Consider the following 72,089-nt stretch of genomic DNA (forward strand, 5'->3'; position numbering starts at 1 on the left):
GCAGCTGCTTTGGGCCCCACAACAATGACAGGGCCCAGGGCAGCTGCCCCTTTTGCCCTGCCTTAAAGACGGCCCTGTCTATAGGTCAGCAAGTCGCCTGGTGATTTGAATGCCAAGGTAGGTGATAGAATCTTTTTTCCATTGGAATGTAAAAGAGGTTTGGCAATGGAGAACTTTGTGCGGGGGAAGGGAAACGTTTAGGGCGTGGGACTTGGAGAAGTTAATCTTAAGATTTGAAAGTGCTCCAAAGCGATTAATATCTTTCAATAGATTTGGGTAAGGAAAGGCAAGGTGATTGTAGTGTAGAGTAGAATATCATCCACAAATGCGGCCACCTTGTACTCCCTATCATGGATGTGGATTCCCTGTATGTCTGGATTGTCCCGGAGTCTGTTCAAGAGGGGTTCCAATGATAGGACAAAGATCAAAGGGGATAGTGGACAGCCTTGGCGGGTGCCATTGTGATGGAGAAGGCGTTTGACAGGAGGCCGTTCACTTTGACTCTCACTGAGGGGTTGGTATATAGTGCATTGATGTGGGCAAACATGCGAGGCAGGAGGCCAATGCCTTTCAGTACCTCCTGCATTTAATCCCAAGCCACCCTGTCAAATGCCTTCTCAGCATCGAGTGACAGAAGGAATCCTTTGGTATTTGACATGGTAAGCCAGTGGTGAATGTTCAGGGTGCGTATGGTGTTGTCCCTGGCCTCCCTGTCCGGGACAAAACCTACTTGGTCAGACGTGATCAGATCCGGGATAAGGGGTAGAAGTCTATTTGCTATCATCTTTGCGCAAAGTTTGATGTCTACATTAAGTAGAGAGATGGGTCTGTAGTTTGATGCATGTGAGGGGTTTTTAGGAATGACTGCTACATGGGCTTCTAGCATATTGCCTAAGGGGGTAAGTGGAGTTGCTAGGGAGTTAAATGCTGTCAACATTTTAGGTGAAAGGTGCCTAAGAAGCATTTATAATAGATTAAGGGAAGCCCACTGGGGCCTGGGCTTTTTCCCACCTTCATTTGTTTTACTGCTCGGAGTAATTCCTCTGTAGAAAGAGGGCATTCTAGGGTTTCAACTTGTTGAAAGTTGATGGGTTTGGAGCAATATTGTTCCAAAAAAATTCTTTATTTGGGTCGTCCTGTCAGTCATCATCGGTGGATCTGTGTTGGTTTGTGGCAGATTGTAAAGTTTAGCATAAAAATTCTCAATGTGAGAGGCAATTTTATCGTTTTTGGAAAGAGGTATCCCTTGGTGGTCGTGTATGTGATGTAGCGTCTTCTAGTGCATTTTCCTAGTTCAGTGATGGTGAACCTTGGCACCCCAGATGTTTTGGAACTACATTTCCCATGATGCTCATGCTCTCTGCAGTGTAGTGGAGCATCATGGGAAATGTAGTTCCAAAACATCTGGGGTGCCAAGGTTCGCCATCACTGTCCTAGTTCGTCCATCAGGACAGCTAGGGCATGTAAGAGGTCTTGGAGGGTGCTTTGTGATGTAGAGTGTTTGTGGGTGGCTTCAAGATGATTGATTGTGTTGATAAGGGAATTGATCTGTTCTTGGTGTCTTTTTTTAGCTGCTGTTGCTAAGGAAATAACAACAAAGCCTGGGGAATGCCCAGGAAATGCATGTGCCTCCACTGTGAGGACACTCAAATTTTCATGTTAGGACCACAGATATCAGGGTGCCGTGGCGAGGCTCTGTGGCTTACGCATGCATTTGCAAATGCGTGCGGACTAAACCCCTGTTTTTAACTCACTGTTAGACAGGTTCATTTGGTTGTCTGCGAGCTGGTGGTAAGTAGGCTTGGGTTTTTTCCTGGGCATTCCCCAGGCTTTGTTGTTATCTGTTTCAGCCTCCCAATGCTGCTTACTGCTACAGCCAGCTATAGATGAGGGTGGTGGTGAGTTTTTTGTATCATTATCACATTGGTGTTTGTATTGGTCCAGCAACCCACCAACACCTTTGCAGCCATTGTGCAATTTGCTGGGTGCTTGGTGTGCTCCTGTATATTTAAGAAGGGGTGAGCTCCCGTTCAGTCCACCTGCCCTCATCTATCCATTAGAATGCATGTGCCTCCACTGTGGGGACACTCAAATTTTAGTGTTAGGACCTCAGATATCAGGGTGCCATGACAAGGCTCTGTGGCTTGCTCATGCATTTGCAAATGCGTGCGGACTAAACCCCTGTTTTTAATGCACTGTTAGACAGGTTCATTTGGTTGTCTGCGAGCTGGTGGTAAGTAGGCTTGGGTTTTTTCCTGGGCATTCCCCAGGCTTTGTTGTTATCTGTTTCAGCCTTCCAATGCTGCTTACTGCTACAGCCAGCTATAGATGAGGGTGGTGGTGAGTTTTTTGTATCATTATCACATTGGTGTTTGTATTAGTCCAGCAATCCACCAACACCTTTGCAGCCATTGTGCAATTTGCTGGGTGCTTGGTGTGCTCCTGTATATTTAAGAAGGGGTGAGCTCCCCTTCAGTCCAGCTGCCCTCATCTATCCATTAGAATGCATGTGCCTCCACTGTGGGGACACTCAAATTTTAGTGTTAGGACCTCAGATATCAGGGTGCCATGACAAGGCTCTGTGGCTTGCGCATGCATTTGCAAATGCGTGCGGACTAAACCCCTGTTTTTAATGCACTGTTAGACAGGTTCATTTGGTTGTCTGCGAGCTGGTGGTAAGTAGGCTTGGGTTTTTTCCTGGGCATTCCCCAGGCTTTGTTGTTATCTGTTTCAGCCTTCCAATGCTGCTTACTGCTATAGCCAGATATAGATGAGGGTGGTGGCGAGTTTTTTGTGCTAAGGAAATAAACTTTCCTCTGAGGACACACTTATGTGCTTCCCAAAGAGTGATAAGCGAGTTATCCAGGGTGGATTTTTCTTGGAAATATAATTGGATTCACTCATTTATTTGGCGTTGCGTTTTGGGTCTTTCAATATGGACGGATTTAATCTCCACGTTTTGGTAGTTTTTTTGGATTCAGGGAATGTAAGGGTCATTGTGATAGGGTGGTGGTCAGAAAGGAACATTGGCTCTATTGTAGCCTGTGAAAGGAATGATAGGTAATTTTGGGTAAGACATATGTAATCTATTCTAGAATACTTTTGGTGTGATGAGGAAAAGAAAGTATAGTCTATCATTTGGGAACATGGTTCGCCACGTGTCATGAAGGGACAGATATAGTAGTTGGAGTCTGATTTGTCGTAGTGCACGATATGGTAGTGCGGAGCTGCCCGTCAAGGAATCTAGAGTCCGGTTCAACGGGACATTGAAGTCTCCCCCCATGATCACTATGCCCTCTTGGAAGGTGGAGAAGAGATCACAGATTTTTCTAAAGAATGGTACTTGGTGTTCGTTCAGGCAGTATATGTTTGCTACTGTGATTGGCTTGGATGTGTATGTGCCTTTTATAAAAATATACCTGCCCTTGGGATCGATCAGTGAGTTAGATAATTGGAAATCGGCATGTTTGGAAATGAGTATGGAGATCCCTTTAGTCTTGGCAGTCGGGTTTGTGGAGTGTAATGCTTGTCTATATACATGGTTTGCCAATTTAGGAATGGAATCCGATCGGAAGTGTGTTTTTTGTAACATTAGAAAATGCGCTTTATGTTTCGTTAAGGCTGATAGAACCTGAGATCTTTTTTCTGGAATATTTAGGCCTTTTACATTGAGCGAAAGGCATTTTAGTGAGATTTGCTGTTTAATGGTGGGGTCCTTCTGCATATTGTATGTCTATAGAAGGAGGGGTCAAAAAAATTTTTATTTCAAAATGTTGATTGCAGTAACGGGTAATGACCCTTACAGTGTCAGATTTCATCAGATTTTTGGAAGAAAAGATCAAAGAGTGTCTGTCCTTTGCGTTAACATGATTGTATATAAAACAGGGTACTAGTGCGCACAACCCCAACTAATGTCCCTAATTAATCCCTAATGCTCAAAATAACTAAAGGAAGCTGCCAACATATATAGTGATTGAAAGGTTATGTTAAGCATCCATCTTGTTTCTGTCAGCCATCTTAATATTCACAAACTTCCATTTTACAATATGTACAGTTTGAACACCCTTTTAACTTCTCAGATAACTGTCTCAACATGAGATTCTTCTAACTCATTTGTTCTCACACACTTATCTAAAACTTTCACACATTTTCTCAGCATTCCTTCAGCTACTGGAGAAATCATGAACTGTCTCACATCTTGTTATCTTTTTCTCACATTATTTTAGCCAGCTTAGAACAAAGAACAATAGCGTTTTGTCTTGACCAGCTGTAATTGTCTTGATGTCTACTGCGCATGTCTTATTCTGGGTGACGTTTAATTTACTATATGAATCACTTTGTGATAACTCAATGCAATTAGTTCTCGAAGGACGCCATGGTGTGTGTGTGGTATTATTTGTCCTTTGAGAATTGATTCCAGAGTACTCTGAATTTATACAATACATTGGATCTAAGGTCTGAGAGGTTGAAGGGACCACCTTAGACACAGGATTAACCCTTTCAGCACTTGGGGCTTGTCCGGGATGGATGTTTATTTACCCTTAACGGAATTGGAAAGCTACTTTTAACAGATTCGGTAAGTTGATTCTATTCTTATTGAGTGAAATTGACTTGCCGGGGTCCAGGTGTCAGGTGTGTGACTTGGCTTCCATCCCGCAGAGATTGCTGTTGGGTTATAGAACCTCTCATAAGTATAGATAAGTTGACACTATATGACTTAGGGGTCATATAGTGTTTTGGGGAAACTTGAAAAGGTTTTGGTGACCTTAGAAGAAAAGGTTTTGGTGACCTTAGAAGAAAAGGTTTTGGTGACCTTAGAAAAATCTACAGAGTACTCTAGAGTTTTAATTCTGTTCGGGACAGAACAGGTGACTGATGATCAATGTATTGTGTAAACTTTGTGTATGATTGTATAACTGCTTTGCTTTAAAAGTATCACGCTGAATGAATTGTGCTGAGTGTGTATATGTGAACTGCTATTTTGTTTCCAGAACCAAAATGCATACTTGGTGAGTAGTATTCCTGGAGGTTATAAAACTACAATTTGGGTAAAGCTATTTTGGAAAAGGTAAACAGATTAATGTACATTGCAAAGTTAATTTCATAGAAGATGTAAATTTGTCTGAAACAAAACAGCAGCTCCATGAGCAAGATTGTGCATTTATTGTATGTCTGAAATACTCTTGAACTTGTTCCAAATTTATTCTGTTACAGACTTGAAGTGATTGTAGCTGTATTAGTATAAAAAAGTATCATGGACAGTATTGATTTTTTTTGTTAACCACCTCGCGCCCGCCCTATAGCCGAATGACGGCCGTAGAGCAGGCGCGTTCGTCCGGGAGGCCGTCCCTGGACGTCCTAATGTTTACTTCCGCAATGCGCACCGCCGCGGGCGCGCATCATGGAACTTCTGTGTTCGCTGTGTCCCCCGGGGACAGGCAAACACAGATTGCTGTAAACGGCCAATCACAGCGGCCGTTTACAGCGTGATCGGCGTGTCCAATGGGAGATGATCTCATATGTAAACATATGAGATCATCTCTCAGCACCGCTTTCCCTCCTCACACAGACAGTGTGAGAGGGGAGAGATGAATGGCTGCAGCGGCAGCCGTTCTGCCTTGAGTTGATAAAAAAAAGTAAAAAAAAAAAGTGCCATCCTCCCCCAGCAGTGCCATCCTCCCCCAGCAGTGCCATCCTCCCCAGTGCCATCCACCCCAGTGCCATCCACCCCAGTGCCATCCACCCCAGTGCTACCTGCCCCCAGTGCCATCCACCCCAGTGCTACCTGCCCCCAGTGCCACCTGTTGTCAGTGCCATTTTTCCTCAGTGCCATCTGTCATCAGTGCCACGTATAAGTGCCATCTGTCATCAGTGCCACATAGTGCCATCTGTCATCAGTGCCACGTATCAGTGCCATTTGTCATCAGTGCCACCTGTCAGTGTCACGTGCCATCTGTTGTCAGTGTCACGTGTCATCAATGCCACTTATCAGTGCCATCTGTCATCAGTGTCACGCGTCATCGGTGCCATGTATTAGTGCCATCTGTCATCAGTGCCACGTATAAGTGCCACGTATCTTCAGTGCCACGTATTAGTGCCACTTGTCATCAGTGCCACATATTAGTGCCATCTGTCATCAGTGCCACATATTAGTGCCATCTGTCATCAGTGCCACGTATAAGTGTCATCATTGCCACGTATCAGTGCCATCTGTCATCAGTGTCACGTGTTATTGTCCTGGTGCTTCAAAAGTGTAATAAATAGTCAACAAGTTAGATGTGTAATTTATGTTCCTAGAACACATGATGGTGCTACCTGCATGTTGGGCCTCTCTATGTGGCCAGGCTGTGAAAAAGTCCCACACATGTGGTATTGTAATACTCAGGAGGAGTAGCAGAATTTTTTGGGGGGTGTCATTTGTGGTATACACATGCCACGTGAGAGAAATAACCTATTACAATGACAATTTTGTGGAGAAAAAAAATTAAAAATCTTAATTTTGCAAAGAATTGTGGGAAAAAAATGACAACATCAAAAAGCTCACTATGCCTCTTACTAAATACCTTGGAATGTCTACTTTCCAAAAAGGGGTCATTTGGGGGGTATTTGTACTTTCCTGACTTGTTCGGGTCACAAGAAGCGAGATAGGCCACCAGTACATCAGATGTGATCAATTTTGTGCGATTCGCACCACAGCTTGTAGATTCTCTAACTTTCACAAAGACCAAATAATATCCACTAATTTGGGTTATTTTTACCAAAGATATGTAGCAGTATAAATTGTGGCCAAAATTTATGAAGAAAAATTAATAATTTGCATAATTCTGTCACAGAAATAAAGAAATATGCGGTTTTTTTTCAAAATTTTCGGTCTTTTTTCATTTATAGCGCAAAAAATAAAAACCCCAGAGGTGATCAAATACCACCAAAAGAAAGCTCTATTTGTGGGAAAAAAAGGAAAAAAAATTCATTTGGGTACGGTGTTGCATGACTGAGTAATTGTCATTCAAAGTGTGAGAGCACCGAAAACTGAAAATTGGTCTGGGCAGGAAGGGTGTTTAAGTGCCCAGTAAGCAAGTGGTTAAATTAATCTAAGTTGAGGTATTGTCTAATTGTCTGATTCACACTGTTGTCTGATTGTCTGCACCACTAGGTGCCAGTCAAGCACGGTAAATTGTTTTGTTTTCGCGGGAAAATGGAATGTACATCACTGCCTAGTTAACCCTTGGGTGGATAATATGGCAGGATGGACAGAAAGCTGGTTTGGGTATTCTGACAATTTTGGATCCATTATTGATCCAGACTTTCCTGAGTAATCTCAAACCTCATTTAGTGGTCACAGTCAAACAAATGATTACTGAATGGTCAACACTTTCTAGAACTGACTTTGGCAAAGCTCTTTCACAGAAAGATGCAGCAGGTTGTTTTGATATACCAAAGCCGTCGCCTGTCTCCACACAACATTTTCAAGGGAATATGAAGGGGAACTTTAGAGGCAGAGGAAATTTTAGAGGCAGATTTAGAGGCAGAAATGGAAGAGGGACGAGTCGCTCTAGAAACAATGGATGTTTCAATTGCGGTGCTGAGGATCACTGGGTGAGTCAATGTCCTCACCCCACCCCTCCTCAGACTCCCGATTCCAGCTCTGTCCCTAACCAGACACAACAACCACAGGCATCCATCCAACAAGGTCCAACATTTCCAATAAAATGGGGAAATCAACAACAATGATGGGGCCCCCGAGGGTAGTGTCCCAGCTTTTCCTTTTGTCTCAGATGATTTCACTGACAGTCCAATGGTTGTTATTTCAATAAATGAGAGACTCCTCCCCTATCTCGTCGATAGCGGGGCCACTAGGAGTACTATTTGTGAAGATCATTTCAGAGGCAAGTGGGAACCAGCGGAACCCTCTTTGGGAATTAATGGGATACTGACAAAAACATATAGGACCCCACCTCTACCAAGAGAAGATGATGAAGGGTACACCATATGCACACATTCTTTTAGGATAATACCAAGGTGTCCTGTAAATTTGTTGGGAAGAGACTTGTTTGGGCCACTAGGAATCACAATTAGAACCAACTCAGAAGGGAGGTCTAAACATTTCCTCAGATAAAATCACTATAGTAGCATGCAAACCAGGTTTATTGATGCTGTCACAACAAAATAGTGAAGAAGATTTTGAGGATATAGACCCCCAGGTCTGGTCTACATCAGACCTGGATGTACTGTAGGACTTGTTTCATGCACACCATACAAGGCCACTCTCAAAGAATGTGCATTTCCTATCTATCACAAACAGTATCCACTCTCTAAAGAAAAGATGGATGGCATAGTGCCAATGGTGAAAACGTTTCTGCAGGATGGAATCCTGGAGGAAATTATTTCTCCATACAACACACCTATTAACCCTGTAAAGAAGCCGGATGGCTCCTTCAGATTTGTACAGGACTCGAGGGCCATAAATGACCACATAGTCATAATAGCACCCATTGTACCTGATTTTCCATCACTACTGTCCTCCATTCCAGCAACAGCCAAATGTTTTACTGTAATTGATTTAAAGAATGCTTTTTTTCTCTGTCCTTGTAGACAAGGAGACAAGGCCACTCTTTGCTTTTACTATGTCGATTGACCAACACAATCGCCAGTTTACCTGGTGTAGAATGCCCCAGGGTTATATAGACTCACCTGTGGTCTATTCTATAGTACTCCAAGCCACCCTCAGGCCTTGGACTGCCCCTCATGGTTCTGTGCTGTTGCAATATGTTGATGATCTTTTGATTTGTAGTTCTTCAGAGGAGGACTGCCGAGCTGATAGCCTATCCTTACTGAAATGGTTACATACATGTGGTCACAAAGTGTCTAAGAAAAAATTACAATGTTATAGACTGGAGGTTGAGTACCTAGGGTTTGTGCTGTCTCCGGGAGTTAGGAAAGTCAGTCACAAAAGAACTGTTGCTATAGTGGGTCTGCCCAGCCCACTTACCAAGAAAGACCTGCTAACCTTTCTTGGAATGATTGGTTGCTGCCGCCAATGGATACCTGATTGTTCTTTCTATGGCAATATATTGAGACAAGCAACCCTCTCTGAAATGTCTGATATTGTAAAATGGTCTGATGAAATGTTAAATGCTTTTGCCATGTTGAAAAGTGCAATGGTTACCAGCCCGAGCCTCGGCCTCCCTGATTTTGGCAAAATGTTTCACTTGTTTGCCAGGGAAAATTGCAGAACCATGGCAGGAGTACTGGCCCAGGAACATGGTGGGAGACTACGCCCTGTAGCTTTTTTCTCAAAGGTGGTTCCAGTACAGGTGCAAGGCATGCCTGCTTGTCTCAGAGCATTGGCTTCTTGTGCTATGGTTGTAGAGATGACAGCACCATTTACCTTGGGCCATAACACTACTTTACACACCTCACACAATGTTACCACACTCCTCAAAATCTTACATACTCAGCATATGTCAGCACAAAGACTGAGTGGGTATGAACTCATCCTCCTGTCCAATCCAAACCTGAAAATAAAAAGTTCAAACAAAAACTCTGGCCCAGCTCCAATTTTGAATGCCTTATTAGGTCTTAAAGGAGAACAGGATGACTTACCACCACCTCAGGACTGTAAACAATCAATACATCAGGACACTTCACCTAGAGCAGATATGCTTTCAGTACCAATTCCTACTGCACAAACAGTTTTTGTTGATGGCTCTTGCAGCAGACCAAGTGATAATGTCTATCATGCAGGATATGCTGTTGTCAAACTGCCAGATACTGTCCTTGAGGCCAATCCAATACCATATCAGTCTGCACAAGCTTCTGAAATGATAGCATTAACCCGTGCATGCCAGCTGTTTGCAGGAAAAGACTTAAACATTTACACCGATTCCGGGTATGCTCATGGTGTGGTCTGGGACCATGGTGTAATATGGCTTTGCGGAGTATATGTGGCAGCAGATGGAAAGGGCATCTCACACTCTGACCTAGTCACAGCATTACTAGATGCAATTCAGTTGCCTTCAAAACTAGCTATCATGCACTGTAAGGCCCATACAGGCCAAATGACTGATATAGTCAAAGGTAATGCACTAGCTGACAGAATAGCTAAAGAAGCTGCATCTACACAAAAGGCAGACATTCAAATGCCCATGCTAACACCTCAGCCATGTTCCCTGAAAGAGACACATTGGCTCACAGAACTGCAGGCTTTTGCCACCCCTGATGATATTGCGCAATGGAACTGTGATGGAATGATACAGAAGGATCCTAAAACAGGATTAATCTGCAAAGAGGGGAAACCGTGTATTCCTGTTGCTAGCGCCCCCTGTTCATTGCACAATAGGGATGGCCAAACTGTTCACCCGGCGGTCGGTTTGCGGCGAATTTCAGCTGTTTGCGGTCCTTTGGCCTATGATGACACATCCATCATGTGGTACAGGACAGCCAATTGAGACATTACAGCACATGGACACTTGGACATTCCCCCTAACTTATAAATAGACCCGATCCGGCGGCCATTTTACATTCTTTCTACTGTCACTATAGGGATAGGTTGCTCTGTGGAGCAGGGACCCAAATCGCTAGCTATTAGGTCCACAAAAGTTCTTTTAAGGACTGGTATGGTATAGCTGTAGTTCAGGATATAGGTTTGAAGCACTGCTATTCAAGTCATTGTTGCTGCAGATTGTCTTTTGTCAGGGCTGAGAGAGGGACAGATAGGACGCTGTGTGTTGCAGAGAGGGACAGTCAGTTTAATCATTAGCTGTTACTATTAGGTCCACAAAAGTCCTTTTCAGGACTGGTATGGTGTAGTACAGGATATAGTTTTGAGTGCTATTCATGTTATTGTTGCAGCAGCCTGTGTTTTGTCAGTTTAAATAGGGACAGACAGGAAGTTGTGTGTGGCAGTAAGGGACAGTCAGTTTAATCAGTAGCTGTTACTATTAGGTCCACAAAGGTCCTTTTCAGGACTGGTATGGTAATAGGCTTGTACATGTATAATATTATTTCTTCCAAATATAGAAAGAATATTATACTTGACTGCTGCCCTTCTGCTGCAGTAGTCCTTTATGAGTATAAGGACTGAGGTACAGTCAGCTAATCACAATCTACTAGTTCCACAAAGGTCCTTATAAGGACTGGTAAGGTATAGCGTACTAGAGTATATAGGGTTGAGTAAGGTACAGTCTGCTAATCCTTAAGGACTGGTATAGGTCCACAATATATAGGGTTGAGGTGCACTACTGCTGCCCTATTCTGCAGCAGTCCTTTATGAGTATAGGGACTGAGGTACAGTCTGCTAATCACAACCTACTAGTTCCACAAAGGTCCTTCTAAGGACTGGTAAGGCCGTGTACACACGGGCGGACTGTATGGCCTACTTAGTCCGTTGAAACACATTTCAGTGGACAGTCCGCTCGTGTGTGGGCTTCAGCGGACTTTTTCAGCGTGCAGTCTGGCGTACTAAGTATTTCGGATTTTTCTAAATTCTGTCCGTCATACTTTGGTTTCAGCGGACAATCCGCTCGTCAGTAGGCTAGTTCGACGGACTAAGAATGGCGCATGCTCAGAAAGGATTTACACGGCGGAAGGTTGCATTGCTGTGTATTGGACTTCCTATTTCTAGTCCCGTCGTACGTGCTGTACACGTCATCGCGCAAGCTTTCGACGGACTGTTTGTGCATCCGTGTGTGGTCAAGTCCGTTCATTCGAAAGTATGACGGACTGTCCGTCGGATTGTATGACAGACTAAGTAGGCCATACAGTCCGCCCGTGTGTACGCGGCCTAAGGTATAGTGTACTACAGTATATAGGGTTGAGTGAGGTACAGTCTGCTAATCACAATCTACTAGTTCCACAAAGGTCCTTATAAGGACTGGTAAGGTATAGCGTACTAGAGTATATAGGGTTGAGTGAGGTACAGTCTGCTAATCCTTAAGGACTGGTATAGGTCCACAATATATAGGGTTGAGGTGCACTACTGCTGACTGCTGCCCTATTCTGCAGCAGTCCTTGATCAGTATAGGGAATGAGGAACAGTCTGCTAATCACAACCTACTAGTTCCACAAAGGTCCTTCTAAGGACTGGTAAGGTATAGCGTACTACAGAATATAGGGTTGAGTGAGGTACAGTCTGCTAATCCATAAGGACTGGTATAGGTCCACAATATATAGGGTTGAGGTGCACTGCTGCTGACTGCTGCCCTATTCTGCAGCAGTCCTTTATCAGTATAGGGACTGAGGTACAGTCTGCTAATCACAACCTATTAGTTCCACAAAGGTCCTTATAAGGACTGGTAAGGTATAGCATACTAAAGTATATAGGGTTGAGTGAGGTACAGTCTGCAAATCCTTAAGGACTGGTATAGGTCCACAATATTTAGGGTTGAGGTGCACTACTGCTGACTGCTGCCCTATTCTGCAGCAGTCCTTGATCAGTATAGGGACTGAGGTACAGTCTTCTAATCACAACCTATTAGTTCCACAAAGGTCCTTATAAGGACTGGTAAGGTATAGCATACTAAAGTATATAGGGTTGAGTGAGGTACAGTCTGCAAATCCTTAAGGACTGGTATAGGTCCACAAAATTTAGGGTTGAGGTGCACTACTGCTGACTGCTGCCCTATTCTGCAGCAGTCCTTGATCAGTATAGGGACTGAGGTACAGTCTGCTAATTACAACCTATTAGTTCCACAAAGGTCCTTCTAAGGACTGGTAAGGTATAGCGTAGTACAGTATATAGGGTTGAGTGAGGTACAGTCTGCTAATCACAACCTACTAGTTCCACAAAGGTCCTTCTAAGGACTGGTAAGGGTGTACTATTTGGTGTGCAGTATAAAATACACGTATAAAATACTTGCACATATAGAAAGCATAGTATAGTGCGTTTCCACTGTGTAGCATTGTGACTGCTGAGCGGTTCTGCAGTGATACTACAAAGAGTGACAAACGCAATCCAAAAAAAAGTATTGTAACTGGTGTGATAGACCAGTGGCCCCCAAAAACAACAGATTGAAGTGGGGTGTTATATACCTTCTTCCACATACATACTGCACGTCTCTACAGACTTTTGTCACAGGGTCATTTAAAAAATGACAGGCAGAGGAAGAGGCAGGCCCTTCCACAGGGGTGGTAGGGGTAGGGCAGGAGCAACAGGCTTGAGCCAAAGTGGGAAATTGCAGAAGGTGCGTGCGATTACGTCAAAGGAAGCACCAGAATTGGTTGAGTGGCTCACTCAGCCTTACTCTTGTGCACCCTCCTCATCCTCTCGATCTGCACCCTCTTCTTCATTCTCTGCTATGTGCACCCCCAAAGACACTACCACCAACACCACCACCACCACCACATACCTTCCGCTTGAGTCACAGGAATTATTTTCTGATCCATATCAAGACATCTGATGCGCAGCCACTCTTGGCTTTGGATCAGGAAGAGGAGGTAGCAACAACCGCCACTCAGCAGTCTGACGACAGTACCCAGATCAGCCCAAGGAGGAGGTTGCTCCACGGTGTTGCTGCCTACTTCGAGATCTCTACTTAGAGCGGTGGGGAAGGTGACGTTGATGATGTCGTGTCTAGTGATGTCATGTGGGTGCCCACAAGAGAGGAAGACGAGGGGAGTTCAGAGGGAGATATGGACCATCAGATAGGGAGGAGAAGCAGGAATAACTTACATTGCACAGGAGGGACAAAGCAGACTGCTAATGTATCAGGAGCGAGTCATCGACCATGTACGGTCACATCTGGTGCTCCCAGGACGCCGGCACATGGCTCCACAGTGTGGGCTTTTTTTAACGTGTCCGCTGCTGACAATAGTGTTGCCATCTGCAATCTTTGCAGTCAACGCATTAGTCGCGGTAAGCCCAACACTCACCTAGGGACAACCGCCTTAAGAAAGCACATGAGCTGCCATCACCGAGCCCAGTGGGAGCAACGGAACACACAAAGCCACACTCCAGGCTCTCACCGTCCAGCCTCGTCTTCTACTTCTCTTCTCTCCTCACAATTGTCCTCCACTCCACCTTCCATCACGCCAAGCTCACGTTTTTCTGCAAAAAGGCAGGCTTCCGTGGGCCTAATGTTCGAGTGTAAAAAAATTATGACGCCGGATAACCCTTTTGCCCAAAAGTTGACGGCTGGCTTGTCAGAACTGATAGCCCGCCAACTACTGCCATATAAACTGGTGGACTCGGAGGACTTTTGAAAATTTGTGGCCATTGGAACACCACAATGGAAGGTCCCAGGAAGGAAGTATTTCTCACAGAAGGGCATCGCGGAGCCATATGGCCATGCTCAGCGGCAAGTGAATGTATCTCTGGCACACGTGTCGGTGCCAAGATACATCTGACCACAGACACGTGGTCTAGCAAACACGGGCAGGGAAGGTATATCACTTTTACTGCCCACTGGGTGAACCTTCTGACGGCCGTCAGGCATGTAACCCGTGGCACCCGTGTAGATTTGGTTTTACCGCCACGGATTGCATGCAAGCCTGGCACTTCTTCTCCTCCTCCTCCTACTCCATCCTCCTCCCTCTCCTCCTCGGCTGACTCCTCCTTTTCCGCTGCGCCACCCAAGCTCCCAGAACCTATTCAACATGCCAGGTGAGACGTTGCCATGCCGTGCTGCGTCTGTTGTGCCTGGAAGCCAAGAGCCACACTGGCCCGGCAATCCTTTCAGCTTTGCGTTCACAGGCAGATCAGTGGCTAACACCACTCAATTTGACAGTTGGTAAAGTGGTGTGTGACAATGGTGCCAATCTGCTTAGCGCATTGAAACAGGGCAAAATTACGCACGTGCCATGCATGGCACACGTGTTAAACTTGGTCGTGCAGCGATTTGTTGTCAAATACCCTGGGGTCCAGGACATCTTGCGGCAGGCAAGGAAAATCTCAGCCCATTTCAGAAGATCTTACACGGCCATGGCTCGCCTTGCTGACATTCAGTGGCGACACAATCTGCCGGTCAGACGTCTTATTTGCGATTGCCCGATGCGATGGAACTCAACCTTCTATATGCTTGATAGGCTGCTCCAGCAGAAACGTGCAGTTAACGTCTACCTGTATGAACTCTGCGGCAGAACAGGTTCTGGGGAGCTGGGTTTTTTTTCACCTCGCCAGTGGCTGCTCATGCGCGATGCATGCAGACTTCTGCGGCCATTTGAGGAGATCACCAAACTCGTCAGTCGCAGCCATGGCGCCATCAGTGACATGGTACCTTATGCCTTCTTTATGGAGCGTGCATTGCGTTGTGTCATTGATTAAGCTGTGGAGGAGCAGGAGCGGGAAGATGAGGAAGTCGCAATGCTGGATGAATTCCCAGGGGGGGCTACTCTATCTGAGACAAGTAAACAACAGGAGTCTGAAGAGGAGTCAGAGGAGGATGGTGCCGGGGCGGATGAGGAGGAGCAAGAAGAGCATGCTTTAAACCTTTCTGGGATCCCTGTTGTGCGTGGATGGGGAGAGGAGAATGAAGAGGACGACATTATCCTGGATGATGAGCAGGAGCCAGGCCACCACACCGCTTCCAGTTTAGTGCAAATGGGGGCCTTCATGCTCCAGTGTTTTAACAGGGACCCCCGTATAAAAAGCATAAGGGTCAAGGACCAGTACAGGGTGGCAACGTACTTAGACCCCCGGTACAAACACAAAATGGCGGAAATGTTACCGCCGTCACAGAGGGCTGTCAGAATGGAGCACTTCCAGGCCTTGCTTCGAGAAATGCTGCATTCTGCTTTTGCATGCGCTGGCAGAGGAGCAATTCCCACTCCTAGAGAAGGAGTTGCGGGTACCAATCCAACAGCGCCTGCAAGAAGAGGCCAGTTTGAAGATGTGTTGGTGACTTCTGATATGAGGTGATTCTTTCAGCCGACCCATCGACAGGTGTCATCCGGATCCAGCATCAGGGAACGCCTAGACTGACAGGTGTCCGACTACATCGGGTTAACGGCCGATGTGGACGCTCTGAGGAGTGATGAACCCCTGGACTACTGGGTGGGCAGGCTTGACCTCTGGCCAGAGCTTGCCCAATTTGCAATCAAACTGTTGGCTTGCCCCTCGTCCAGTGTCCTGTCCGAAAGGGCGTTCAGTGCAGCAGGGGGGATCATGACCGATAAGCATACTCGCCTAGCTCACGACAGTGTTAACTACCTCACATTTCTAAAAATGAATGAGGCATGGATCTCAGAGGAATTCAACACATGTGACTAGTAGACCATGTATATGTCTAGAAGCAATTTTTTTAATCAAGCACACAGACCTTCTTTCTTCATTTGGCTCACTTCCTTGTACTAGAAAAGCACACTGTACTCAATGCCCGTACCCTCCTGTTTTAGGAGGCTAAGAGGTGTCATATTTCTACTGGGGCTGCTTATTATGAGGGGCTCCCACCATCCCTGTGCTGTGCTGACTTCCTCCTGGGGCTGCTTATTATGAGGGGCTCCCACCATCCCTGTGCTATGCTGACTTACTCCTGGGGCTGTACCTCTGCTGTGCATATTATGAGGGGCTCCCACCATCCCTGTGCTATGCTCATTATGAGGGGCTCCCACCATCCCTGTGCTGTGCTGACTTCCTCCTGGGGCTGCTTATTATGAGGGGCTCCCACCATCCTTGTGCTATGCTGACTTCTTCCTGGGGCTGTACCTCTGCTGTGCATATTATGAGGGGCTCCCACCATCCCTGTGCTATAGGTGTAGAAAACTCTAAACTGTGACAATCCACCGATAATTGACACTTCAGTGCTCCACTTGTGCACCCCTCATTCCCCCCAGCCTCTCACCTCTATAAAAGGCCACTAAGGGCCATATGACGCTGTATCAACACTGGTAACAGTCCCAATCCTCCTTTGCTTGTCGTATGTCCAGCCCGTCAGTAATACAAGTATCGTCAGTGGTATGCACATATGAGATAAGAAAAAGGGGGCTCCAATGTGTAGTAAATTTAAAATATGTTTTAATAAAGTAAATCCACACTTACATTTAGGTAGTAAAAATCGAGCGTAAACAAACAGAAAACTTCCGGTCTCAGCCGTGACCGGAAGTGACATCAGTAACACCTGGTGCTCCCTCACGATTGTATGCCTTTTTTCAGTCGAGCATGACTATAGCCTCGAATTTTTAATCTTTGATAAAAGTCTTTTGCCGCAATGTAAAAATCTGAGTCCTTGTTGAAGTTACGCTTAAGTCAATCTGATCTCTATTAATGACTTCAACCTGAAATTTACGATTCAGTACAGTCAAACACAGATTAATTTTTTGGATTTAGTAATTTCTAGTGATGCTATAGGCAATTTGGATTCTTCACTATACAGGAAGCATTCTGTGGGCAATACTATTCTTCATGCCACAAGTTCTTATCCAGATTCTCTTTTAAAAAGCATCCCCTATAGCCAATACCTACGACTTAAGCGTAATTGCAGCAAGGACTTCGATTTTCAAATTGCAGCAAAAGACCTTTATCAAAGATTATAAATTTGAGGCTATAGTCATGCTCGACTGAAAAAGGCATACATACGTTTTAACGCAAAGGACAGAAACTCTTTGATCTTTTCTTCCAAAAATCAACCTACTCAATCAATCATTACCCGTTACTGCAATCAACACTTTAAAATTAAAAAAATTTTGAACAAATTTTGGCCCCTCTTGTCGGCTGACCCTATTGCAAAGAAATACATCAGAGAGTTTCCTGAGATTACTTTCAAACAAGTTTCATCACTAAAAGATCGGTTAGTTCATAGTCATTTTGAAGATGTTTCTGAATTAGATACTCAGATCAATGCAGGTACTTTCCCTTGTGGCCACTGTGACATTTGTGAATTTATGGACCAAAAATTCAAATTTAAACTCCCTAACGGTAAATGGCACTCTATTAAATTCAGAGTCACTTGCCAGACACTGGGTGTCATTTATTTGGCCCAGTGTGTGTGTGGTGGCTTTTACATTGGGAAGACTAAACGTCCATTTTATAAACGTATTAGAGATCATATCAAACCTATTAAGAAAAAAATGGACACTGCTATAAGCAGACATGTTGGAATTTACCACGATTTTAATACTAAAATCGTGATTAAATTCCAGGCATTGGAACATGTCCCTTTGGACACGAGGGGAGGCAGTGTAGATAAGATGCTGCTTCAACTTGAGGCTCAATGGATTCATGATTTAAATGCTACTGCCTTTCCAGGATTTAATGAGAGCCTTAGCTTTATGCCCTTTCTGTGATTTTCTTACTGTTTTTTGACCTTTCCTTTGTCCCTTTCCCCTTCCTTTTTTTTTCTCCCACCATTCATTCATTTTGCTTTTTGATTTTATTTTTAATTTATATAAATGATTCTGTATTCTATAATGTGTGTTATTTGCATATACATATAGATTGTTGTGATTTTTTTCATTATTCTGTTGTCTTCTTTTCTTCATATAATAATATTATTTCACACTGTATTTTGTTTTTAATAAGCACATTGTCTTTCAGGTATTTTTGCAGGCTAGAGTGGTTATTGGTCTGCTGCATTAGCCTGTTTTTGCAGGTCTCCCCTGCCGGGTCTCCCGCTGTTTCGTCACCTTTATTGTCCGCTCCTGTCTCTCACCCCATGAGGTTCTTTGGCGATCAAATAGATGCCCAGGGCATTGAGGAAATTTTGCTCTTTGCCCAATTTACACCGCGCTTATCCGGAGCTGAACCTAGCCCGACTCATGCACCAGCATCTTCATGTAACAGCATTATTTGCTGTGACATGATTTCTTTCATCTCGTGTCCTCCGATTGATCCGTGAATTGCCACTGAGGATTCATCACCTCGGTGTCAATTGTGGGTCTATCCCTTTTGGGACTTCCAACCAAGGCCTCTTGGGTATTGTAGTCTGGGTCAGTTCTTCGGCCTCCGGCGCATGCACATTGGCGTTTTCATGTCCGCATGGAGCCGACTCGATGGAGGACAGGTTAAAGCTGACTCGAATGGCAGTGAAAACTGCCAGAGCCAGAGGGTAGACCTTGCTCTACATGGTAGTTGATTTTTGGTATGTTTATATATTTATTTTCCCTATATTGTAAGTCCTCCTTAATCTATCTTCATAACACGCTTTTAAGACTGATACTTTGTTACTGTTATTTCAAACATGATTGGCAGATGGTAACATATTATTATTATAATTTTTTTTAAATTGTTACATATTTTCTACATCTTCCTTTCTTTCTTTTTTTGAATATATCCTTTTTAAATTCTCCATACATATGAGACATTGTCCTCCCTTAAATATATTTGTTCCTCTCAAACAATCATGAATTGATTATATTTGCTTATTTGGTCCATTCCCTTTTTGGTTATTGAGCTTTTTCTCCTTTCTCTACCCTTAGCATATTCCAATATTAAATATTTTAAAATATTTTTTCTCTATTTTATTTTTTATTTTCCTGCATTTACCATCTCTGCAGGCTATTTACTGGTCATCTCTCATTCCAAGCTCTGCTCATACTACTTTTTAAGTAAGCAGAATATTTTTTTTCTTAATTATAAAATTGTATTTTTTTATTTTTTTTGAGAGCCATAATGCCCCCTTTGGTCTTAGCTGTTTTTATTTATGCAGCTTGGATTCAGTCTAATTAGACTTTTTTTGTCGAATACTTGTTAGTTTATAATTTAAATTATAATTTTTTAGCTTGGTCCCCCTGACCTCTGTGACTGCTCCATTGATGTTTCCACTCTGGGTCCTTTGACGTTGCGGTTACTATTTTGGTGGTTGATTTGTGTTGGATAATTCGGCGGGGTAAGTTGCTGCCCCCCTACTTATTTGGACCACCACTTTCTTGTTTTCCTTTGTGATAATGTTTTTATACATTTTTTAACTTTGAACATAATAAAATTGTAAAACTCTAATCTCTTTGGTATCATACATTTTTCAATATTTTCGCACCGTTAAAATCCCTATCTCCCCCTTTTTTTTCCTACATATTCTTATACTTAAATTTGTTTTGTCCCACATTGTCTCTCCCTCTCACCTAACATGGCGGCCGGCCTGTGTTACACTTAGTTTGTCACCCCATGTCTCTCTCTCTCTCTCTTGCTTAACATTGCGCCTGGCCTGTGTTACACTTAGTTTGACCCACATTGTCTCTCTCTCACCTAACATGCCGGCCGACCTATGTTACACGTAGTTTGTATCACATTGTCTCTCTCTCTTGCCTAACATAATGTCCACTGTCCAGCATGGCGGCTGGCCTGTGTTTGTGTGTTTTACATAACTTAGTGTCCCACATTGTCTCTGTTGCCTAACATGTCCATCATGGCAGCAAATGGCTGCTGCTGTTACATAAATCATCATTGCCTCTTGCCTAACATTTTCCTGCATGTGTCTTTCTGAGACCATCCTCTGCTTTTTGTATTGCAGAGATACCGACCGTGACCGTTGTACCCGAACCCGACAGATGTATTTCATCATCCCCGCTGGTTTACTTGGCCATACCAAGATGCTGGATGCAGCAGGAACAAACAACAAGCACTGGTGAGAGCAGCTTCATTATTCAAAAAAATAGTAGGTGTCATCATGTGTGAAAAAAATCAGAAAACAAATCATTTGGACTCCCCCATTTTCCTCAGTGGAGAGACTTATGCCACGTACACACGTATCAGACTATCCGGCGGACTTAGTCTGGGGGACAAACCACCGGACTGTCCACCGGACTTTCCGAACAAGCTACCTGCCCACACACGACCCTTTTGTGGTGGACTAGGTCCGGTGGACTAAGTCCGCTGGACTATCCGCCGTACTTTTGAAATGAATGGACTCGCCCACACACACGGAGGAAAGTCCGTTCATTTTGAGAGCGGCTCCAGGTAGCCGGGACCAGCGAAGGAGGCGTCGCTGGCCCGTCACCTCGTATGGAATTAAAGGGGAATTCCTACGCCCCCAGGTCCATATAGGACCCTTATCCGAGCACGCTACCCGGCAGGCCAGGAAAGGGGGTGGGGATGAGCAAGCGCCCCCCCTTCTGAGCCATACCAGGCCGCGTGCCCTTAACATGGGGGGTTGCCTTGGGGGAAGGGGGTCTGCATGCCTCCCCCACCCCAAAGCATCTTGTCCCCATGTTGATGAGGACAAGGGCCTCTTCCCGACAACCCTGGCTGCTGGTTGTCGGGGTATGTGGGCGGGGGGACTTATCGGAATCTGTGAGCCCCCTTTAATAAGGGGGCCTCCGGATCCCGGCCCCCACCCTATGTGAATCAGTATGGGGTACGGTGTACCCCTACCCATTTACCTGTGAAAAAAAATGTAAAAATACAACACACAGGGGTTAAAATAGTTTATTGCACAGCTTCGGGGGTCTTCTTCCATCTTCGGGGGTGGGACTGTGACATCATAATGGGCGGGGACATCATCCGGTGATGTCCCTATATAAGTCGCTGTACGCCGCATCCCTGTCATTGTGACCAGAGACAGCGACGAGGCAACAGCTCAAGAAGAGAAGAGAAAAGAACAGAAGACCAGAAGACAGCAGCGACAGAAGACCGGGCCACCGCTTGTAAAAGAGCTAGAAGAAGGCACGGTGGCCCAGCAAGAAGAACCGAAGAGGGGGACAAGACCCCCGAAGAGGGAGACATGACCCCCGAAGTCGGAAGAAGAGGGCGGCGGCGAAGAAGAAAGCCAGGCTCCTCCGCTAGTAAAAGAGCTAGCAGAAGATAGCAGAGTCCGGCGAGAAGACCCCTGAAGATGGAAGAAGACCCCCGGAGCTGTGCAATAAACTATTTTAACACTTGTGTGTTGTTTTTTTTTTTTTTAATTCACAGGTGAATGGGTAGGGGTACATCGTACCACATAATCATTCACATAGGGTGGGGGGCAGGGATCAAGATTCCGATAAGCCCCCCGCCCGCAGACCCCGACAACCAATGGCCAGGGTTGTCGGGAAGAGGCCATTGTCCTCATCAACATGGGGACAAGGTGCTTTGGGGTGGGGGGGCCGCGCGGCTCCCCCTTCCCCAAGGCACCCCCCCATGTTGAGGGTACGTGGCCTGGTACGGCTCAGGAGGGGGGGCGCTCGCTCGTCCCCACCCCCTTTCCTGACTGGCCGGGTAGCGTGCTCGTATAAGGGTCTGATATGGACCTAGAGGGGGACCGTTTTGTTCGGCGTAGGGATTCCCCTTTAAGTCCATACCAGGTGATTTAAAAAGTACCGTGTGTGGGCAGGTATCTTGTTTGGAAAAGTCCGGCGGTTTGTCTGCCAGACTAAGTCCGCCGTACAGTCTGATATGTGGTCGGGTAGCATGCTCGGAAAAGGGTTTTATCAGTGTTTTTTCGGCGTAGGGATTCCCCTTTAAGTCCATACCAGGTGACGGGGCCAGCGACGCCTCCTTCGCTGGTCCTGGCTACCTGGAGCCGCACTCAAAATGAGCTGACTTTTCTCCAGGCGGGACTAGCACACACACGGCCGCATTGTCCGCCGAAATGCAAGTCCGGCGGACAGATTGATGTGCAAAACTACAATCTTAGTCCGTCTGACTTTTGGGTAAAAAAAGTCCGCCGGAGGCCACACACAGGCGGATTGAGTCCGCCAAACTTTTCTACCAGATTGTTTGATCGTGTGTACGGGGCTTTACTTATTTCTGACTTTAAGTGCAATGCAAACGGATGCCACTACCAGCAAAATGTCAGCTGTCTGGAAGTTCTTTATAATTGATGAAACCAACAAATGCATTGCAGATTGCAAACTCTGTTCTGTCAAAATATCCAGAGGAGGTTCAAAAGTTTGTTCTTATAATACCAGTAATCTCATAAAACGCCTCAAAATGAAACACAAGATTGAGCATGGTGAATTTACAGCTGTCACTAGCTCTTGCACTCAGCAGCTGACACTGCAGCAAAGCCTTGCCAGACGTGAAAAAATTTCCAGGGATAACCCAAGGGCTAAAAAAAAATTCTGAAGTAGTTTCCCAATTTATCGTTCTTGAAGATCAGCCACTATCAATAGTTGACAATGTGGGTTTTCGGCGACTTATGAATCTTTTGGAGCCAAAGTATGAAATTCCCAGCTGCCGTCATGTCACAGATGTCCTGTTGCCACAATTACACAACACAGTGAAAAAACACATTACTAACATGCTAAAGGAGGACATCAGTTTCACCCCGGACATTTGGAGCAGTAGTGTGAGTCCCATGTCTTTAATTATTTTAAAGCGGGAGTTCCGCCGTTTTTTTTTTTTTTAAAGCCAGCAGCTACAAATGCTGCAGCTGCTGACTTTTAAAATAAGGACACTTACCCGCCCAGCGCGCCCGCGATGTCGGCACCCGAAGCCGATCTCTCGATCGTCTCTCGGGTGCTGCCGCCGCCATCTTGGGTATGGGAATCAGGAAGTGGGGCCTTGCGGCTTCATTTCCCGGTTCCCTACTGCGCATGCGCGAGTCGCGCTGCGCAATAAGGATGGTCCCCGCTGTCTCTGGGATCCGTGTGTTTCCCAGCATACAGCGGGGGACCTGCGGAAAGGGGCGGGAATTCTGCGGATATCTATGCCGGAAGTGGGTGCAGATACCTGTAATGTACAGGTACCTGCACCCCCCCTCCCTCCTGAAAGGTGCCAATTGTGGCGCCGGAGGAGGGGAGGGTTCCAATGAGCGGAAGCTCCACTTTAGGGTGGAGCTCCGCTTTAACTGCACATTGGATTGATGCCAATTTCACTCTGCACCAAGTCATGCTGCCCACAAAGAAATGTCAAGGCTCTCACACAGGCCAAGCTATAAGAAGCATACTAGAAGAAATGCTTGACACTTGGGCAATTCCCAAAAGTTCTGTCCATTTGGTAGTCCGTGATAATGGCAGAAATATGATAAAAGGTGTACAAGATGCTGGTCTTCAGAGTCTTTCATGTGTAGCACATACACTGCAGCTGGCTGTCTCAGAGGGGCTTTTATCAAAGTGCAGCATTACAGAGGCTGAGGGAGTTGGGTGCAAAATAGTTGGGCACTTTCAACATTCAAACCTGGCATACTCTTGGCTGCAAGATATTCAGATCCAGCTTGGTCAACCCATTAACCCTTTCATGACTAAGCCTATTTTTGGCATTTGGTGTTTACAAGTTAAAATCCATATTTTTTGCTAGAAAATTACTTTGAACCCCCAAACATTATATATATATATATATATTAGCAGAGACTCTAGAGAATAAAACGGCGATTGTTGCAATATTTTATGCCACATGGTATTTGCGTAGTGGTGTTTTAAACGCAACGTTTTGGGAAAAAGGACACTTTCATTAATTAAAAAAAAAAAAGAAACAGTAAAATTAGCCCAATTTTTTTGCATAATGTGAAAGATAATGTTACACCGAGTAAATAGATACCAAACATGTCACACTTTATAATTGCACGCACTCGTGGAATGATGAGAAAGTACGATACCTAAAAATCTCAATAGGCGACGCTTTAAATTTTTTTTACGGTTACCAAGTTAGCATTACAGAGGAGTTCTAGTGCTAGAATTATTGCTCTTGCTCTGACGATCGCAGCGATACCTCACATGCGTGATTTGAACACCGTTTACATATGCGGGCGCGACTTCCCTATGCGTTTTCTTTGCTTCGCGAGCTTGCGGGGACGGCCAGCGCTTTAAAAATAATTTTTTTAATTTATTTTATTTATTTTAAAATGAATAAATTGTTTTTTTAAAAATAAATAAAAAATGTTATCACTTTTATTGCTGTCACAAGGAATGTAAACATCCCTTGTCACAGTAATAGGTGGTGACAGGTACCCTTTATGGAGGGGTCAGGGGGTCTAAAAGACCCCTGATCCCTTCTTTACACTTCAAAGTATTCAGATTGCCAAAAACGGTAAATCTGAATACTGTATATTTTTTTTAAACTGGCGCCATTGGCAGCCGAGTAAAGGGGAAGTGACGTCATGACATCGCTTCCGTGTTTACTATTAGGAGACTGGAACGAAGCCAATTATGGCTTCATTCCAGCTCCTCCCCAGCAGCCAGAGGCATCGGATTGGGAATCGGTGCTTCCGATTGAGCGGGAGCACCGGTAACAGCAGCGGGAGGCAGAGGGAGGAGGGGTGTCCCCTCCCGCTCCTCCGGCATAACAGCCAAGCAGCTTTTAGCCGCTTCGGTTGTTATGGCTGGATAGCCAATCGCCTGCTGTAAAAAACGGTACTGGGATGATGCCTGCAGGTGCGGGCATCATCCCGGTATACCCCCCAGAAGCCGAGTACGCAGATCTGCATAAGCTTGGAGGGAAGGGGTTAAAAGACTTCAACAAGATGTTCAGACTCGCTGGAACAGCACTTTTTACATGCTGCAGTCTCTGATAGAGCAAAAATGGGCCATCCGAGTATATGTGTCAGAACATGAGCTGCCTGCAACAATCACTGCAAATCAGTGGAATCTCATGGAGAAGATGATCAACATCTTGGCTCCCTTTGAAGAGTTGACTCGGCATGTGAGTTGTTCAGATTCTTTTGCCCCGGATGTAATTCCTGCAGTGACTGTGCTACAGCGATTATTATCTAAAGTGGATGAGGACCAGGGTGTGAAAACGATGAAGAACACATTGCTTGGTGCTCGGCAGAAACAGTTCTCAGACATGGAGCAAAAATCACTTTACTGCATCGCTACCTTACTGGATCCAAGGTAATCAATTATTTATTGCTGGCTGCTATTTGACTTGTTTTTATTTGAATATTGAGGAGTGTTCTCTGTATTAGCCGACAATTCATTCATTGATAAAAAAATTAAAATAAATAAAAAGCGTGGGGGTTCCCCTAAATTCAATTACCAGTGGAGACAGAAGACGGATGTATGGACAGGGCTGGACTGAAAATTACCCGTCGCTGGATCAGATCAGCCATCACTGGACCCCATGATCATCCGTCGCTGGATAGCAAGAGTGGATTACCACCACTGGAATCTTTTTTTATTTTTTTTATTTTTAATAAAGGAATTTTTCAAAAGTGTGTTTGTCTTCTTTAACCATTTTTACACTTTCTTTGTGAAATGGTAGACCCCCTTACCATTTCAAACAGGGGGGGCCGGGATCTGGGGGTCCCCTTGTTAAAGGGGGCTTCCAGATTCTGATAAGCCCCCCGCCCGCAGACCCCCACAATCACTGGCCAGGGTTGTGGGGATGAGGCCCTTCTTCACATCAACATGGGGACATGGTGCTTTGAGGGGTCACATACCTCCAAAGCATCCTCCCAATGTTGAGGGCATGTGGCCTGGTACGGTTCAGGAGGGGGGGGCGCTCTCTGGTCCCAGCCTCTTTTCCTGTGGCCTGCCTGGTTGCGTGCTCGGATAAAGGGTCTGGTATGGATTTTTAGGGGGACCACCACGTCAAATTTATTTTTAAATTTGATGCGGGGTTCCCCTTAATATCCATACCACACCTGAAGGGTCTGGTATGGATATTTAGGGGGGCCCCACATCAATTTTTTTTTATTAACGGGGTTCCCGAGGTTCCCGTTAATATCCATACCAGACCTAAAGGGCCTAGTAATTGAATTTAGGGGAACCCCTACGCTTTTTAAAAAAAATAAAAACATTTTTTTTATCAATGAATGAATTGTTGGCTAATACAGAGAACACTCATTGAGTGTTCTCTGTATTACAGGAGCCGACAATGGAAAGTGATTTTAAAAGACTTTTTTTCCTTGCGAAATGACACTTTGTGCAGGGACAGTTCTAAGCACGGGAAACATGCGCCCCTTCACAGGCATACTATAGACACCCCCCAGGTACGAAATTTTAATGAATATTACACTTTTATTGTTTCACTTTAATCTTTATTAAAAGCACTGCTCCTGAAAAAACTGCAATTTTTAAAACTTTTTTTTGCATTGATCCATGTCCCCTGGGGCAGGACCCAGGTCCCCAAACACTTTTTAGGACAGTAACTTGCATATTAGCCTTTAAAATGAGCACTTTAGATTGTGAACGTTCGAGTCCCATAGACTTTAATAGGGTTCTAAAGTTCACACGAAGTTTAGGTCTGTTCACAGGTTCTGGTGCGAACCGAACAGGGGGGTGTTCGGCTCAACCTTAAGCACGATATTGCCTCCTTTGTCTGATGGCTTCACGACGATTGAGTTGTTCGTATGTAGAGATTCTAATGCTTTTTTTCCTCTAACGATAAATTTTGTGGAATGTTGGTACCACGGGATATTTTAGCAACATCCCTGAGCCCTTGTACACATGGTCGGACATTCCGATGGACAATGTCCGATAGGACCGTGTTGTCGGATAATCCGACCGTGTGTGGTCTCCATCGGACTGTTTCTGTCGGAGTATCCGATGGACCAAGTTTTCCAACTTGGCTATAAAATTTTCAGACAAAATGCTCCGATCGGACATAGTCCGATCATGTGTAGCCTACTCCGACGGACAAGGTGCCACGCATGCTCACAATCAAATTCGGACACGGAAGCGCTCTTTCAGGTAAAACTATCATAATCGATATAGCACATTCGTCACGCTGCAATGTTAAAAATTCTTTCATGCAGCGCATTCTCTTGTTCTTTACAATGCTGCAAGAATGAACTTGTTTTGATGCTCATATTCACACACTTCTCCAAAACGTATTTCTGTATTCTTCTTACTAATTTCAGCAATACAATATTTTAAATCGTCTACACAATCTTTTTTTGTTGTTTTTTTTTGTGGTTGTTTTTTTTTAAATCTCCTTTTTTGACAGTTTGCTCATCTTTGCATTTTTTTGGGTGTGTTTTGTGTCTCAACTTACCACAACACCATTATTATCTTTTTTTAATTTAGTTTTTCTTTTCTAATCTACAGGAGATTGTTTGGTGTTGGTGCCCCTTGTTATTCATTTCACTTTTTGAAATGTACCTGCCTGCTTACAAATAAACTGTCCTTATTGAAGTAAAACACATACGCAAGTATTTCTTCAAACAAAAGAAACCTTTATTTAGGTGTCAAACAACTAAAGAGGGAGGCAGCGCTGGAGAAACTTGTCAATTTGGCGAAGCCTTTGGCCCCCAGGGCAGACATGAACTAATTTGAAAATGCTAAATTGGTGGCCTGAGGAGTACATATCTCAGGGAGAGAAGTCTGGTCCAGAAGTCCTAGAGATCAGGAAGAGCAGATGCCATCTATGTCCCCAGGATGTGGTCCTACAAGAGGCTGCATCTTCTGTCAGACCAGACTGAGCCCAGGTTATCACTCTCTTGTCTTCCTTGGGCACTTCCCTCCAGGCTTCCTTCCAGGCTGTGGCTCGGCTCCTGTAGTTGTGGCAGGAGGAGGAGAAGGAGGGCGATGGTCGACCTCCCGGCTGCCACTTGCCACAGCCTCCGCCCGGCTGAGGTCTTCCTGTGTATGAAAATGGGACATAGTTTAAGTTTTTTGCTCATCAATCACACAATTTTGTGCTCATGACTGTTGCAAATTGAATGTTACCAAATAGAACAGACTATCATTCTGAGCCCAGCATTTTTCATTCTTGTCCCAAACATTTTTGGTCACTACTGTCTATTGAGATGTAAACCACTTTGTTAAATCACCACTTACTGATCAATAATAACATCTAGTTAACATCATTAAATGTACGACAAGAAATATGTTCAACAATGCTATACCTGTCTCAAGTTGGGCCACTCCACATGTTGCTGCCTGGAAGGCCCAGGTTGGACATCGGAAGCCTCAGCTGGGGGTGAAGGAAGCCTTGAAGGAAGAATGGAGAGTGGTGGCCTGGGTTCCCCCTGGTCTGCCAGAAAATGCAGCCTCTCATAGTACAACATCCTGGGGTAATAAATGGCATCTGGATCTCCTGATCTCAGGGAATTCTGGTGCATCTTTCGCTCCCTGAGATATATACACCTCAGGGCACCAACTTTGCCCTTCACATAGGTCATGTCTGCTGTGGGGACCATGATCTTCACCAAAGCAAGAAGTTTCTCCAGTGCTGCCTTCCTCTTTCTTTGGTCATTATAAAAGGGGTTGTTCTTCTGCCACAGGCAGAGCAGCTCCCTCGGCAGATCAATGAATAGCCCCATAAAATTGGAGTTCTTGAAGGGATCCATCTTGTCTGCAAGACACAACACAAGACAAACCCTAATAATACTAATGCCATGCTAAATCCTCCTAATTTTGTCCCAACATAGGCCTATATAGAAGCAGTCTAGGCTAGTGATGTTAAAAATTGTACCTTCGTTTGCATGATCGGCATGTCAGCTCCTCACTCTGTTCACAGATCGTACGTACGACACACGTGTGTTGCGTTTTATATACAGTGCGAATGCGTGAAACTCCGTCCGCCCCTGGCGTTCTTTCTAGACTTTTCCCCGCCCCTTCTCTTCCGGCGCAGTGGGGAGAGCACATGGCGGAGACACAGCAGGTGCGCAATCAGAGTTCCACTAACGAGGAGGAGGGTGAGGAAAGCCCAGAGCCTGAAACGTCCCGATCCTGGAGGAGAAGATTTAAGGCCTCAAATATGTCTTTTGGAGAGATGTTGGAGATGGTGGACATATTGAAGAGGACCGACTATGATGGGAAGTATGGACCTTACCCAAACCCAAATATCAGAAAGGCCAAGATCATGACTAAAGTTGTGAAGAGTGATCAAAAGAATTTTGGGGTACGACGATCCAAGGATCAACTGAGAAAATACTGGTCAGACCTAAAACTGAGGGAGCACAATCAGTACAGAAGGATCTGTTCTTCAAAAAAGTAAGTAGTTGTCTTGTGTTCATATGATTATTCTTGCTTGCATAATGCTCCATGTGCTTTGATTTAATGTTGTACAGTTTAAAATGGCCACTTTCAAGTTCAAGGTTTCAATCGTTTGTAAGAAACATTGTTCGTTAGCCCACTCCCAAAACAATTTTTTCACAAATTACACTTCACTACATTTGTTCACACTGCAGGTAAGTATTCCAGCTTTAGAAAGTGTCCAAAATAATGTTCTCACCTTTGAACTCGGCCAAAAAACACAATTGTACAACACTTCCAAGCAATGTTTCATATTCCTATTTCTGCCCTCTGTGTGGGGAGAGAAGACTCTGGAAGTCTGAGGACACCAGGGACCCCACACCTCCCAAAGAAGGTGAAATTCCAACACCAGAAGCAGAGGAGGAGGAGGAAGAAGGAGAGATCGTTGAAGTTTGGCAAATTGTCACCACAACAGGTGAGTGTCGGAGACCACAGCTTACGGTAAGCTAATCAATGTATGTCGTCATATTTATAATACATGGTGTGTTTTTTTGATATTTTTTTAGGTGATGTGGAAGAAGAATCACATTTTACCAGTGAAAGTGCCCAGATCCTGATTGGGGAGATAATGGGGTGCAATCGCGATTTAGAAAATATACAGAAAAACATCAATAATGTTCAACATAAAATGAAGAACATCATTGATGTTTTGGGGAGAGTCTAAAACACCCCAAACTAGCTAGGGTTTTATTTTTGTGTTTTAAAAAAAAAAAACTTTTGTATTTTACAAAAAGCCAAAATTGGAAGATGCACACAGTGTGTCAACATGCCCTATCTCCCATCAAGGGGGATCAATGTACGTGTTTTGTGGAAAGTGGCTGAGATGAAGGGGTTGCACCCCCAAAACATGTACATTGATCCCCCATGATGGGAGATAGCACATGTTGACACACTGTGTGCATCTTCCAAATATGGCTTTTCCAGGGGTGACATCCCATATGATGAAGGCAATATCAGCCCAGTTTGTACATACTCATGTCTGATATTGTCTTCACTTTTCAAAGTTGAACTTTGTAAGTTCCTGTGTTCTGTATGTTATGCTTTGATACATGCCTGTTTACACAAAAATGCCAAGTTACAAAAAAGTTACCTAAAATAATGTTTTTGATACACCCAATATGTTGGTTTGTTGTAAAACCCTTTTCTAAATGCACATGTGAATGTGCTTTGATTAAAAAATTAAATTATCAACAATGTGTGGCTTCCTTTTTCAATGCGCAAAAGCAGTATTTGGAGTAAAATTGTTGTTTTCGGTGACAATGGGTGTTATTTACTAAAGGCAATGCCACTTTGCACTCCAAGTGCAGTTTCAGGTGCACTTTTGCAGTGCAATTGTAGCGCATAGTGGATGTGCTTTTAGTAAATAATACCCACAGTGATGTGTAAATTTCCCCAATCACGCCATTTTCCCGACACCACATATTTCTGCCATGGTGCTGAAAATGAGCACTATTTTTGTCAGTAATGCACTACATACATTAGCAACAAAACAAGGTGTGTGTGTAGCAGACCCACAACATAATAAGATTAACTGAAGAAGAGACTGTCACCTCATCTCGCTCAGAACTTGGGTTTGCACTGTTGTAGAAAAAGGCCCAACAAAAAAAAGCAAAAATACCTAGGAGTCACCTAAAACCAAGCCACGCAGTAAATGAAAACAAAGATTATTGTAGTTTCAATGAAAAATGTATTACAAAAATGCCTCTCAGACATTGTCTGGCATATCAATGGCCCCCCTAACCCACAAAGTACTCGATGTATTGGGTTCTGAGCTCGCGGGCATTTGGTGGGGCAAGCCAGGATGAGCAGCTTCAAGGGACGTGAGATTGTCATTTTCAGGCAAGTCTGCATCTGGGCCAACTGAGACCACATAGTTAGCTGAATGTCTTTTCAAGAAATTGTGCAGAACACAGCAGGCAAGCATATGTGATTGAGTTTATATTCAGCCATGTGGATTGGCATTAAAAAAAGGCGGAACCGGCTGGCCAGTATTCCAAAAGTGTTCTCCACGACTCTTCTGGCTCTGGCCAGCCGGAAATTAAAGATCCTCTGGTCCGGGGTGAGGGTCCTCATCGGGAAAGGCCACATAAGGTGGTTTGCCAGGGCAAACGCCTCATCCGCGACGAATACAAACGGGAGTCCTTCCTGATTCTCCTCTGGGGGTGGCAAGCCCAGACTGCCACTCTGGAGACACCAGTAGAATTCCGTCCGTGAGAACACTCCACCATCCGGCCATTTTTCCCCACGTCCACATACAGAAAGTCATAGGCCGCTGACACGACTGCCAATATCACGATACTATTAAACCCCTTGTAATTATAATAGTACGATCCCAAGTTGGGGGTGGGACGATGCGGACGTGTTTCCCATCAATTGCACATCCACAATTGGAAAAGTCCCAACGGCTGACAAAGTGGGAGTGAAACAAGAAAAAAAATTAGTAATTTGGCACATCAACATTGCAAGCAGATTAGACATCAACAGTTTTGGCCAAGATCAGTATAACATTTTGGGAAATGAGTATTTAAAGCCTAAAGTATAAGGTCCCCTTATCAGAGTCATCACCCAGTCATCCCTGCCCCACCCCCCATCCCCCCATCTGATGGGCCCTTGAGGGGGGGGGATGTTTTGGACAGGTAACTTGATTGAGAGTTGAATGCCTAAACAATGTGTTATACTTTGGGCAGCCCCTCCTTACTTACACTATTGGTAGCCCACCGGACAGGTAAGAAGTGTCATAATAACAAAAATAAGAATAAATGGAAGCACATTTTGACATTCTGCTATTACCTATCAAGATAATAAGAGTAGAAAAAAAACATGTAGCATTTGAATGTATTGAGGCAGGCCCTTGCACTACATGCTTTGGTGAATTCCTCCATAAATGTTTCATAGTTTCATAGTTAGTAAGGTTGAATAAAGACACCAGTCCATCTAGTTCAACCTGAGTGAGTGTCTACAATTGTCACTATCCCTGTACATTACACACTCACATTGGTCCCTACCCTCAAGGAGCCCACAATCCAAGAACCCCATTCATATACTAGGGCCAATTTTTTGGACAGAAGCCAATTAACCTACCTGCATGTCTTTGGCTTGTGGGAGGAAACCGGAGTACCCGAAGGAAACACACGCAGGCACAGGGAGAACATGCAAACTCCAGTCAGGTAGTGTCATGGTTGGGATTTGAACCAGTGACCCTTCTTACTGCTAGGTGAGAGTGCTAACCACTACACCACTGTGCCTCCCACCCAATGTGACCATAAAAAAGGTAGGTAGAGTGTGTATTGGGTTTGGTAAAGTCAGCAGATAGAGGATTGCTATCAGCTGACCTAGCAGTTGGGGGGAGGGGGGTTTCTAATGAGTTTGGCCCAACCAAAAAAAAATGGCACTCTGCATGAATTGAAGCACACACATAACATTTGTAGACATTTTAGGGGGTGTTTAGGGGAAAGCAATACTATGGAGCTGACAAAAGACATTGGTAAGTGACTAGACTATAGGTTTATGGGCCCAGAAGAGCATGGTGGGGAAGTTAGTGAAGGCTAATATGCATGAAGGACAAAAAAGGAACTTGAAAAGCTTCCAGCATGCATGAGGACAAAGGGGCAGAGCATATGAATTAGAGCATATTGCAATCATGGTAATTAGGGAATGAGGAAAGAAATCCAAGACATTAGCAATCATTAACCACTTCAATACAGGGCATTTATACAGCTTCCTTACCAGACCAATTTTTAGCTTTCAGCACTCTCACACTTTGAATGCCAGTTACTCAGTCATGCAACACTGTACCCAAACAACATTTTTATAATTTTTTTCATAGAAATAGAGCTTTCTTTTGGTGGTATTTAATCACCACAGGGTTTTTTATTTTTTGCGGCATAAGTGAAAAAAGAGCGAAAATTTTGAAAAAAAACACTTTTTTTTAGTTTCTATGATAACATTTTGCAAATAAGTTATTTTTGTTCATAAATTTGGGCCAAAATGTATACAGCTACATCTCTTTGGTAAAAATAAACCAAATTAGTAAATTAGTGGATATTATTTAGTCTCTTTGAAAGTTATAGAGTCTACAAGCTATGGTGCAAATCATTGAAAATTGATCACATCTGATCACACCTGATGTACTGACGGCCTATCTCATTTCTTGAGTCTCTGAAATGTCAGGAAAGTACAAATACCCCCCAAATGACCCCTTTTTGAAAAGTAGACAGTCCAAGGTATTTAGTAAGAGGCATGGGGAATTTTTTGAAGTTGTAATTTTTCCCACAATTCTTGGGGAAAAGAAGATTTTTTTGTTTGTTTTGTTTTTTTACAAAATTGTCATAATAACAAGTTATTTCTCATACACAGCATATGCATACTTCCAATTACACCCCAAAATACATTCTGCAACTCTTCCCGAGTATGGCGATACCACATGTGTGGGACTTTTACACAGGCTGGCCACACAGAGAAGTCCAAAATGCAGGGAGCACCGTCAGGGGTCTAGAAGCATAAATGACAGCTCTAATTTCCTAACGACCTATTACATTTGTGAAGGCCCTGGAGCACCAGAACAGTATAATTACCCACAAAATGACCCCATTTTGGAAAGTAAACACCCCAACGTATATTCTATGAGGCATAATGAGTCTTTTGAACAGTTAATTTTTTTCCACAAGTCTTCGGAAAAAGTGGAAAGAAAATGAAAACATCTTTTTTTTTTTACACAAAGTGGTCAGTTTATAAGATATTTCTAACTCAAAGCATGTACATAGCAAAAATTATACCACAAAATACATTCTGCTACTCATCCTGAGTATGGCGATACCACATGTGTGTGACTTTTACACAGCGTGTCCACATACAAAGGCCCAACATGCAGGGAGCGCCGTCAGGTGAGTATAAATTACACCTCTAATTTCCTAACGACCTATTACATTTGTGAAGGCCCTGGAGCACCAGGACAATGGAATTACCCACAAAATGACCCCATTTTGGAAAACAAACACCCCAAAGTATATTCTATGAAGCATTATGAGTCTTTTGAGCGGTTAATTTTTTTACACAAGTCTTCAGAAAACGTGGAAAGAAAATTAAAATCTTTTTTGTTTTACACAAAGTTGTCTATTTATAAGATATTTCTAACACATAGCATGTATATAGCAAAAATTACACCCCAAAACACATTCTGCTACTCCTCCTGAGTATTGTGATACCACGTGTGAGACTTTTACACAGCCTGGCCATATACAGAGGTCCAACATGGAAGTGGTACCTTCAGGCGTTCTAGGAGCATAAATTACACATCTCATTTCGTTCCTACCTATCACATTTTTGAAGGTCCTGGAGCACCAGGACAATAGAATTACCCACAAAATGACCCCATTTTGGAAAACAAACACCCCAATGTGTATTCTATGAGGCATGGGCTGCAAATAGGTGCTCGGATACTCTGACGGGCTGGTGACAGGTACTCTGTTACTCCGACGGGCTGGTGACAGGTACTCAAGTACTCCGACGAGCTGGTGACAGGTACTCGGGTACTCCGACAGGCTGGTGACAGGTACTCAGGTACTCTGATGGGCTGGTGACAGGTACTCTGGTACTCCGACGGGCTGGTGACAGGTACTCGAGTACTCCGACGGGCTGGTGACAGGTACTTGGGTACTCCGACGGGCTGGTGACAGGCATTCGGGTACTCAGATGGACTGTGACAGGTACTCAGGTACTCAGATGGGCTGTGACAGGTACTCGGGTACTCAGATGGGCTGTGACAGGTACTCGGGTACTCAGATGGGCTGGGACAGGTACTCAGATGGGCTGGGACAGGTACTCAGGTACTCAGATTGGCTGGGACAGGTACTCAGGTGGCCTGGGACAGGTACTCAGGTACTCAGATGGGTTGGGACAGGTACTAGGGTACTCAGATGGGCTGACAGGTGCTCAGGTACTCGGATACTCAGATGGACTGTGACAGGTACTTAGGTACTCAGATGGGCTGTGACAGGTACTCGGGTACTCAGATGGGCTGTGACAGGTACTCAGGTACTCGGGTACTCAGTTGGGCTGGGACGGGTACTCGGGTACTCAGATGGGCTGACAGATACTCAGCTACTCGGGTACACAGATGGGCTGACACATACTCAGGTACTCGGGTACTCAGATGGTCTGGGACAGGTACTCAGCTACTCAGATGGGCTGGGACAGGTACTCAGGTACTCGGGTACTCAGATGGGCTGTGATGGGCGGTGACAGGTCCTCTTTATTGGGGGGTAATCAGTGTGTTTTGTGAGGGTAGGTACTTCTGCGCTATAATGGGAGGGAAAATGACCTAAATACGTTTCTGTGGGTGCTGCATACACCGTCAGGGCCAAACTGGTGCCCAAATGTGCAAAAGGAATAGATAAAGTATAATAGTAGATAAATGTTGCGCTCCTAAAAGCAGATATCGCTATCAGATATTAAACAATATAGAATATGTAAAGTGTCCAGGAATCTGGATCAGATGCTGTCTCAGATAGACACTCTTTGACACTGAAGAGTTATTCTCACACAAAAGTCACAGTATCACCTGGAGAGTTTTAGATTTACACTCAGTGTCTTTGGATACACTGCCACATTTGCACTATCTATAATTGCAATTGCAATTACAAATCCCCACGTCCCATTTTGGGATATATATATATATATATATATATATATATATATATATATATATATATATATATATATATATATATATATATGTATATATATATATATTTGCACATTGTATATGTTGCACAGTTTTGCAAGTTATCCACTTGTTTGCACTTGTTTGTGGTTTTGCACAGTTTTTATGGCACTAGCTATTTTTTATACACTACGTTTGTCTATTTATTATTATTGTCTATGATATATAATTGATACACATTCTATATTTTTATTTTATTTTTAATTTTTTATATTTTTATATATGCATCTATATACTCTGTAGAAACTTTCTATCTGAGACAGCATCTGATCCAGATTCCTGGACACTTTACATATTCTATATTGTTTAATATCTGATAGCGATATCTGCTTTTAGGAGCGCAACACCACCTACTTTATCTAATCAGTGTGTTTTGGTGTACACTGAGCGGTAACGAGATGTTACCGCAATCTCCTCCTTACACACGATCAGTGTGTGAGGAGGAGAACCCGGTAACATCTTGTTACCGCAGTTTGTTTACATTCTGTGACCGGCTGTGATTGGACACAATTTCATTGGCTCTTTACTGCGATCGGGGTTGGGCTGTGTCAGGGAGACAAGCTGCATCCCCGATCAGCGCTCTGCACGCGCCCTAGGTGCGTGCACGAGCCCTATAACGGCACAGTACATGTGACCGGCTGTGATTGGACACGGTCGGTCACATGTATCGGAGGGTCGATGGGGAGGAAAATCCCACAGATCGGGGATGGGCTGTGTCCAAGGGACACAGCTCATCCACGATCGCCGCGCTGCGCAATACAGAGGCCGTCATATGTCGTCCACCCAGAATGGGAGATCCCATCTGTGGCCGTCATATGACTATGGCCGGGTATTGAAGTGCTTAAATACATAGAATGTGATGTTAAAGGAGAAAACTTACCTTCATATAGTCCTTCTGCAGGACCTGAATGATGGCAGAACAGGTCTCTGGAATAATGATCCCCAGAGCCTGGGGGGAGATGTCTGTGGAGAACTTGAGGTCCTGAAGGCTTCTCCCTGTCGCCAAGTAGCGCAACGTTTCGATGAGCCTCTGCTCCGGAGTGATGGCTTGCCGCATACAGGTATCCTGCCTGGTGATATAAGGGGACAGCAAAGACAGCAACGGTGAAAAACGGGGTCCGTTATCCGGAGATAATTCCTGAAATCATCAGGATTATTCTCCCGGATCTCACGGAGCAAAGGCATGTGTGAGAACTGGTCACGCTGGCGCAACCAATTCTTGGTACACAAACCCCTCCTCGCCCTGTTCATGAACCGGGCTTGTGTGAAAGCTAAAAGCCCAACACCAAGCCCCTGCACAGCACAAACTCTAAGAAGAGTTTGTACATGAAACATGGTTTAAAACGGTCGGCTGGTCAGAACGGACAACAGAAAGCACCGATAAACAGCAATGCCTGTAAGAACGACCTGAAAAGCAGAAGCAAGCAGACAATAAGCAATGCAAATCAAAGCGTACTATACCAAGATATTGTCCACAATGAGAAACAAATGCTTACTGACTACACGCACTGATAATCAGATACGCACAGACAAGCACAAACTGAAGAGCAGTACCGAACTGAAGCACAAATCTGAAAAGCGCGAATCGTCTCTCACCAAACTTCTACTAACACGCGATAAACACGAGATCAGCAGAAGGAGCCCAAAGGGTGCCGGACGTGGTGCTGAACTTCCTTTTTATAGTCCCTTCGTACGCGGCTTACGTCACCGCGTTCTTGGCAACCGGAACTTCCGACAACTGAGTCCGACCATGTGTATGCAACACCACTTCCGGACCTCTTCCGGACTAAATCCGTCGGAATGTCCGACCGTGTGTATGGGGGCTAAGTGTCTGTTTGACAAAGATGGGTACACTGGGATTGGTTTGTAATGGCTGGAATTTAGTTGAGTATTTTTTGAAAAGCGTTACTGGATTGAGGGTGGATTTATTCACCTCTTCAAATAATTTATCAAGATCCAATTGATCTAACAAATTGTCCGAGTTGCTCTCTTGAAGTAATAATGTCAAATCCCACAGGGCTTTGAATTCTCTCATAGTGTATTTAGACCAATCTGTAGTGTCTATTTCATTCGGTATTGGTACATATTGACATTTTAATACTAATTTAAGAGCGAAAAGGTGTAGATCCGTAACTAATTCAAACATGTAAAAATTTAGTTGGGGGCAGAAACTCAAACCCTTTTAAGGGTTGTGTTGTAACTGAATTACATGCAGATCCATCCCCTCCCCATTCTTTTGGATTGTGGGGAGCTCACTCCCCTTGTAGGCTGTTCTACTACACTCAGCTCTGAGTTCCTTCACGCTGCTAGCTCCTGGTCCGGACACCTTTCCTTCTTCCCCCTGACCACTACTGCTGTGCTGGTATCGTATGGTTCTACCCTGACGCTTTTCGTCGTATTGACATCATCTGAGGTCAATATGTGAGGTGTCCGGACCAGGAGCTAGCAGCGTGGAGGAACTCAGAGCTGAGTGTGGTAGGACAACCCTTCAGACTTGCTGAACATTAAGCTGTATATACAGGAACCAATGCTCTCTAAACTGGATGTTTATATTTAACGAATTGGACACGATGGTGATGGGGATCTAAACCGAGAACCAACAGGAGATCCTGATAAGGCTTGTGAAACCAGCTAGGTCTTGTAAGAGGAATACCAAAGGGGGATTTCTATCTATCACATATCCTCCTGTGTGTGGCATTTGTGTGCATGTGTGGAGGTGTTTTCGAGCAGAAGTGCAATATATGTCAAAACACTCAAGAACTGCGCCAGATCCTTCTCAGATTCAGATTGACCATCATTGGATAAAAACAAACATTTGATATGAACTACATGATTAGATGCATGTTTTGAGTTTATATTTTTTTGGACCATATGAACATTTATTGCACTTAGTAGGCATCTGAGGTGGTATATATTGATAAGCGCTGCTTGATCTATCGATGGATTAATTTATTGTATCAATGATTGCTTGATCGATTGATTTATTTGTAGATCTGGTGGATATCTCATATAAATCCACTGGGTGGCAGACGTGTATCTAAAAAGTATAAAGCGAGAGAGAGCGCACACAAACCCTGGTGTATTAACGTTTTTATTACAAAGATTCAATTGGTAAAAAATCAGCAGTTGCACTCACGGATTACTAGTATACAAACAGCATGAATCATTCCACATCATTCCAGATGATTCCACATCAGCCTCCTCTCCTGGTCTGTAGTATCTTAGACAGACTTGCAGGAAGGTAAACACAAAGGGAACTGCAAGCATAAATCACCTGCTTTCCATCACTGCACAATGCTCTCTATCTAGCATGGACCGGCCGGCTATCCCAGGGGGAGGGAGGGGGGGGAGGAAGAGTATACTGTGATCGTGCTTGTTGTTCACTGCTCACTGTTCAGATAACTAAAAACCAATGCTACGATGACATGTTTCAGAGGCATGGCCTCCTTCTTCAGGTACCGTCCTCCCATCCACTTGTGATTTTTATACAGACCCTCCTGCCCCTCCTTCCTGTAAACCATTGCTGATACACAAATCAGGAGGCTGAAGGCTTATAGCAACAGATATCTCCAACATGGAGGGGGCAGTTAAGCAATAGTTTTAAAACAATACATATGCAAATCATTACAAGTTTAGAAAATCATTAAAAATTAATTAATTAAAAATGTATCTCTGACTCTAACAAATATAATACAATATGTATCAATATAGACTCTTCATTAAAATAAATAGATATACACACTACGAATATATATACAACATTATATGCTCAGTGTATATATATATGTGTAACCATGCATACATATACACAACTGCACAAGATTTGTCATATTAAAAACAATATTAATATTAATTATAATTGGCCACTCCACACAAATCAACATGAAATACATATATTACCTTATATCTAAAAAGAGGGAGAATATAAATAATGAATTATATTATGTCTAACAAGGTACGTAGGAATCTATATATATATATTTTCTATCTAAAAAAATTGGATGCTTATAATAGAAATTAAATTAAATTAGGAATTAAATAATATAATAAATAACAGCATTAGGAATTAATCTTATTTAAAATTATTTAAAAAGCAGACTAGTTTTCTATTATATAAGGGGACCGATTTCAATTTCTTTGTTTAACCCTTTTGGCGCCATACTATTCACTGCAAAAATCCAGAAGGATTCACGTTTACATAATCGATCAAAACATCCGCCTTCTGGGATAGACATTGATATAGATTCTATGCCAAATAATTCTAGCCCTGTAGTGCTAACATCATGTTTGTCATGTTGGTCCTTTCTTAGAGAAGCCTTATTTTAAATTCTCTTCCTGTAGCGATCTTTTGCCTTCTTAATATGGGTCTCTTCATATCCCTTCTCCAGAAACTTTTTTGATAATATACCAGCCTGATCATCATAGTCATTGATGTTACTTCAGTTTCTGTGCAACCTGAAAGATTGACCATGAGGGATGTTTTCTTTCCATTTAGGGTGGTGACAACTCTTCTGATATAAATAGGAGTTGCCTGCAGTTTCCTTGAAGTGTGTTTTAGATGTAATATTACCATCTATATCACTACTGAGTTCAAGATCCAAGAACACCATAGAATTGGTATCCACTACATGAGTGAAGTGGACACCAAAACTATTATTGTTACAATATGAGTCAAAGTCGCCTACAGTGTCAAGTGGCCCATCCCAGATGATTAGTATATCATCGATATACCTCCCATAGTACACTAGGTGTTTAGCAAATGGATTATGTTGCCAAATGCAAAACTTTTCCCAGTATCCCATGAATAGATTTGTGTAGCATGGTGCAAAATGTGCACACATTGCTGTGCCGGCCACCTGCCTATAGAACTTATCCTGGAATCAAAAGTAATTTCTTTTCAGGGTAAATTGGGTACACTGGCAGATGAATGTGGATTGATTAGGATTCATGTATTCTGTGTCTGATAGGAAGTGTTTGACCGCCCTTAGTCCACCTTCATGAGGGATTTATTTAGATTATATATCTATATGCTTCCTGATTCTGGTAATTAGACACTGTTTATCCCTTTGGATATCACACTAGTCAAACAATTCCAACATAAAAATCAGGTATTTATTATTGGAGCGTCTCCCTTAACTTTATAGCACTAGCACTTAGTACCTTTGCCAGCCGTTTTTATACCTGCCAAGGGACTTTACTTCAGCACTTGCACTTTTGCAGTATTTTTCTGTTCACCTTTTTGTCTTGTGTTATTACACCTTGTTCATCTCTCACTCATTTTCATCTCACTTTTTTCTTTTTCTTTTGTAATGTTTTGGTACAACTATATGAATTTGTGTAGTGCTATTTTTTCCTCTCATTTCATTCCCTTTTAATCACTTTGCACTTTCATCACCTTGTAATAGCTTTTTATCACTCTTCACATTTCACCTGTTTTTGGGCATAGACATTCAAATCAGAGCCCAATTCAGTGGTAATACGATAAAATATTCATCACCCGTTTTCAAAAACTTTAAAATAATTTAAATGTACAATGATGCATATATTTTTATTAATCTATATGGAATTTGAGATTCCTATCCTCCTTTTTTCTTTTTTGGTTTGCCCTCGTTATTTCGTATTCGTTTCGTATTTAGTCTAGAATACTGATACAATCTAACATATTTTTGTAGATATACAATATACTAATACTTACAATCATGACAAATTTTCAGATGCCTTGGTTCTCATCTTCTTTCCTCCGGCTTCCTATGTGGGGGGCACATTCAAATCTGTGACCACTTGGTAAGCCTTATGGGTCAGGGTTGCCTCTGCTTTGAGGGTGCAGGAGGGATGATTTCTCAACAGCATCCAGGATCACCAGTGGGGGAATCTTCTTCTTTTTCTATATGTCTTTTTAAAGAAGTCTCTGGATAAACGAGTCCGTTTGGTGGAAAGGGTAAATATAATGTGACTATTATAGTCTAATGTACATATAGGTAATATTAATAATATAAAAAATGTTTGTTTTTTTCCGTTGTGCTTGTAGAAATATAAGAACCCCCTGAGGAAGACCATAACCCCAAAAGGTCAAAATGCATTGAGGTTTTTTCCAGCATCGGACAGTATAACCATAACCAATTTTGTGGGTAGCATATTTTGTTGCATATTCCCCATAACAAAAAACTCTTTATGATACTATTTACTGTTCAAGTATATACAGTGCCTTGCGAAAGTATTCGGCCCCTTGAACTTTTCAACCTTTTACCACATTTCAGGCTTCAAACATAAAGATATAAAATTTAAATTTTTTGTGAAGAATCACCAACAAGTGGGACACAATTCTGAAGTGGAACGAAATCTATTGGATTTTTGAAACTTTTTTAACTAATAAAAAAATGAAAAGTGGGGCGTGCAAAATTATTCGGCCCCCTTGCGTTAATACTTTGTAGAGCCACCTTTTGCTGCGATTACAACTGCAAGTGGCTTGGGGTATGTCTCTATCAGTTTTGCACATCGAGAAACTGAAATTCTTGCCCATTCTTCCTTGCAAAACAGCTCGAGCTCAGTGAGGTTGGATGGAGAGCGTTTGTGAACAGCAGTTTTCAGCTCTTTCCACAGATTCTCGATTGGATTCAGGTCTGGACTTTGACTTGGCCATTCTAACACCTGGATACGTTTATTTGTGAACCATTCCTTTGTAGATTTTGCTGTATGTTTGGGATCATTGTCTTGTTGGAAGATAAATCTCCGTCCCAGTTTCAGGTCTTTTGCAGACTCCAACAGGTTTTCATCCAGAATGGTCCTGTATTTGGCTGCATCCATCTTCCCCTCAATTTTAACCATCTTCCCTGTCCCTGCTGAAGAAAAGCAGGCCCAAACCATGATGCTGCCACCACCATGTTTGACAGTGGGGATGGTGTGTTGAGGGTGATGAGCTGTGTTTCTTTTACGCCAAACATATTGTTTAGCATTGTGGGCAAAAAGTTTGATTTTGGTTTCATCTGAAAAGAGCACCTTCTTCCACATGTTTGGTGTGTCTCCCAGGTGGCTTGTGACAAACTTTAGACGAGACTTTTTATGGATATCTTTGAGAAATGGCTTTCTTCTTGCCACTCTTCCATAAAGGCCAGATTTGTACAGTGTACGACTGATTGTTTTCCTATGGACAGACTCTCCCACCTCAGCTGTAGTTCTCTGCAGTTCATCCAGAGTGATCATGGGCCTCTTGGCTGCATCTCTGATCAGTCTTCTCCTTGTCTGAACTGAAAGTTTAGAGGGACGGCCAGGTCTTGGTAGATTTGCAGTGGTCTGATACTCCTTCCATTTCAAAATGGTCGCTTGCACAGTGCTCCTTGGGATGTTTAAAGCTTGGGAAATTTTTTTGTATCCAAATTCGGCTTTAAACTTCTCCACAACAGTATTACGGACCTGCCTGGTGTGTTCCTTGGTCTTCATGATGCTCTCTGCGCTTTCAACAGAACCCTGAGACTATCACAGAGCAGGTGCATTTATACAGAGACTTGATTACACACAGGTGGATTCTATTTATCACCATCAGTCATTTAGGACAACATTGGATCATTCAGAGGTCCTCGCTGAACTTCTGGAGTGAGTTTGCTGCACTGAAAGTAAAGGGGCCGAATAATTTTGCAAGCAACACTTTTCAGTTTTTTATTTGCTAAAAAAGTTTAAAATATCCAATAGATTTTGTTCCACTTCACAATTGTGTCCCACTTGTTGGTGATTCTTCACAAAAAAAAAAAAAAATGTATATCTTTATGTTTGAAGCCTGAAATGTGGCAAAAGGTTGAAAAGTTCAAGGGGGCCGAATACTTTCGCAAGGCACTGTACATAATACATAATAGGTATATAAACCGGAGCTAATTTTTTAAACTTTTGTATTGTGTAACCCATGTCCAAAGTTTTTTGTCAATAAAATCTATTTTTATAAAAAATCTCTCTTTTTGAATTACTTTCGCTGATAAAAAAAACTAATGGAGAAACCTCAATGTGTTTTTTGCAACATTTGTTTCAGGGTGTGCAGTTTTATCAAACTCTTGATAGGTGTCATTCTATGCTATGGTTTTATTCTATAGTTTCCTCTACACAGTCCACACACATCTGACTCCTCCCGTAATGCCATCCCGGCTGCGCTTTCACTCTTGCTTCCTCTCCAGACAAGAGATAGTCAGAGATTGCAGACATGATACAAGAAATGGTTAGAGGCTGCGGACAGGATATAGGAGGTGGTCAGAACATGCGCACAGAATACAGGAGGTGGTCAGTGCATCCAGACATTTAGGGGGAGCAGACTGGTCCCCTGTGTAGGGGAAGCACACATAGGTTGTCAGTCATGTAGGAGGAGCACACAGAGGGTCAGTCGTGTAGTGGGAGCACATCCTTATATCAGGAGCACACAGTGGGGTGAAGTCCTGATAAGAGCTGTCACAGGAGGGCCCTCACACAGAACACATGGCAGGCAGGGTGGTGAGGTTGGTACACACAGGGTGATCAGACAGGGCAGTGAGGTTGGCACACTCAGGGTGATCAGGTTCATGTTGTTAGGGGAGGTGGGGCCCTGGTCCCCAGGGAAGATGGGATACCTAGATGAGATGGAGTCCCCTTGCCAGGGGAGATGGGGTTCCTGTCCGTAGGCAAGATGGGTTCCCCATCCATAGGGGAGATAGTGTCCCTGTCCCCAGGGAGATGAGGTCACTGTCCCTAGGAGAGAAGAGGGGACTCTGTCCCAAGGGGAGAAGGGTGTCCCTGTCCTCCTGGGAAGAGGGATGTCCCTGTCCTCTGGGGGAGAAGGCTGCCCCTGTCCTCCGAGGGAGAAAAGTGTCCCTGTCTTCGGGGGAGAAGGGTAGCACCCTCTCCTCCTCCAACCACCCAAGGACCAGCTCTTCCAATTTTGGCCTTCCCGGGGGCAATCTCCTTCTCCACCAAACAGCCAGGGGCCCACTCCTTCTCTGCCAACCACCCTGGGGGCCCTCTCTTACTCTATACACCCAGGTGCCCTCTCCTCCAAACAAACACCCAGGTGTCCCTGTCCCGGGGGAGAAGAGTGTCCTTGTCATCAGGGGAGAAGGGCAGCACCCTCTCCTCCTCCAACCACCGAAGGACCAGCTCTTCTAATTTTAGCCACCCCTGGGGCCATCTCCTTCTCCACCAAACAGCCAGGGGCCCACTCCTTCTCTGCCAACCACCCTGGGGGCCCTCTCTTACTTTATACACTCAGGTGCCTCATCCTCCAAACAAACACCCAGGGGCCCTCTCCTCCTCCAAACACAAAGGTGCCCTCTCCTTCTCCCCTGGCCACCCAGGGGCCCTCTTCTTCACTAAATGGTCACCCAGGGGCCCTCTCCTACTCCAAACACCCAGGTGCCCTCTACTTCTCTCCAAGCCACCCAAGGGCCCTCTCCTCCTCCAAACACCCAGGTGCCCTCTGCCTACTCCCCCAGCCACCCGGGAGCCCTCTTGTTCACTAAATAGCCACCCAGAGACCCTCTCTGTCCACCCAGGAGCCCTCTCCTTTTCCCACGTCCACCCTGGAGCCCTATCCTTCTCCCACGTCCACCCAGGAGCACTCTCCTTCTCCCACGTCCACCCAGGAGCACTCTCCTTCTCCCACATCCACCCAGGAGCCCTCTCCTTCTCCCACGTCCACCCTGGAGCCCTATCCTTCTCCCACGTCCACCCAGGAGCACTCTCCTTCTCCCACGTCCACCCAGGAGCACTCTCCTTCTCCCATGTCCACCCAGGAGCACTCTCCTTCTCCCACGTCCACCCAGGAGCACTCTGCTTCTTCCACTTCCACCCAGGAGCTCTCTCCTTCTCCCACGTCCACCCAGGAGCCTTCTCCTTCTCCCACATTCACACATGCGCTCCGCCCTCGGAGGACCCGGTACCCACCGTCCTGGGATGCCATGATGATGGTGTACAAGTCTCCAGTGTGAGGGCTACAGGTAAACTCGCACTCAGCTTCTTTGGCCCCTGATTAGAGGAAAGGCAGTGGAGGCAATCCAGCCCCCAGTACTTGACAGAGATCACAGACCAGTGGTGGCCCGTGCATTGTGGGCACATGGGCACCGCCCCAACACCTCCACCGCCTGGCGCCTTTCATTAGGCTGGACACATGAAATACTATGGAGGGGATAGGTGGGGGTGTGTATTTTGAAACACGTGTTTAGAACCAGAGGCTTTAATAGGCTTCAAAATAGGGTGGGCTCGGGGTGCACAGCACTGCGTCCTGATCCCACCCTGTTGTGTGGCACAGCAAATTAATTTTCACAATTTTCACACTAACGTTCCTCCTTGTCAATCAGCAGGCATGTCAGTGAGTGCCGCCAGACCGGCCGCACACATGGGGGGTTAGTGAAGTAATAGCCGAGCCGGGGGATGTGCCTGGCTGCATGTGATGGGCACAAGTGGTTGCATGTGATGGGCACAAGTGGCTGCATGTGATGGGCACAAGTGGCTGCATATGATGAGCACAAGTGGGGTGCATTTGATTGGCACAAATGGCTGCATATGATGGGCACAAGTGGCTGCATTTGAGCAACCAGAGCAGGCTGGGGGCGGGGCTGGAGGTGGTGCAGATTTATATTTTTTCTTGACCCCACATGATATACACAGTGCTATTTTGCAAGGGGGTCCATCCCCCTTCTCCAGTGCAGGCTAGGGGCGTGTTAGGGATGGGGGCGGGGCTGGAGGTGGTGCTGCTGATGATTTAATTAAGCATCTCACACTGGCTCTGGCCGCCCACTTGAGTCTATAATTTTTCTTGACAGAAAATAGTGTTTGCGCATGCGTGGTATAGCCACGGGGAAGCTGTGCATGCTCAGTAGAGCCGTGCAATCAACTGTTTTGTGACGCAGTGGAAGTGGAGCTGTTGAGGTTTTGCATGGGTCGACTTTTTTTTACAGCACTGGGCTGTTTTGTTTCCTGCAGTGCTCTCTGGGTGGGGGTGTGGCAGGGTGCGTGACATGGCCCGCTGGCATGAGCTTGACTGGTGGTGTGGTGCTGTGTCTCTGCTCTGTATGCATTGGCTGTGTGGTCTATAATGCGGAGACCACAATGTGGCACGGTCTGATGACGAGGCATTTGCACACTGCACTATGTATGAAGTTTTGGTGCCAGTACAGCACACAATCACCTGTGGACACTGATTGGCAGCTCTGCACACCATCTGATGGTTTCCGCCCACTGCCCTATTTATGTACGTTGGTATACGAGGGGAGTTAGGAGCCATGTGAAACACACTAGGGCCACAGCATACCATATTATCTTGGACCCCCTGCTGGTTGACCTATAAATTTTTTGGATATATTGTGCCGGAATATGAGTGATGGGTAGGTATCCAAATCTATTAATGCTGATTATCTAATCCTTGACTGTTGAATGGTTAAATTTTTGTGCACGAAAATTTGAAAGATTGTGGGTGTTCACTCCTTGTGCTACCAGATATTTCAGGCAGCATTGTTGATATTTGCAGATTTCTGAACTGGGGAGTAGGGGTGCAGCTTGTAATTATGAGGGACATTATGTTATCCTTCTGTCTTATTGCACCACGTACTTTGACACAATATTAGATTACCTTTATTATATATAATTTCAGAAAACACACATGAAATGATTACATAGGAACTTGATGTTTCCCATGATCCGTGCGTGGACTATTCCATCGGGTTGGGAGGCGGTAGTGGCTGGCTGTATAAAGACTATGTATAACAATTTGTGACTCAATTCATATATCTACTATATACAAAACTTCAAGGTATGTGGCAATTGATCATTAAGCCACTATACTGATTGACTTGATATGTTTCTGATGTATGTATATTATTTGTTCTAATGGTTGACTGTTTCCTGAAGAAGAGGGCTATGCCCAGCAAAACGCAAACCTGCGTCGGAGCAACAGCAACTTTCACATGCCCCACTGTTGTGGGGCTGACGTTAACCACTTAACAACCGGCCTATAGCCAAATGACGGCTACAGGGCGGTTGCTTAACTCTGGGAGGCCGTCATATGACGTCCTCCCAGGGATCACGGTAAACGGGCGCTCATCGTGGCCGTTTACCACGTGATCTCTCCCTCAAATGACGCTGGTTCCTCCCTCCCCTCTCTGTACCGATCGGTATAGTGAGAGGTGAGAGATCAGTGTCAGCAGCGCTGTGGGCTGGATCTGCAGTGCCCACAGCGATGCTCACCAATAGTGATGGACAAACTTCCGACGGGACATTTCGTGAACGCGGACCACGAACGCGGCCGATAGTTTGCGAACCATAACGTTCACGGCGGGCCCCATTGACTTCAATGGGAGGCGAACTTTGCAAACCTACAGGTCAAATTTGCAGCCACAAAATAATTACTAGCTGTGCAAACATAGTCCCACCACATGGCCAATGACATAACACATGTATGAGGTGAATCTGGGATCGACAACTACAAGCATTCTTTTTTTATATGTGAAATTGTGACAATTCAGGACTGTGGAGCGCATGAAGGCAATGGAGGAGAGGGAAGGTCAGGGTAGGCAAAGAAGAGGGTGCAGGAGATGATCACCAGCAGCGTGACATACAGCAATGACACTTGCACCGTGATAGAGTGATCTGACACCAGCACCGTGATAGAGAGCACTGACATCAGCAGTGTGACATACAGCAATGACACCTGCACCGTGATAGAGTGATCTGACACCAGCACCATGATAGAGAGCACTGACATCAGCAGCGTGACATAAAGCACTGACACCAGCACCAGGATATACAGCACTGACACCAGCACCGTGATATATAGCACTGACACCTGCACTGTAAGCAGCCCCAGGAATAAGTCAGCATAGCACAGGGATGGTGGGAGCCCCTCATAATGAGCATAGCACAGGGATGGTGGGAGCCCCTCATAATGAGCATAGCACAGGGATGGTGGGAGCCCCTCATAATGAGCATAGCACAGGGATGGTGGGAGCCCCTCATAATATGCACAGCAGAGGTACAGCCCCAGGAGTAAGTCAGCATAGCACTGGGATGGTGGGAGCCCCTCATAATAAGCAGCCCCAGGAGGAAGTCAGTATAGCACAGGGATGGTGGGAGCCCCTCATAATGAGCATAGCACAGGGATGGTGGGAGCCCCTCATAATATGCACAGCAGAGATACAGCCCTAGGAGTAAGTCAGCATAGCACAGGGATGGTGGGAGCCCCTCATAATAATCAGCCCCAGGAGGAAGTTAGCATAGCACTGGGATGGTGGGAGCCCCTCATAATAAGCAGCCCCAGGAGGAAGTCAGCATAGCACAGGGATGGTGGGAGCCCCTCATAATGAGCATAGCACAGGGATGATGGGAGCCCCTCATAATATGCACAGCAGAGATACAGCCCTAGGAGTAAGTCAGCATAGCACAGGGATGGTGGGAGCCCCTCATAATAAGCAGCCCCAGGAGGAAGTCAGCACAGCACAGGGATGGTGGGAGCCCCTAAAAATGAGCATAGCACAGGGATGGTGGGAGCCCCTCATAATGAGCATAGCACAGGGATGGTGGGAGCCCCTCATAATAATCAGCCCCAGGAGGAAGTTAGCATAGCACTGGGATGGTGGGAGCCCCTCATAATAAGCAGCCCCAGGAGGAAGTCAGCATAGCACAGGGATGGTGGGAGCCCCTCATAATGAGCATAGCACAGGGATGGTGGGAGCCCCTCATAATATGCACAGCAGAGATACAGCCCTAGGAGTAAGTCAGCATAGCACAGGGATGGTGGGAGCCCCTCATAATAAGCAGCCCCAGGAGGAAGTCAGCACAGCACAGGGATGGTGGGAGCCCCTCATAATGAGCATAGCACAGGGATGGTGGGAGCCCCTCATAATAATCAGCCCCAGGAGGAAGTTAGAATAGCACAGGGATGGTGGGAGCCCCTCATAATATGCACAGCAGAGATACAGCCCTAGGAGTAAGTCAGCATAGCACAGGGATGGTGGGAGCCCCTCATAATAAGCAGCCCCAGGAGAAAGTCAGCATAGCACAGGGATGGTGGGAGCCCCTCATAATGAGCATAGCACAGGGATGGTGGGAGCCCCTCATAATAAGCAGCCCCAGGATGAGAACTAGTAGGTTGTGATTAGCAGACTGTATCTCACTCAACCCTATATACTGTAGTACACTATACCTTACCAGTCCTTAGAAGGACCTTTGTGGAACTAGTAGGTTGTGATTAGCAGACTGTACCTCAGTCCCTATACTAATAAAGGACTGCTGCAGAATTGGGCAGCAGTCAGCAGTAGTGCACCTCAACCCTATATATTGTGGACCTATACCAGTCCTTAAGGATTAGCAGACTGTACCTCACTCAACCCTATATACTCTAGTACGCTATACCTTACCAGTCCTTAGAAGGACCTTTGTGCAACTAGTAGGTTGTGATTAGCAGACTGTACCTCAGTTCCTATACTCATAAAGGACTACTAGCAGAAGGGCAGCAGTCAAGTATAATATTCTTTCTATATTTGGAAGAAAGAATATTATACGTGTACAAGCCTATTACCATACCAGTCCTGAAAAGAACCTTTGCGGACCTAATAGTAACAGCTATTGATTAAACTGACTGTCCCTCACTGCCACACACAGCTTCCTGCCTGTCCCTATTTAAACTGACAAAACACAGGCTGCTGCAACAATAACTTGAATAGCACTCAAAACTATATCCTGTACTACTTTACCATACCTGTCCTGAAAAGGACTTTTGTGGACCTAATAGTGACAGCTAATGATTAAACTGACTGTCCCTGCTGCACACAGCGTCCTGTCCCTCTCTCAGCACTGACAAAAGACAGGCTGCTGCAACAATGACTTGAATAGCAGTGCCTCAAACCTATATCCTGAACTACACCTATACCATACCAGTCTTTAAAAGAACTTTTGTGGACCTAATAGCTAGTGATTTGGGTCACTGCAGTCTCTCCCTGCTCCACACAGCAACCTCTCCCTATAGTGACATACGAAAGATTGTAAAATGGCCGCCGGATCGGGTCTATTTATAAGTTAGGGGGAATGTCCAAGTGTCCATGTGCTGTAATGTCTCAATTGGCTGTCCTGTACCACATGATGGATGTGTCATCATAGGTCAAAGTTCTTTTACACAGTAAACACGGAAGTCCGCCGGGCGAACAGTGTCAATAGTCCGCCGATCGGGCGGACCGCGAACAGCCGAAATTTGCCGTGAACCGACCGCAGGGCGAACCATTCGGCCATCCCTACTCACTGACAATCAACCCTGCAATTCCGTGCCAATACTCTGCAATACCCAGCAATGCCCTGCCAATACTCTGCCATTCCCTGCCAATACTCTGCAATACCCAGCAATGGCCTGTCAATACTCTGAAATACCCAGCAATAATCTGCAATACCCAGCAATACTCTGCAATAGCCTGCAATACCCTGCCATAAATTGCCATACCCAGCCATATTCGGTGATACCCAGCCATACTCGGTGATACCCTGCAACACCCAGCCATACTCGGTGATACCCTGTAATACCCAGCCATAGTCGGTGATACCCTGCAATACCCAGCCATACTCGGTGATACCCTGCAATACCCAGCCATGCCCAGTGATATTCTGCAATACCCAGCCATACTCGGCCATGCTCAGCCATACTCTGATACCCTGCAATACCCAGCCATACTCAGTGATACCCTGCAATACCCAGCCTTACTCGGTGATACCCTGCAATACTTGGTGATACCCAGCCATGCTCAGCCATGCTTGGCTGTACTCAGCCTCTGTATTTTGCCAGGCTGTGGAAGTCACACACGTGTTATCGCCGTACTCCAGAGGAATAGGAGAATCTATTTTCGGGTGTCATTTTTGGTATGTACATGCTATGTGTTAGAAATATTGTATAAATGGACAACTTTGTGTTAAAAAAACAAAAATGCATTTTAACCACTTCCCGCCCGCCAGCCGCCATATGACATCCTTGACTTTGTGTGGGGATATCTGAATGATGCCTGTAGCTACAGGCATCATTCAGATATCAGCTTTTTTCAGCCAGCGATTTCCTACACCATAAGAATGATCATAGCGGCTGTTCCACTGCTTAATCGTTCCCCCCCCCTCCAGCCGCCCTCCGGTGCTTCTACCGACTCGCCAATACGATCAAAGCCAGAATTTTTTTATTTTTTATTTCAGGCTTCTCACCCTAGAGGTGAGATGTGGAGTCTTATTGACCCCATATCTCACTTTAAAGAGGACCTGTCATGCCATATTCCTATTACAAGGGATGTTTACATTCCTTGTAATAGAAATAAAAGTGATCAAAACATTTTTTTGGGGGGGAAAAAAATGTCAAACTAAAATAAATAAAGTAAAATGAACAATAAAAAAATTTTTAAAGCACCCCTGTCCCCATGTGCTCGCATGCAGAAGCGAACGCATACGTAAGTCCCGCCCATATATGAAAATGGTGTTCAAACCACACATGTGAGGTATCGCTGCGAACGTTAGAGCGAAAGCAATAATTTTGGCCCTAGACTTCCTCTGTAACTCAAAACATGTAACCAGTAAAAAAATTTAAAGCGTCGCCTATGGGGATTTTTAAGTAGCGACGTTTGACGCCAGTCCACAAGCGTGTGCAATTTTGAAGGGTGACATGTTAGGTATCTATTTACTAGGCGTAACTTCATCTTCTACATTATACAAAAACATTGGGCTAACTTTATTGTTTTCTTTTTTTTAAAGCACAACTGTTTTTTTTCCAAAAAAAGCGTTCGAAAAATTGCTGCGCAAATACCGTGCGAGATAAAAAGTTTCAATGACCACCATTGTATTCTCTAGGGTCTTTGAAAAAAAAAACATATATAATCTTTTGGGGTTCTATGTAATTTTCTAGCAAATAAATGATGATTTTTACATGTAGGAGAGAAATGTCAGAATTGGCCTGGGTGCTCCAGAACACCTGATGGCCCTCCCTGCATGTTGGGCTTCTGTATGTGGCCACGCTGTGTAAAAGTGTCACACATGTGGTATCGCCATACTCAAGAGTAATAGCAGAATGTGTTTTGGGGTGTAATTTGTGGTATGCATATGCTGTGTGTGAGAAATAACCTGATAATATGACAATTTTGTGGGGAAAAAAAAGGAAAAAAAATCTTGAAAGAATTGTGGGAAAAAAATGACAACTTCCAAAAACTCATAATGCCTCTTACTAAATACCTTGGAATGTCTTCTTTCCAAAAAGGAGTCATTTGGGGGGTATCTGTACTTTTCTGGCATGTTAGGGTCTCAAGAACTGAGATAGGCTGTCAGTACTTCAGGTGTCATCAATTTTCAGATATTAGCACCATAGCTTGTGGACTCTAACTTTCACAAAGACCAAATAATATACACCAATTTGTACTTATTTTTACCAAAGATATGTAATAGTATACATTTTGCCCAAAATTCATGAAGAAAAATTACTAAGCTGCTAAATTTTATAACAGAAACAAAGAAAATTTTATTTTTTTACAGAATTTTCGGTCTTTTTTCTTTTATAGCACAAAAAATAAAAAACCCAGCGGTGATTAAATGCCACCAAAAGAAAGCACTACTTGTGTGAAAAAAAGGACAACAATTTCATATGGGTACAGTGTTGCATGACTGAGTAATTGTCATTCAAAATGTGAGAGCTGAAAATTGGTCTGGTTATTTTCTTTTATTTTAAAATTGGTCTGGTTATTAAGGGTGTTTAAGTGCCCAGTGATCAAGTGGTTAATCAACACTAAGCCCTTGTACACACGGTCGGAGAATCCGTCGGAATGTGTCCTATCGGACCGTGTCGTCGGATAATCCGACTGTGTGTGGTATGCATCGGACTGATTCCGTCGGAATATCCGTCGGACCCAATTTTCCAACATGTTGGAAATATTTCCCGACCAACTGGGCCGATCGGACATACTCCGATCATGTATAGAGAATTTTGATCGGACCAAGTGCCACGCATGCTCAGATCAAATTCCTACATCAAAGCTATTGGCTACTAGCCTGAATGTAGTCCCATCGTAACGAAATTACGTCATCACGTTCTGAAAGATCTGATTTTTTCACCAACTTTGTCCGACCGTGTGTATGCAACAATTTCGGACAAGATCCGACGGACAAAATCCGACGGGCAAAATCCGACGGATTTGGTTGTGGAAATCTCCGACCGTGTGTACAGGGGCTAAGAAGAACTTATTTGTGTCTCAACGTTATGTCATTGGTATATGTGTACAATTATGTTTTTTCAACATTTTTAATCTGTATAATAAACTTTTTGATATTTTTTTACTTTATGGTACTGCTACAGTCCTTCAAATTAGTAGTTGGGGATTTTTGTGTATATATTTATCAGGATGAGGTACTGGACTATTATTGTCCATAATTGAGGGCTCTTTTGAAGATCCCCCTCCCAATTTTTTCTTATCAAACTGGTGGCAGGTAACAGTGACAATCCACATCTGTGGCAGGCTGCAGTAGTAACTACAGTGGTGTGAAAAAGTGTTTGCCCCCTTCCTCATTTCCTGTTCCTTTGCATGTTTGTCACACTTAAAGAGGAGGGCCGGTTATACAAAAAAAAAAAAAAAAGGCAGCAGCTGCAAACACTGCAGCTGCTGACTTAATCAACACACTCACCTGTCCAGGGCGCCCGCGATGTCGGCCGCCCGAGGCCGACCCGTCCCTCGGCTCTCGGCGCCGCCATTCCTTGTAAGGGAAACAGGCAGTGGAGTCTTACGGCTTCACTGCCCGTTTCCTACTGCGCATGTGCGAGTCCCGCAGCTACTGCGCATGCGCGAGTCCCGCAGCGCTTTCTGAATGGGACGCGCTGTGTTCTGGAACACACAGTTCCCAGAACACAGCGCGACCCATTACCCAGAAGACGCAGCGACGAAGACAGAAGACAGAAGATCTCCGCGGAGGAGGAAGAGGAAGATTAGGAGAAAGTGCCTAGCAACAGGCATTTCTGGTAAGTAAAAAAAAATAATTTTTTTCATTTTTTTTTTTTTTATATTTTTTTTTAATTTTTAATATTTTTTTTGTTTTCAGGGTGGCCCTCCACTTTAAGTGTTTCGGAACATCAAACCAATTTAAACAATAGTCAAGGACAACACAAGTAAACACAAAATGCAATTTGTAAATGAAGGTGTTTATTATTAAAGGTGAAAAAAAATCCAAACCATCATGGCCCTGTGTGAAAAAGTGATTGCCCCCCTTGTTAAAACATACTATAACTGTGGTTGTCCACACCTGAGTTCAATTTCTCTAGCCACACCCAGGCCTGATTATTGCCACACCTGTTCACAATCAAGGCATCACTTAAATAGGAGCTGCTTGACACAGTAAGGTCCACCAGAAGATCCTTAAAAGCTACACATCATGCCGAGACCCAAAGAAATTCAGGAACAATTGAGAAAGAAAGTAATTGAGATCTATCAGTCTGGAAAGGGTTATAAAGCCATTTCCAAAGCTTTGGGAATCCAGCGAACCACAGTGAGAGCCATTATCCACAAATGGCGAAGACATGGAACAGTGGTGAACCTTCCCAGGAGTGGCCGGCCGCCCAAAATTACCCCAAGAGCGCAGCGACGACTCATCCAAGAGGTCACAAAAGACCCCACAACAACGTCCAAGGAACTGCAGGCCTCACTTGCCTCAGTTAAGGTCAGCGTTCATGCCTCCACCATCAGGAAAAGACTGGGCAAAAATGGCCTGCATGGCAGAGTTCCAAGGAGAAAACCACTGCTGAGCAAAAAGAACATCAAAGCTCGTCTCAATTTCTCCACAACACATCTTGATGATCCCCAAGACTTTTGGGACAACATTCTGTGGACCATTGAGACAAAAGTGGAACTCTTTGGAAGGTGTGTGTCCAAGTATATCTGGCGTAGAAGGAACACTGCATTTCATAAAAAGAACATTATACCAACAGTAAAATATGGTGGTGGTAGTGTGATGGTCTGGGGCTGTTTTGCTGCTTCAGGACCTGGAAGACTTGCCGTGATAAAAGGAACTATGAATTCTGCTGTCTACCAAGAGATCCTGAAGGAGAATGTCCGACCATCTGTTCGTGTACTCAAGCTGAAACGAACTTGGGTTCTGCAGCAGGACAATGATCCTAAACACACCAGCAAGTCCACCACCGAATGGCTGAAGAAAAACAAAATGAAGACTTTGGAGTGGCCTAGCCAAAGTCCTGACCTGAATCCTATTGAGATGTTGTGGTATGACCTTAAAAAGGCCGTTCATGCTCGAAAACCCTCGAATGTAACTGAATTAGGACAATTCTGCAAAGATAAGTGGGCCAAAATTCCTCCAGGACGCTGTAAAAGCCTCATTGCACGTTATCGCAAATGCTTGGTTGCAGTTGTTGCTGCTAAGGGTGGCCCAACCAGTTATTAGGTTTAGGGGGCAATCACTTTTTCATACAGGGCCATGATGGTTTGGATTTTTTTTCACCTTTAATAATAAACACCTTCATTTACAAATTGCATTTTGTGTTTACTTGTGTTGTCCTTGATTATTGTTTAAATTGGTTTGATGTTCCGAAACACTTAAGTGTGACAAACATGCAAAGGAACAGGAAATGAGGAAGGGGGCAAACAATTTTTCACACCACTGTATCCACATCTGGTGGCAGGCTGCAGCAGTGACAATCCACATCTGGTGGCAGGATAGTGACAATCCACATCTGGCAGCAGGATAGTGACAATCCACATCTGGTGGCAGGCCGCTGTAGTGACGAGCTGCATCTGATGGCAAGTGATAAGCTGCATATGGTGGCAAGTGACAAGCTGCATCTGGTGGTAGGCGACGGTGGTAAGTAATACTATCAGGGCCTCCTCTGATTCTGCAATATGGTGAGTTGAATTATTTCATTTTATATATGTAATAATAGAAATAGTGCCCTTCAATCATCCTGACAATCTTCGTGCTCTTTCATATGCGTTTGCTTCTGCGTGCAAGATCGATGTGACGGGGCGATTAAAAAAAAAAAGTTTTTTATTTTGACACTTTTGTTTTAAAAATAAAAATTGGGGTCACTTTTGTTTCTATTACAAGGAATGTAAACATCCCTTTTAATAGAAAAAAAAAGCATGACGGGTCCTCTTAAATATGAGATCTGGGGGTCAAAAAGAACTCAGATCTCATATTTACACTAAAAATGCAATAAAAAATAAATGTCTTTTGAAAAAAATATTTATTGGCCCCAGTCCCGCCACCAATAAAAGTGATGTCGCGGCAAATCCACCACAGAGACCACTTTTATTTGAAAGAGGATTGCCTGCTGAAGAAGAGGATACTGGGGTTTTGGCAGCTACCACTCAAACAAAATCTAATAAAGATGAACAGAAAATAGTGTAGCGCTAAAGAAATCAGATGATGATCTCAAACTGTGTTTTAGAAAAGGGGTAATGAAAACAATCCTATAAAACACACATATACAATCACGTGCGTATGTGAAATACAAATTGATAATAATAAAAATAAAATGAAAATGTAAAACAATAAATAAGTGAAATCAATAATTCACTGCAAATATCGGTGCAATGTAAAAATGCACAGGAGTCCCAAAAAGTATCAACAACTAGAACGTATGTCCCAATATATAGTCCACATGCATTGAGAGCTAGAGCTTATCAGTATTAATCTTCCCAGCAGCAGAGTGGACACCACACAGATCAACCATGGTAAACGGCTTGTCTGGAGTAATATCAATTATAAAAAATTAAATACTCTTACCAGAGGAATTGGACCCATCTGTTGTATGACAGTGAATCACAAACGCTTGAAATTATAGCTGGTCTCAATCTGGTGTTATACATTTTCAACAGGTCCTGAAGATAAGTAGTCACTCTATCATCTCTGAAGTCAGCGGTTGGCTGGAACTCCTGATGTAGATGGCTGTGTTACACACTTCCAGGCTACAAAAAATGCAGGTCCGACAGCTGCCCTGTTGAAGACCTATTGTTGTCGAAACGTGTCAGGCCTGCATTTTTTGTACTATATGCAAACAAAAACACTGCGCAGTATACAAGGTATAGGAGAAAGCTGCCAACACGCTAAAACTAGGATTTTTTAGCTATAGAAGCTTCAAATATAAAGTGTAAGCGCTAAACATGTGCTACTGTGGTAATCAAGAAAAATTTACCCACAAAATGCCAACAAAAACACATAAAGATAGTGAAAAAAAGTGAACGGCATATGTACTAAAAAGGAAATATATATAAACACAATATAGTGTATCAATGTAACTATAACTTATTAGTGAACCATGACCCCAAATCTAAAGATAACAGCTTCAAACAAGCAAAAAAAAAAGAATATATAAACAATCAAGTCCATATATTGGTGAACATAGATGTGCAGATGTGAATCCCAACGAATTTTAGTGAAGGCAAGGCATGTGGACTATCCCAATCTGATGTAACCATAGACAATTCCACCGCTGTGCAACTCCCACCACCTTACGAAGCACAGGCTTACCAGATGGGAATGACCCGAATAGACTTATATCTAAGGGGTCAACGATAGCTTGTAATTCCAACAACTGAGGCGCTGGATTCAGCATTCCATATTTACGTGGATCACGGGATGGATAATCCTTATGATATAATGGACTGTGTATGGTCACCGTTTTTTAGAGAGAGACAACTCCGGCATCAGGTCAGACATAAAAAATGGAAGGATAGAGCCAAGATGGTGTAATAACGTTTTAAAATGTATTTATTTTTAATAAAAATAAAATATCAAACTCACATTCCCATAGTTGTAAATAGACATGTCACAGGAAATAGGCAGTGGTGATGACCCATAGGTCAAAACGCGTCGGGAAGACTCTACCACTGCCTATTTCCTGTGACATGTCTATTTACAACTATGGGAATGTGAGTTTGATATTTTATTTTTATTAAAAAAAAAATTTTAAAACGTTATTACACCATCTTGGCTCTATCCTTCCATTTTTTATGTCTAAGCTGATGCCGGAGTTGTCTCTCTCTAAAAAACGGTGACCATACACAGTCCATTATATCATAAGGATTATCCATCCCGTGATCCACGTAAATATGGAATGCTGAATCCAGCGCCTCAGTTATTGGAATTACAAGCTATCGTTGACCCCTTAGATATAAGTCTATTTGGGTCATTCCCATCTGGTAAGCCTGTGCTTCGTAAGCACAGCGGTGGAATTGTCTATGGTTACATCAGATTCGGATCATTGCCTTCACTAAAATTTGTTGGGATTCACATCTGCACATCTATGTTCACCAATATATGGACTTGATTGTTTGAAGCTGTTATCCTCAGATTTGGGGTCATGGTTCAGTAATAAGTTATAGTTACATTGATACACTATATTGTGTTTATATATATTTCCTTTTTAGTACATATGCCGTTCACTTTTTTTCACTATCTTTATGTGTTTTTATTGGCATTTTGTGGGTAAATTTTTCTTGATTACCACAGTAGCACATGTTTAGCGCTTACACTTTATATTTGACGCTGCATTTTTTGTACCCCACATTGCTCTAACGTTATTTTATGCTGATTTTATTTGTGATCACTGGTTGCTTTTATGTCTTTTTTTTTTTACAAACTTTTTTCAATAAACCCAACGGTTACCTCCTGACCTGCACCATTTGGAGCCTTTTCTTTTTTTTCTTTTGAACCTTTTTTCTTATGATCCATCACATTTTGGATGCCATTCAAATGCAAGTGTTTGCGACTCTGTGGAGCCTGGAAGCGTGTGACACCTTTACTTTACCTTTAGGACCTGTTGAAAACGTATAACACCAGATTGAGACCAGCTATAATTTCAAGTGCTTGTGATTCACTGTCATACGACAGATGGATCCAATTCCTCTGGTAAGAGTATTTCATTTTTTATAATTGATATTACTCCAGACAAGCCGTTTACCATAGTTGATCTGTGTGGTGTCCACTCTGCTGCTGGGAAGATCAATACTGATATGCTCTATCTCTCAATGCATGTGGACTATATATTGGGACATACATTCTAGTTGTTGATACTTTTTGGGACTCCTGTGCATTTTCACATTGCACCCATATTTGCAGTGAATTATTGATTTCACTTATTTATTGTAAACAAGAGGGGTAAACACAGGCGGACACTGGCACCACATCCGTTAATACATAGGAAAGTACACAAATAGGGGAGGAGGGGTTAAACCCCGGGACTTTAAAGGTGCAGATAAAAAAAATCATACAGGTGATAACCAGATATATATCGTGCACAAGCACAGAATAATTTTTATTACAAAAAATAGTTGTTTATCAAGAAATAGAATCACATACAAAAGATAAAATTCATTATCCACATAAAGCTCGCATCTAGAACACAACACAATTGTGTAACTAAAAACACTTTAGAGTATACTCTCGACATGTTTCGCTACAAAAGAGCTTCCTCAGGAGTAATCGGTACATCTAGTGGATAAACTGTAGACAAAAAAATATATACAATTCAGTGTAACTGACTGACCTACAAATGCACTCAGATAGCAATATTTAGATAAAATATCGTAATTTCATAACAGTTCTATTCATTATCGTACAGAGACAAAAAAAATCAAATATTTAGTATGGTATAGGTCCAAATGTGATCTCACCTCAAATACCAATGCTGTGCTACTCGCATCACAAAGTTTAATAAGCCCCAACCCGTGGGTGGCATAAAACATAAGCCCGATCTCAGGTATGGTGTCAATCAGTCCGAAGATTGGGGGTTACAGGAGAGCTGCTAAAGATGGGACCTAAGTTGTAAAATACAAATTCAAGGTCTGGCTAATGGCAATATATATACAGTCTCAAAATATGTCCAATAAATGTATCTATTTTTATACCTGACTGTTATCGGTGAGATTGAATCAGAAATTCAACTAATTGAACCATCTGCATGTCCATGCAGCTAATTTTGTTGAAGTAGGTATACTTGAATCAGTAGATAAGACCGCAGTTGATTGGGGATACAACCCGACAATATTTCTAAAGAGAAGATATAAATATAAATGCAGACAGGTAGTGGTGCGTGTTAAAATACTGCCCCCCAGTGCAAAACAATGTATGCACCTAAGCCATAAACAACACCTCCCATACATACCTGTTCAACAATGTTCCACAGAATTCAGACTGCCGCACAGTGGGAAAGAAAGAAGACATTACATCCCCTTCATGCATTGGCAAATGGCAGAGGAATTGGCGGTCAGAGCAGCCGCATTTAACTAACTCGCCCAACCCAGCGGCGTCTGATGTCCCCGTCGGGTTGTGGACGTACACAGGAGGAGGGGATACCATACAAGGGGAGGAAAGGGTAGATATATAAAGATGGCGCCCAGTGTGTCTGCCCACATTAGTGCGCATGTTCCATTCCCATCGGATATCAGCGGGTCACAGCAATCACCCAGAAGAGTCCGATGGACATAGCAAGATGGCGCACATAGCATCCAGATATGGTGGCGCGCATGCGCATCAGTCATCCGGACAACAACAGGGATACCAACCCCAGAGGTGGCGTGAATGTCATCACAGCCTAGCCTCGTGCGTGCACCTTACCTGCAGGAAATATAAAATAAATAAACCGGAAACAAGGGGGCAAATAATCACACCTATATAAAGGCGCCATCAACCAAAGTGTGGGAATCCATCCAAAGAGGGAAAAACTCCCCTCCGAGACACCCTCACTCTATGCACAAATCCAACTTAAAAACTCTTCAGCCAAAAGAAAGAGCCGATGCTAAATAAGGATAGATGCCCAAACCCCCCTCTCTGGAAGTCCCCTCCCCCAAAAGATAGGCATAATATCCATGAAATGGCTGATTTATCATTCACGAATAGAATGCCCTAGGCGTCCGTATGACCACGGCAAAAAAAAGAAGTTCGAACCGATAACCATCACCTCCACAGACCGGGCTATAGTTACATCAACCAAATTAACCATATAGGTTTAGAGGCATCGAGATCATATTTGGACGAGAAAAAAAAACATCATAATAATAATAATTACAAAAAACACTGGTAACTTAGGGCATCGTTAAGTCCAGGATATTGTAATGCAGATAATTCATAAATCCACCTGGTTTCCCGTTGTAGGAGGATCTTATCATAATCACCCCCTCTTGGGCCAGGTGGAACATGTTCTAATGCAAAAAAATGCATCTTACTGCTGTCAAAATTATGATTCATGCCAACCTGGCGACTGATTGGAGTTTCAATACGTTTTTTGAGTATAAGGGAGACGTGGTCTCTAATCCTGCAGAAAAACTGTCTTTTTGTTTTGCCGATGTAAAAGGCATCACATTTGCATTGCATTATATATACAATGCCAATGGACTGGCAATTGTGAGAAAAATTGGGTTTATGAATACGACCATTGGGTAAGGTAATAGAGTGAGCCGCATAGATGTATCTGCAAAAGCTACACCTGTGACACGGTTGCGTGCCTTTATTCGATTCATGGAGACCCCCCCTAGGTGGGGTATAGTGACTTTAAACTAGCTTATCCTTCAGAGATTTGGACCGTCTGAAGGTAATCTCTGGGTAAGGCTTGGGATGTTTTGCAACTTTAACATCCCCCAGGAGGAGGTGCCAATATTTGGTCAGGATGTCTCGGACCTGTTTATGATGTCCCGAGAAAGTTGTAACCAATCTGACTCCAGATCCCCATTCAGATGTATTTTTTGATTTGTGTAGCAAAGTGTGCGTCTGCTGGTTTTTAGCTCTGCAATATGCTTTTTTAAGGCAGGTGCGACTGTATCCCCGCTGCAATAGCCGTAAATACAGTACACAAGCTTTCTTTTCAAAATCCTCAGTAAAGCTACAGATTTGCTTCAACCGTAGATACTGTCCATACGGCACACCTTTAACTAGAGGTGCTGGATGTGATGAAGTTGCATGTAGGAGCGTATTTCCTGATGAAGGTTTACGATAGAGAGTAGTGCCAATGCTACCATCTTCATTGACAAAGATCTGAACGTCCAAAAACGTTAAGTCAAGATTGACTAAACGCATACGTAAACTTCAAATTATAATTGTTAGTTTTTAAACTTTCAAGAAAATCAATGAGGTATTCTTTGGACCAGACCAAATTAAGAAAATGACGTCTATGAATCGTCGCCATACCGACAAGGATTCCAAGAAAATCAGCATATCATCCCGATAAAACAGGTTGCGTTCCCACCCCCCAGGTACAGGTTGGCATATGAAGGCGCACATTTGGTCCCCATAGCCACACCCTGCACCTGGAGGAAGTGGGAATCGGCGAACAAAAAAAATGTTGTTTGTCAAAATGAATCCCAACAGGTCCAGAATGAATGTATTGTACCGGTCCAAAACCTCACTACTCTCCCTGATGAAGTCCTCAACAACTGCCAATCCCCAAGCATGGGGGATGGAGTTGTAGAGGACCTCAACATCCAAAGAGACCAGCCAGGACCCTTTCTGGATATCAACCCCATCCAGAGCCCTGAGTAAATCCCTTGTATCCTGCAGATATGATGCCAACCCCTCCACATGTGGCCTTAGAAAATCATCTACCAGTTGACTGGCTTTTTCTGTTAGAGATCCATTCCCCGAAACAATAGGGCTACCTGGGGGTTTTGTGGGATTCTTATGTATCTTAGGAAGCGCATATAGGGTCGGTGTACATGGTGAAGTAACATTAAGAAATTCCCACGTCTTCTTAGTAATTAAGCCGGACCGGTATGCTGATCCAATCAAGTGTAAATATCTAGTAGATGCTAAAGTAAGATGACTAGGAGATACCTTTCTATACCAATCCCGATTACATAAAATGTCCTGGACCATACTTTCACACTGTTGGGTATCCATAATTACCAAGTTCCCCCCTTTATCCGAGGGTTTGATAATTATGTTAGAGTTTTGATGTAAAGACCTTAATGCATCTACCTGAGATGGAGTTAGATTGGAACTAGGTGGACTTTTCCACCTGGTTTCAGAGATTTCTTTAGTAACTTGGCATGTAAATGCCCATACATTGGGGTTGCCCTGCAAGGAAGGAAAAGTGCAGGATTTGAGTTCATACTCTGGTGGTTTGGATGATTTGGGTTGATCCGTTTGAAGGGATCTCGGGGTATGGGGAAGGGGAACTCGAGCAAGTCGCTAAATTAGCCGCCTCCTCCAGATCTATCTCATCAATCCCCCCTTCTTCCCATAGTTCCATCAGCTCCTCCATGGCCTTAATATCCTTGATTGTTAATTCCTTCCAAGCAGGGTTCTCCAAGGTCTGTGATTGACCAGGAGATTGTGATTTATCAAATAAAATTTTAAACATTAGTTTTCAGGAAAACAGATTTAAATCTTTAATAAGTTCAAATTAATTGATTTTTTTGTACAGGGCAAAACGTGAGTCCCAATCTTAGGACTGACACTTGCTCAGCTGAGAGTGGATAGGAGGACAAATTAATTATTTCAAATTGGTTTTCATAGACTTTTGAGGCTCGTGGTTCATCATTTTCCTTGAATCCAGTACTGGTTGCGTGAATATTGGTGCCGGCCGAAAATCCGACTGTGAAGAAGTGATAGAAGTGAGATTGGAATTGCTTACCTGCGTGCGTAATAGTGAAGGTAAAGTGTTTACTGAACCAGAGGAAGCCCCCGGTTCAGTGAGACCTAATACATTGGAAGATGTGGTTTTGGCCGCGCCTGCCCTAGTGGTCATTGGCGTTTTTGTGCTCAACGTACGTCTATTAGTACGTTATCTTTGGTGGATCGTGTCAGATAATGAATAGAACTATTATGAAATTACGATATTTTATCTAAATATTGCTATCTGAGTGCATTTGTATGTCAGTCAGTTACACTGAATTGTATATATTTTTTGTCTACAGTTTATCCACTAGATGTACCGATTACTCCTGAGGAAGCTCTTTTGTAGCGAAACATGTCGAGTGGTATACTCTAAAGTGTTTTTATTTACACAATTGTGTTGTGTTCTAGATGTGAGCTTAATGTGGATAATGAATTTTATCTTTTGTATGTGATTCTATTTCTTGATAAACAACTATTTTTTGTAATAAAAATTATTCCGTGCTTGTGCACGATATATATCTGGTTATCACCTGTATGATTCTTTTTATCTGCGCCTTTAAAGTCCCGGGGTTTAACCCCTCCTCCCCTATTTGTGTACTTCACTTATTTATTGTTTTACATTTTCATTTTATTTTTATTATTATCAATTTGTATTTCACATACGCACGTGATTATATATGTGTGTTTTATAGGATTGGTTTCATTACCCCTTTTCTAAAACACAGTTTGAGATCATCATCTGATTTCTTTAGCGCCACACTATTTTCTGTTCATCTTTTTTAGATTTTGTTCATTTGAGTGGTAGCAGCTAATCCTTACAGCAAATTATTTTTGGTTTTAGCGCAGTGTATTCCCCCTTCCTCTTCAAAGGGCTGCCATATAATGACGGCTGGCGGTCCCTAGGTGGTTAAAAATGTCTTATGTGCATGGTGCTTGCAAGCAACGATCCAAGATGGCGGCACAGTAGTAGGTCCGGGTAGGTTTAGGGTACCCCCTAAAAAAGGTTTAACCCCTTGATCACCCCCCCCCCCCCCAGTTAACCCTTTCACCCCGTCACCAGTATAGTGTACAGATTTATTTACTGATCACTGTATTTAGTGTCCCGGGTGATGCTAGTTACTGTCACCATCAGGTTTTTATAGCATCGGGGTACCCGCTATATTACTGAATAAAGGTTTAACCCCCTGATCACCCCCAGTACAAGTTTTAGCATCAGTTAGGGCCAGCGTCAGATTAGTACCAGTAGCACTTACACCAACGCACACACCCTTACTAGTATATTGTCTGAATAGATCAATCTCTTTTATCTGATCAGAGCTATACTAGCATCCCCAGTAGTTTAGGTTTTCCCAAAATGCAGCATTAGTGGGTTCAGCCCAGATACAGGCTATCACTTGCGTTTAGCCCCTCCGTCCAGCTCAGCCCAACCAAGTGCAGTATCAATAGATCACTGTCACTAACAAAACACATAAATGCAGGGTTCAGAGTCAGGCCTGATCCCTGCTAGCGCTAACAGTAAATTTTTAGGGTAGCGACCGAAGCAGCCGCTGGTGAATCGCATTAGTTGTACCAGTAAATATAGAGGCCTAAATGTCCAAAAAGAGGTACACTAATAAAGAGCCTACACATTGCTGAACATGACAGATGAGAGTGAGGAGGAAGTCACTCATCTGTCAGATTCAGGCTCAGTATACAAACCAGTATACAGCAGCAGCACAGAGAGCTCTGATGATGGAGTGGTGGTTCCTGCTAAGGTCAGGCGTACCCGACCCCTTCTTCTGTTGGTGAGGTGCAAGAATGGCAGGGCTCTTGTATGGAGCAGAGAGCTAGTACTAGTGCCGCTTATCTTTCTGGTAAACTGGCAAGCACCAGCGGCCTAGTACATCCTGGTCATAGTCAAACCAGCACATGGTGACATGGTGAGTCCCATAAGTGCAGTTCAAGCTGGTGTGGTGGGTAGCACAAGTAGTGTGCCGCAGCCACCAAGAAAACAAAGACAGGCCCATAGTGCCCTTCCCGCTGCATTTGCCAATCCTAATTGGGGGCCCACCACTTCTGCAGTGCCCGTACTTACCCATTCACTGGCCAACCCAGAATTCAGGTGAAAACAGTTGATTTTACATCACTTGATTTTTATTCGCTGTTTTTCACTGAAGATCTCTATAGATCTATTGTGGACCAAAGCAATTTGTATGCTGGTTAATTCATCGCCACTAATCCCTATTTGACCCTTGCCAGAGATTGGAAACATATTACAGTTTCTGAATTTAAGATCTTTCTCGGTCTATCCCTCCTTATGGACATAACTAAAAAGAGTAAGTTGCGGTCATATCCACCGATCCAATTCATCATATGCTTGTGTTCTCTGCTTCCATGGCCAGGACGTGATACGAGCAGATCTTACAGTTTATGCAATTCAACGACAATGAACTCTGTTGTCCTTGGCTCCACAAAATTCGGCCCCTCGTAAACCACTTTAACCAACAGTTTGCAGCCTTGTTTATTCACCATTAAGTTGTCTGCGTTGACGAGTCCCTGATTAAGTTTTTTTGGCCGCTTGTCTTTTAAAAAGTATCTTCCCAGCAAGTGTGCCAGATATGAGGTCAAGTTGTATAAGCTTATTCAGAAAGGGGTACCACTTGTACACGGACAATTATTACACAAGTGTGCCACTGTTTAATCACCTTTTTGATTCTGGAATCGGCACATTTGGCACCGTACCATCTAATCGCCGGGCTTCACCCAACAGGTTTTTCAGCGATTTCCAACTTAGACGGGGAGAGCCGGCTTGAAATTTAATCATTTGCTTCCAGTGAGGTAGAGGTATACTAGGAATGTTTTCATTCTATCCTCCCTTCACACAGATACAACAGTCAAAATTCCAATGGTGACTGGTGTTGTTGTGAAGCCCCTCTGTGTCCATGAATACAACCTTAACGTGGGTGGGTTGGACTTTAATGACCAGTTGTTGGCACCGTACTTAATCTCCCATAAGACCAGAAGCTGGTTTAAAAGTGTCTGTATACTTATTCCAATTGGCTCTGCTGAACACGTATGTGCTATACAAAGCGTGAGGATGAACTAGATCCTTCCTAAAATTCCAGAAAGAGATCATCACAGCCCTTCTGTTTCCAGATGGTGCTGTGCCCAAATTTAACAATATAAATGCAGTGAGCCGGCTGCATGAAAGGCACTTCCCAGAAGTCCGCCTTGGTACCCCTACCCAATGATCACCCCAAAGAAGATGTCATGTCTGCAGAAGACGCGGATATAGAAGTGACACCTGCTATTATTGTCCCTCCTGTCCTGACCAACCTAGTCTCTGCATTGGTGAATATTTCCGTCGCTACCACACACTAGTGGAGTATTAGCGTAGGGTACAGCACTGCACAGTCCTAGGGCACTAACACAGGGTCTCGAAAGATGAGATGGCCATCACATTTTGGGAGACCCTAATCTGGAACATTTACAGTTAAAAGTGCAAAAAAATAAATAAAAAAGCCAAAAATTGTTTTATTTTTCTTCTCTATTGTTACTGTGTTTTATTGTATTTGCTTTGCAGGTATGGTATTGTCTTACTGTTATTATTTGTTTTGCAAGTATGCCATTCAGCTGCAGCAGAGGTTTTTATTTCTGACAGCAATAGTGTTTGCTCCCACAATACGTAAAGCTGTAACTTTCGACGGATTTTGTCCGAAAGTAGTGTTGCATAAACACGGTCGGACAAAGTTGTCGGAAAATCAGATCGTTCGGAACGTGATGACTTTCGTGCCTTGCGACAGGACTACGTTGCGGCTTGTAGCCAATAGCTTTGGTGTCGTCATTTGATCTGAGCATGCGTGGCACTTTGTCCGATCGGAATTCTCTACAAATGATCGGACAAAGTCCGATCGGATCATGTTGTCGGAAAATTTTATAGCCCAGCTCTAAAACTTTTTAGGTCGAATATTCAGACGGAAACAGTCCGATGGAGCCCACACACGGTCAGATTATCCGACAACACGGTCCGATCGGACATTTTCCGTCGGAATATCCAACCGTTTGTACAGGGGCGAAGAGGTGATTTCCCCATCACAGTTTAAAAAAAAAAGAGCATATATGCCAAAGCATGGGGACAGGGGTGGAGGGGCGATTTGCCCCTAACATTAGGGGTGGATTGTACCCATGCTTCGGCATTTTTTTTTTACTTTTTTTGCCACAAAGTGGCACAAAGTGTTGCTGTTTTATTATCATTTTTGCTTTTCCGGTACGCCATTCCCCTGAAGCACCAATTTATTTATCTTCACAGCAACAGCATTTGCTCTCACGATATGTAAATCAGCGACTCCAGCACTGTAGGAGGTGATTTCACCACCACAGTTAAAAAAAAAGTTCATGTATGCCCATCATTAGAAGTGGGTGGGGCGTGGCCTGGCAGCGGAGGAAGATGGCAGCTTAGGACAGGAGCTCCGCCGCCCAGGTCTCCTATCTTGCTATCATCAGCGGGAAGAACACCCCTTTCTGGCAGGGAAGATGGCTGGAAGAAGCTCTTCTGTCTCCCGGTCGGCGCAAAGACCCTTCCACGCAGCTCAGCCGCAACATCCCGGCGATGTTCCGCTCTCAAGCGGCGGATGTGCAGGCCGCATCTCAGACCCCGGACCACAGTATGTCCGCAACCCCGCCGGATCTCCAGGGAGCCTCCGCGGCGTCAGGTACGCACCGATCGCACGTCCCTCCCCCTCTGAATCTGGCGGATTTGCACTCAGTGGCCACAGACATTAAAAACACTCTATTTGCAGCCATATCAGACCTCAGATCAGACATCAGGGCAGTCGCATCCAGAGTGGAGCAGGTGGAGGCCGCAGCCATGACACATGGGGCAGCCATTCAACAGGTGCAGCAGGTCTCCAGTGTACACGGCCAACATCTCATGGATATGCATCGACACATGGAGGACCTGGACAATAGGGGGCGAAGGCGCAACCTCCGGGTACGCGGTATCCCAGAGACAGTGGAAGGTCCCCAATTACAGGCCGCAATCTGGGCTATTTTTAACACGCTGCTGGGTAGACCCCCAGATGCCCCGGTGGAGATGGAACGCTGCCACAGAGCTTTGAGGCCCAGGGGTAGGGATACTGACCCCCCCAGGGACGCAGTGTGCTGCCTGGTAAGCTTTACTCAAAAAGAAGAAATTTTGAGGCTCGCACGCAACCAGGACCGCCTAGAATACGAAGGTGCACGTATCCAACTATTCCAAGACCTATCTGCCATCACGCTACAGCACAGACGTGACCTTAGACCCCTGCTACAAGTTCTGCGAGACCGCCGTATTCCCTACAGATGGAAGTTTCCCTTTTGTCTACAGGCCTCGGCTGGAAACCGCACGGCACACTTGAGAGTCCCGGCTGACTTGAGACCTTTCTGTGATGCCCTGGACATTCCCTTTGTGGAGGTACCTGACTGGTACAGTGCCTTCCTGCGACCGGACCCCTGGATTCCCACCCAGCCTGACTCCACGCCACGATCACACAGGCACCGGCCCAGGAGACGGAGGAATTCTACTAACTCTCCTCCTAGGAGTCGAGGTGACATGGAAACAGAGGAGTCCACGGGCTTCTCCCTCATCTGTTCGCCGCAGAACCGACCAGTGACTAGTTGCTGGGGTGGGTGAGTAGTTTCTTACCACCCCTTTGTTTGTTCTCCTGACCCGTGAACTTGCACCTATACTTATACATTCCAGAGGGCCCTCTGGATGGCATTTTCTCAAGCAGCCTGTCCTGACAGCAAACTGGCAAGGTGACGCAGCTCGCATGGATTGTGACCGCAGCAGAAGCAGATTGTAAGTATTTTCCCCAGGCTCGGGGTTGAGAACTGCCATATTAGATTGTGTCTATCTGGGCAACTAAGGGACCTTTCACTTACCATGGCCAGACAAGAGCCCCTGACTCTTGGTTTGACTCTTAAGAAAGCTAAAGGGGGCGATCTCTCGCTGGTAGGGGTCCAGATTTGCCCCCTTATGGATTGCTCACTGTCACTATGGAACACTCACCCTATATGCTAATGTGTGTCCCCCCGGCGGACTGGGGGCCCTAGCCCTGCCCCTCCAGTTGAGTCCATGGGCTAGCCGGCCTACGAAGGGACGTATGCCCTATTTGGTTCTCCCTACAGTCTTAATCTTGGCTTCCGCTGCTGGGACTGCTGCCGTTGATCACTACACTCTGCAAAGCACATGAACTAACTTCACCCTCAGTGCCTATCTTTGCCCTTACACGCCTGCTGCTTGGGACCGTTGCACTGGTTTAATATTTGATTTGGTGCTCTTTTTTGACATGCTGATGTTCCCCGATAGGGGATGGTTACTGTTTGGTTTATGATTTTAATGATTAATGGTCATTTACACTTGTTTAATGTTGGGGATTGTATTGTATTGGGTAAGGATGTTTGGATGTTCCTCCAGGGCACTAATGGTACTGCCTCAGCTGTTCTTGGCCATGCGGAAGCATCGCCGCAGAATGAGGAGTTTCGCTCCTCTGTTCCGCCCTTCCAGTCTCTGGCAACTAGATCGGAGATCTTGCAGCCTCTGCTGCGGCTGGAGACGCGGAAGATTCTGCCTCGCTGCTCCTTAGTGGCCAAGGTCACTAGGTAGGGGATCCTAGGAATTGGTCCACCTGTAGTACAGCCTACTGTTTGCCTACTATTGGGTACAAGCTACGGGTTGGTTTTGGGTGCAGAATGTTATATTATTTTCAGCTGCCGGAAGTACTCTTTCTTTCTTGCTCTATAATAGGGGTGCGGGCCGGTCCACGGTCCTTTTAGAGCATGGTCAAGGGGTTAATTATTATTATGGGGTTAGTACTTTTTCAAAAGACCGAACCCTCCAGAGGGGGGGTTCTTCCCATATTTATGTGTTAGACAGGGAGTCACCTGGGTGGGGATAGCTGAGTGTCTCCCTCTATTGTTCGGCTTCATTCTCACATCAAGAAGGCAGGTTCCCCTCTTGAACATACCCGGAATTGGTTATTCCGCTTTCCTTTTTGTCACTGCAGGGCGATTAGGTGGGGTAGCAGGTCTATACCCACCTCTGGTTGTTTTTCCCCCTGGGATATCCCCAGACTACACACGATAC

Source organism: Lithobates pipiens, unplaced genomic scaffold (genome assembly GCF_037356315.1).
Source record: "Lithobates pipiens isolate NorthernLeopardFrog02 unplaced genomic scaffold, aLitPip1_a1.2 Scaffold_22, whole genome shotgun sequence".
NCBI classification, from domain to species: Eukaryota; Metazoa; Chordata; class Amphibia; order Anura; family Ranidae; genus Lithobates; species Lithobates pipiens.